Raw genomic sequence first — 72,089 nt, 5'->3', positions numbered from 1 at the left:
CCTGACATCCTGAGGATATGATGAGCAATTTGGAAAAAAAATTTGTCGCTTTCTTTTACGGTTGCGGAGGAGATCTCATAACAAGAAAACAGTGTTTGGTGAGATAACTCTTACAAAGAAAAGTGTTCAGTTAAACAGGGTCAGCTTCAAAAACGTATAGACTCTATGATTTCATATACAAAAAAACTAAGCGACACCTTTCGAAAAAAATTACACCGCAAGAAAAAAAAAATCCAGTAAGAAAGGAAAAACCTTAATTATACGAGTGAATCACGTATTGCAAAATAATGTCTAAGAACGGTCGGCACTGATTTTAATTAGTGTCACTTCAATGACAGTCCTGAACAAAAAAAAACATTGTCAAACATCCAAACATACTACCAACACTTATATGTGTCCACACTTTTTACAACAAATATAAACATATCGAAAATTTGATAAAAAAGTTTTATCAGTGAGACTTAATGGATCGAAGAATCCGAAACGGGAGTTTCGATATAAAAATGCTGTGTTCACCTCAACAATACAAATAAAGTTTCTATAATATAAGTCTAATTCCAACATAAATGCAATGTGATATGTACATATAGAAATGTAAATGCAAACCAGATATCACGAAAGCACGAATCGTGTCGTTTCTGAAAAAGGCGGGACAATTGTTACTCCCAAGAAAAAAGAGAAAGCATGATCTCACTTTTAAATAGGAAAGGCTAAGGAAGGCAGTTGTCAGGTAATCTATTCACATATAGGCAATGTTAAAAAAAAATGGCAGTGGTACACTTTCTCATGTGATAAGAAATTAAAATATAATGATGTACATGTAAATGGACATAAGGTCGAATTTACCGACGCAGCTCATTTATCTCTCTCTCTCTCTCTCTCTCTCTCTCTCTCTCTCTCTCTCTCTCTCTCTCTCTCTAATGCACGTGCTCATGTCATTTTTGATAACCTCTCTACCTAAATGAAGACAATCAAACTAATACTCTTATTTTCCATGTACCAGATATAAAGGCAAGGTGACTTTGATACATTTGATGATTATATATAGTGCAGAATTTTATAACGAACTCAATCCAATATCAATTTCAATGTAGCAGCTTGCACGGAGATACACAAATGACACTGGTTATGTTTGATACATTTTATTTCTTCATCTCAAAAACTTGTAAAATTAAAATTGTTACGGTAAAGGAAGCACTGTTTGTACAAATAAGAAAAGGAACTACCCTCAACATTTTTTCCTCAAATTCTACATACTATTTTAATCCTACTGCATTTTAGAACCTGTTCCAAGTCATAAGCCCCTGGCCTTTGTTAGTCTTGTATGTTTTAATAGTTTAAGTTCATTTATATGTTTATGTGTTTAGTATGACGCGTATAATTTCACTCAACGCGAACACATTTTTCTAGTCATCCTCCGGATTTGGGGTTTTCTCGCTGTGTTCTAGATCCATTTGTGGCCTTTGGCTGTTGTTTTTTTTTTTGCTCTTTGGTCGGGTTGTTGACACATTCCCCATTTTTTTATTCTCTATCTTATTTTTGTGGATGAGCGACATATATTGTTGAAAGCATGTAGAGTTTCTTCATCCAACTCCAAAGATAAATGATGTATATATGCACCAGCTAGGTCAACATTTTTTGTAATGACTTTCAATATATACTACTCGCAAAACACCTTTTTGTTGTAGCAATTAACAATGCGATATTTTAATATTGAACCACGATGAGTTTTAATGATAAGTTATTAAAGAGATAAGACTGATTTGAGACGGAAGCTCAAATGCAAGTACGGTTGAACAAGTAGAATAATAAAGGCCTTCCGTAATTAGTTGACAGGATCCTAAAATACTTTAATTAGAATATGAATGATATATTATTCGAGGCTGAGAAACTGAGGAAGGGCAAGGCCATAACTGTCAACCAACTTGTGATGGCGTCCGTAAAATTTACGAAGGGATGATTTCAACTTTACCATTTGGAACTCTTGTTTAATAGCTTCCTTGTGAGCAGCAATCCCCCTGATTAAATAATCAGATCGATACAAAGCAGAAAAGAATTAAACAAAAGCACAGACTGGACATTGTAGTGTTTTTATTCAACCCTCACAGTAAAATAGCCACAAACTACAGATCTGTGAGTACTCACTGTTTTAGGCGGCAAGTTCAAAGCCAATAACAACTATTAAAAGATCACGTAAATGCAGAGATAAAAAGACCTTGTGCAATGCCAAAATATAGATAATGACAGATTGTAGTACCTTAAATGTGCATATAATTTAATAAAAATAATATTTTGTTTAGTTTTAATTAACTGATAACAAATTCAATATTTTATAGTGTTGAATTAGTAATTTTAGCATGAGTATATTTAAGGCGTTATACGTCTACCATTATCGTATCTTAATTGCCATGCTTTGTTAACAATTTCTCCGTAAAAAATACGATGTGGTAATCCGTTTGACAAAGTTTTTTGCGGGTACAGGCAAACTTGCAAACCAAATCTGTGTATCAAAAGATGTGTTTAAACATCAATTTAAATTAAGAAGGATTTTTTCAAACTTTGGCCTATACAAATTCTCTGTTGACGATGAAATCGACAAGGAAATAGATTTGATTGGCTATATGTGAATTGATTTTATCTTAAATTATATTAAGATAGGTTCACAATAAACAGCTGGCCTTTTCTCCAACAAACTATCAAAGAAGGAAATAACGAAGGTCAGCACGATATTGATACCGAAACAGTATAAATATACGAAAGAGACTCTCAATAGATTATACCAACAAACTGTAATTATAAAATGAATCTTAAAGTATTTGCTTTGCTAATTGTCTCTGGTGTTTTATCAACTGCTATGTATCTTGATTCAGGTAAGTGTTTTATACAAACTTTTTTTGCATTATTTGGGAAATTGATATCTACCTTTCAAAATCTAGATGTGACCAAGATATAAATGATATACGATGATATTAAAAAAAACATTGCTCCGTGCTATTGTTATAATATAAAAAAGAAGATGTGGTATGATTGCTTATGAGACAACTCTCCACCAGAGACCAAATGACACAAATTGACAACTATAGATCACTGTACGGTCTTCAACAATGACCAAAGCCCTTACCGCATACAGCTATAAAAGGCCCCCAAATGGCAATGTAAAACTATTCAAACGAGCAAACTAACAGCCTAACTTATGTACAAAAAGTGAACAACAAACAAATATGTTACACATAAACAAACGAAAACCACTGAATTACAGGCTCCTGACTTGGAAGAGGCCCAAACATACAGAATGTGACAGGTTAAACATGGAAGCGGGATCCCAACCCTCCCCTAACCTTTGACAGTGATATAACAGTACAACATAAGAACGAACTATAAAAATGCTTAACTCATCAGATGGAGAAAAACAATACAAACAATACGAATACTAGTGGTCTTGGCCGGATACTTGTATATCTCAACAACAAAAAGACACTAGGTACATATATGAGAGTACTCGCAGTTAACTGACATCAAAGCCAATTCAAACTAATAGGAAAATCTTGCATCTAAGGATACATTATCAATCCTTACATATCCAAGAAAAAACCTGACCTTGTGCAAGATACAGGTATCGACAGATTGTAGATCCATGAATGTGTATATGATATGAAATCATGGGATTTGTATGCTAACAATTCGATTCAGCATGGTTAATAACTAAATCACATTACTAGGTCTGTTCTTATTCCGATATCCATTAAAGTTGATACTTGATTTTTAAGACTAATACATATTCACCAGTATGTACCCTCGGTAATAGACGTTTCTAATCAAACTTACGTACTTCTTCTACTCTTCTGTCGATCTGTAGTTGTTGGAAATGTCCATTCATTGATTTTGTTTAATTTAGATAAACCTTTCATACAATAATGACAGATTAAAATATATGTTAAAGACAGCAGTCTCTTGGTAAAGATTGTTCGCTGCTCTCTGGTTGTCTTTTAGTTTTCTTTGCTGTTGGCCTGTTGGCTTATTGATATGTATATTACATTATTTTAATCTATTCTTAAAAATCTTTATTTTTTTTCATTATTTTGATATTATTTATTTGGTTTTTTTTCTCAATTATCATAATTTATTTTTTAGAACCTGAGGGTCATGTTTTGTCTGAGAAACGATCGACGACATGCAGTTGGGCATTGTTTTGGACAAGTCTTTGTAACACTCACTGCCACAATGATCACGGCGACAACTCATGTGGAAGCTGTAAAAATGGTGTTTGTTCATGTTTTGCCTGTTAAGAAAATAAGATACCAATCAGTGTCGTCTTGTGTGATAAAAACAGTCGAAAGTCAGCAATAAACATTTCATATTATATATTTGTCTATTCATGCTTGATTTCTTTTCCTATACATTTTAATAAATTTTGAAATTTTTGGTTTCCCATAACGCAGGTTTTTAATAATGTAGTAATTATATAACCTTTTACATCATGGGGTAGAACAGCCATTCAGTCCGCTAGTGTAATATCTCTTTGAGTATGTTTATCAGTTTAAGAGAAGTTTTTACATTTGTCATTTCAGGGTCTTTTATAGCTGACTATGCGGTATTGGCTTTTCTCATTGTTGAAGGCCGTACGGTGACCTTCAGTTGTTAATTTTTGTGTCATTTGGTCTCTTGTGGAGAGTTGTATCAATTGCATCATCTTCTTTTTAATAGTCATTAATAAGAGGGGAGAAATGGGATGTTTAATCCAAAATTTAGCTTTTTCATGTTTTTGTAAACTGACACACCTTTTAATTTTTTCCACATTCATTTATAACCCCCTACCTTCCCCCGTGTTTTACACATATATCCCTTATATTATATAAACTTCATTCTAACTTATCTTACCCCCTATATCTCACATACAACAAGCGTGTCATCCAAACCTAATAAGATAATCCATACAATTTTTTTGGTCATTGCCAATACGTTCCGCAGTAGATAAATGGTACCCAATTTACAATAATGTGGTCAAATGGCCAATATTTCATTAGCACACTACAGCACAATCATTCAATATATGAATTTACATAATGGGCAATGAATGAATGGTGACAATGTACACAATTTTATTGTCGCCGCCCGACGCTTTGTGTTTATAATTTGTTACAATGACAAGAATAGCTATGACCAAAAATCATTGACGAGATTTTATCCCAACTCGCACAAAATAGTATTCATAAATATTAGCAACATTTTTTGTTCAAGAAAAGCATTTTGAAAAAAATATATTTTGAAAATGTAACATATTTAAAAATTTCGTTTTTGAAATATTTTGTACACCAAAAAAATACAATGAAAAAATTGTCATGATTATTCAGAAGACGGGGTACAAATAATTGCAGTATATCTTTTAATACTTTCAAGTGTATAATATCATCAAAATATTGATAAATAAAAACTAGAGGCTTTTAAGAGCCTGTGTCGCTCACCTTGGTCTATATGCATATCAAACAAAGAAAACAGATCGTCAGATGGATTCATGACAAAATTGTCTTTTGGTGATGGTGATGTGTTTGGAGATCTTGCTTTACTGAACATTCTTGCTACTTACAATTTTGTCTATCTATAATGAACTTGGCCCTTTAGTTCCAGAGGAAAATATTTTGTAAAAACTAATGAAAATTGTTAAAATTGACTATAAAGGGCAATAACTCCTTAAGAGGTCAACTGATCATTTTGGTTATGTTGACTTATTTGGATATCTTACTTTTCTTAACATTATTGCATGCAGTTTACAGTTTACAGTTTATCTCTATCCATCATAGTATTCAAAATAATAACCAAAAACGGCAAAATTTCCTTTAAAATTACCAATTGGGGGGCAGCAACCCAACAACCAGTTGTCCGATTCATTTGAAAATTTCAGGGCAGATAGATTTTCACTTGATAAACAATATTACCAATCTCAGATTTGCTCTAAATCTACATTTTACCCCGATGTTCTATTTATAGAACCATTGTAGCCATCTTGGTTGGTTGGCCGGGTCACCGGACACATTTTTAAAAATAGATACTCAAATAATGATTGTGGCTAAGTGTAGTTAAGTTTGGCCCAGTAGTTTCAGTGGAAAAGATATTTGTAATAGATTTCAAAAATTTACGAAAACTTGGTAAAAAATTACTATAAAGGGCAATAACTCCTTCAGGAGTCAACTGACCATTTTGGTCATGTTGACTTATTTGTAGATCTTAATTTGCTGAACATTATTGTAGTTTACAGTTTATCTCTATCCATAATAATATTTAAGGTAATAAACAAAAACAGTACAATTTCCTTAAAATTACCAATTCAGGGGCAGCAACCCAACAACCGGTTGTCCGATTCATTTGAAAATTTCAGGGCTGATAGATTTTTACTTGATAAACTATTTTACTTTGTCAGTTTTGCTATAAATGCTTTGGTTTCAGAGTTGTAAGCCAAAATCTACATTTTACCCCTATGTTCTATTTTTAGCCATGGCAGCCATCTTGGTTGGTTGGCCGGGTCACGCCACACATTTTTAAACTAGATACCCCAATGATGATTGTGGCCAAGTTTGGTTTAATTTGGCCCAGTAGTTTCAGAGAAGAAGATTTTTGTAAAAGTTAACGACGACGGACGACGACGGACGACGACGCCGGACGCCGGACGCAAATTTATGAGAAAAGCTCAATTGGCCCTTGGGCCAGGTGAGCTTAAAATCAGATGCACCCATATTGTATCACATAAAAATGAGTATACAATCGAATACCTGAATATTTTTTATAAAAATGCTGAGTATTTAAACATAACATAGCGTGAATTGCTCTTATTCTCTTGCTATTCATGGTCTGTTATTATTTTTGCATGTTTTATACACAAAAAGTCCCATAAAACATTGTAGAACAAAACTTTCTTTAATTATTCATTTCGAACATCTCAGAGCACCACAGAGTCTAAGAAGATTGAAAATTCACACTTACTTAATACCTTTATACATGATGCATTCCAATTATTAATTCAATTTTAAGCAACAGGCGATGTCTTATGAATGACTGTTTATTTATGATTTCTTCTTTTCCATGCTTTCTTACAAATGTTCGATAGGCAAACAGTTGAATGGAAGCGGAAAAAATATTTGCAAAGGCAGTGAAATGTGATTAAGAATATTCCAAGCTACAGAGCAATAGAAGTGAAACTTTATTGGGTCAGTCTCTGTATGCTGTTCTTTAAAAGTATTGATTGCCCACAATACAATATTGCAGAGCAGAAACAGCCACATATGTCATCACGTGTATAACTACTTTAGACAAGTGTTCTATTTTTATAGCAGTTTCAACAAACGTTATTGGTCTAACTTAAACGAAGAGTGTAATCATTTTATGACTGACGCAACAAGAACGAATAACCCCATGAATAATCCATGACTTGATCTAGAACAATCCACAGTAATCCTCCGGGTCTTACTTTTCTGGTCCCCAGATTAGTACCAAGTAAGCTAGAATTGGATTAATGTTTTCCTATGTTTCTTTGTCATTACGTATAAAATGCATGAAAAGTAAAAGTTTTTGTTTTAATTCCTTTTCAATTAGTGTTATCCACTATAATTGTTGAAAATTACATTGCTTGATCGATTGCTTGGTGCTTGTCTAACTCCTAGTGGAAAATATTTTATACTTTTTAGGTGGAAAATAACAGAAACAGAACGTATGGGGTATGCTTTTAATTTTGTTTCATATTTCATATTATTTCCAATGCATAAGATGACTTGGGTGTTTATTTATGAGCAGTTGGGCATGCAATGTTTAATTTTAGAAGCAAGCAAAATAAGACTCAAATAAAGTATGAATCTTGTTTTTACACTTTTTAACAAAACATTTAACTTTCAGTTTATAAGTATCTGGATGCGGTTTACAGATTAACAAAAAGGGACAAAACGCGCAGAATAAATGGCCAACAAATAGAATATTCAAAAGTAGACAAACAAATTGACAATGGGGAAAATGAGATGTTATAATATGAACAGTGAAGGAATAGCAAAAAAGATAATGAATATCAGCTGCACAACTTCGGCATTTATACAATCCTCCTGAGAAGTTTTGGAGAACTGAATTGAAAACTGTAGGGAGTGTTGATTACGCAAAATTTATACCTGCTCACCAGCCAAAGAGTTAAGAAATAAACAAACGATAAAACATAATTCTAGATGCAGATTTTCCCCATACCTTATAGCGTAAAATTTTGAAAAAATAACTTGATTGACATCGCCAAAAAATTAAAATAAATGTACACGATTTGGGCGAAAAAATATGGCCCCTGGGTTTTTTGGGGTTAAATGGTTACTCCCTTTAATACATTGTTTTGATTGCTGTATTTTAAGAAAGCAAGTATATTTTATCAATATAAACTATACTCGCCACTTAAATTAAGTTTTATTCAATACTGCAGGGGTACAAATAAGGTCCAGAGGAATGGATCACTTCTTTCATCAATCATAGTCCGTGGCAAAGACTCAGCTGCAGAGTACTAGTGACTGTAAGAAAGACAGAATACAAATATAAATCAATTGCTTTTCAACAGCAATTGTAAACGGTCTTTTCCCCTTTGAAACATGATTGATTGATATGTGCGTGTTTGTTTGTTTGTTTGTTTGTTTGTTTGTTTGTGTAAGGGGTATATATTATTATTTTACCAGAGAAGTTTCATTTTTAGTTTGAAAAGTTTTTTTTTTATTTCAGGTCCTTCTCGCGACTCTCACGCCTGATTTGGGAGACATCACGTTACGCGGGTTTATAATAACGAAAAAGTTTTTTTTCATTTCTTTTTAGGTGGGGATATTGAACAGACAACATGTATAGAGACGGAATGTACACAATGTATTTCTTTTGTCATTGTAGAAAATTGACATTTTGATCACAGTTCCCGGGCAGTGCATGCTTTGTATTTAATTGATTCTGTGTAACTTTAAAACACGTTTAATGATTTTGTTCTTATAATGTACAGTTTTAAGCACCAGTTTGTAACACAGATTAGTATTTCAATCTACGAGCAGACAATTTATTGTAGGATTTCACTGAGATTTATGGACCTAGCAAGCTATTTTTACGGCATTGCCATTTCTTTTCTCTAGGAAAATTCTTGAGAGATATCTGCACCACGTTGTTTAATGATCTTTTAATGCATGTATGTCCTACTGACTACAAATTTTGGGGTCGATTGGACTTGTAGTTTTAGAGTATATCTGATAACAAGCATTATAGGGAAATCAAAGACATATGAAAATATAAAATATGACCTTGACGTTTGATCTTGACCTTTATTTTCAAGTTATGACCCAATGATCTCAAATCAAAAGACCCGAGGTCTTTACAACTTACGGTTCATGAGATTTATATGCATACCGAAAAGTAATATATTCAAGGGGAAATAACTCATATAATAAGTCACTGGATCGCTTTGGTAAAAATTATTTGAAGTTGCGACATCTGGCAAAGAATATTTTATAAAAACATTTGCCGCTAAGTCTGATAGTTTATGAGGAGTAGTGATAACAGGTTTTTTTGTAATTGGGGAGATAACTCCTATGAGGTAAATAGTAAATAATGGTTGTTCTAATACAAGATAGATTTTATACCCCTGATATATAGTACCAAAGATCATTTGGATATGCTGCGTACTTTTTTTGACTTTTGACTTTGAAAACGGCGGAAGAAAAAGAATAATGATTAAAATGTCAATATAATACATGTTCCAATAGTCGTAGAATGCATTGAAAAGCTCTCAAACTCACATAAAACCGTTAAAATATGACAAAAACAACAAATTTGCTTTTTAGGACATGACCTTGACTTTTGACCTTGTGAACTTTGTGAAGGTCATTTATTTACGATGTCAAAATAAAAGACCCCTCGGGTCTAGGACCTTTGGTTCAAGAGTTGAAGCTAATGTTGTCCTTTCAGAAACCGTTAACAGGGGTTATGCCCTTTAAGGGTATGCCAAAGCTCTTCGGTCAAAATGTAAAAAAGTTGCACCTTAGTCATCTAAACATTTTTCATTATTTACTATTTCTGTAAGTATAACCGTTTTTGAGATATCCAATAAAAAGTTGAAAGGTCAAAGGTCAAGGTCAACCTTAAAGAGCTTGAAAACACTTAAAATCCTTTATATATTAAAGGTTAAAAACCCTAAATTCGCTATCTGGGACATGACCTTGACCTTTGACCTTTATCAAGGTCATTAGTCCTTAATGTCATGGCTGAAGACACATGAGTCTAGGACCTTTGGCTAGCTGATTTTGTCTTTTTTGAAACCTAAAACAGGGGTGATGCCCCTCACAAAAAGGTCAAATCTCTTCCGTCAAATAAAACAAAGTTGCGCTGTAATGACCCAAACATTTTCCACTATTTAAAACTTCTGTAAGTATAATTGTTTCTGAGATTATCCCATAACAAGGTGTAAGGTCAAAGGTCATGGTCAACATACAAATTTGACCTTGAAGCATTTTTCAAAGAAACATGAATTGATGATTATTGGTGAAGATCCTAGGTGTCTACGACTTACGGTTTATGAGTTCTGTTGGCCAACCGACACCGGTTAATTTTCAAAGGGGCATAATCCTACCAATGAGTCGTTGAATCTTTTCGATTCAAATGTGACGAAGAACTGGGGTCCGGTCCTGAATAAGTTTCACCCTTCGGTTTTTTTCTACCTATTACAGTTACGGTTTTTGAATGATAACAAGTTTTTTTTTGGTTTCGAAGGGATTACTCCGAACCGACAAAATTTTTAAATACAGGTGAGTTCCCCATAGGTATTTATGACACCGACACAAAGTGTGAACCTTGAAGCGACACGTCTTATGGTTAAGGCTGCTAACTTGTCAAAGTTTGGCGGAAAAAGAATAAAATAATAATAATAATCAGAAGAAGAAATACAGTAATATCTTTCCTTATAGAAAAAGGAAAGACCTTAATTAAAAACCAATTGTTTAGAGAACCATTGATGGTCTTTCCACCAGTAAGGATCTTTTTTATGTGAAAATATTAGAATTTGGTTTTAAATGTCAATTGTAACGCCAAATGACAGCTTATTGAACGCTGATTCCAAAAATGTATGGTTTCTATGGTAATAGATATAGATAAGGGAGATGGTTGTTTATTTCCGGTTCAAACGATGTTATTTCCGGTATAGTTTGATAGTTTAATTGACACTGATTCCAAAGATATATGGTTCTATGTACTTTCACATTAAATAAGAACAAAAAATAGCTACTTCCGGTAAACTAAAGGTCACTTCTGGTTAGCTGTTACAAGGTCACATTGCTTGCAACCTATTGCAAAAAGTCCCATTTCTTTATCATGTATACATATGAGGTAAAAGCAAAGGTCAAAATCTAGAACGTTAATTTTGCCTATGACCTTCAGCTTAATTTCAAGGTCAACAACCAGGGACCTAAAATCAAAAGACCCTAGGCCTCTACTTTATATTGTTATATTACCATACAACTAATATAAGATATAAAGAGGGGAAAAACTCGCATCAAATGTTTACATACCCTTTTAACTAAAATTTACATGATACGACATGTCGCAACTTACAATTGTGTGAAAATATTTTGTCGATATCTTGTGTGATTTCTGAAAAAAAGAGATAACAAGCCAAAATCAAAATTTTGAACATGACCTTATCCTTTGACCTTGACCTCATTTTCTTTTTTTTGGGACCAAGGACCTAAAATCTAACGACCCTTAGCCTCTATCACTTATGGTTTTCCAGTTACAAATACATTTCATTTATTTCAATACAAAAAGGGAAATAACTCTCATATGGAGTCTTCGCAAAGCTTCGGTCAAAATAAAACTTGACATCCTGAGGATATAATGAGCAATTTGGAAAAATAAATTTGTCGCTTTCTTTTACGGTTGCGGTGGAGATCTCATAACAAGAAAACAGTGTTTGGTGAGATAACTCTTACAAAGAAAAGTGTTCAGTTAAACAGGGTCAGCTTCAAAAACGTATAGACTCTATGATTTCATATACAAAAAAACTAAGCGACACCTTTCGAAAAAAATTACACCGCAAGAAAAAAAAATCCAGTAAGAAAGGAAAAACCTTAATTATACGAGTGAATCACGTATTGCAAAATAATGTCTAAGAACGGTCGGCACTGATTTTAATTAGTGTCACTTCAATGACAGTCCTGAACAAAAAAAAACATTGTCAAACATCCAAACATACTACCAACACTTATATGTGTCCACACTTTTTACAACAAATATAAACATATCGAAAATTTGATTAAAAAGTTTTATCAGTGAGACTTAATGGATCGAAGAATCCGAAACGGGAGTTTCGATATAAAAATGCTGTGTTCACTTCAACAATACAAATAAAGTTTCTATAATATAAGTCTAATTCCAACATAAATGCAATGTGATATGTACATATAAAAATGTAAATGCAAAGAAGATATCGCGAAAGCACGAATCGTGTCGTTTCTGAAACAGGCGGGACAATTGTTACTCCCAAGAAAAAAGAGAAAGCATGATCTGACTTTTAAATAGGAAAGGCTAAGGAAGGCAGTTGTCAGGTAATCTATTCACATATAGGCAATGTTAAAAAAAATGGCAGTGGTACACTTTCTCATGTGATAAGAAATTAAAATATAATGATGTACATGTAAATGGACATAAGGTCGAATTTACCGACGCAGCTCATTTATCTCTCTCTCTCTCTCTCTCTCTCTCTCTCTCTCTCTCATGCACGTGCACATGTCATTCTTGATAACCTCTCTACCTAAATGAAGACAATCAAACTAATACTCTTATTTTCCATGTACCAGATATAAAGGCAAGGTGACTTTGATACATTTGATGATTATATATAGTGCAGAATTTTATAACGAACTCAATCCAATATCAATTTCAATGTAGCAGCTTGCACGGAGATACACAAATGACACTGGTTATGTTTGATACATTTTATTTCTTCATCTCAAAAACTTGTAAAATTAAAATTGTTACGGTAAAGGAAGCACTGTTTGTACAAATAAGAAAAGGAACTACCCTCAACATTTTTTCCTCAAATTCTACATACTATTTTAATCCTACTGCATTTTAGAACCTGTTCCAAGTCATAAGCCCCTGGCCTTTGTTAGTCTTGTATGTTTTAATAGTTTAAGTTCATTTATATGTTTATGTGTTTAGTAAGACGCGTATAATTTCACTGAACGCGAACACATTTTTCTAGTCATCCTCCGGATTTGGGGTTTTCTCGCTGTGTTCTAGATCCATTTGTGGCCTTTGGCTGTTGTTTTTTTTTTTGCTCTTTGGTCGGGTTGTTGACACATTCCCCATTTTTTTATTCTCTATTTTATTTTTGTGGATGAGCGACATATATTGTTGAAAGCATGTAGAGTTTCTTCATCCAACGCCAAAGATCAATGATGTATATATGCCCCAGCTAGGTCAACATTTTTTGTAATGACTTTCAATATATACTACTCGCAAAACACCTTTTTGTTGTAGCAATTAACAATGCGATATTTTAATATTGAACCACGATGAGTTTTAATGATAAGTTATTAAAGAAATAAGACTGATTTGAGACGGAAGCTCAAATGCAAGTACGGTTGAACAAGTAGAATAATAAAGGCCTTCCGTAATTAGTTGACAGGATCCTAAAATACTGTAATTAAAATATGAATGATATATTGTTCGAGGCTGAGAAACTGGGGAAGGGCGAGGCCATAACTGTCAACCAACTTGTGATGGCGTCCGTAAAATTTACGAAGGGATGATTTCAACTTTACCATTTGGAACTCTTGTTTAATAGCTTCCTTGTGAGCAGCAATCCCCCCTGATTAAATAATCAGATCGATACAAAGCAGAAAAGAATTAAACAAAAGCACAGACTGGACATTGTAGTGTTTTTATTCAACCCTCACAGTAAAATAGCCACAAACTACAGATCTGTGAGTACTCACTGTTTTAGGCGGCAAGTTCAAAGCCAATAACAACTATTAAAAGATCACGTATTTAAGACTAGAATGTCAAAGGTTACACATCCAACATCCAATGTATGTAGTGTTAAAACGTCGTTTAAATTCAGAGATAAAAAGACCTTGTGCAATGCCAAAATATAGATAATGACAGATTGTAGTACCTTAAATGTGCATATAATTGAATAAAAATAATATTTTGTTTAGTTTTAATTAACTGATAACAAATTCAATATTTTATAGTGTTGAATTAGTAATTTTAGCATGAGTATATTTAAGGCGTTATACGTCTACCATTATCGTATCTTAATTGCCATGCTTTGTTAACAATTTCTCCGTAAAAAATACGATGTGGTAATCCGTTTGACAAAGTTTTTTGCGGGTACAGGCAAACTTGCAAACCAAATCTGTGTATCAAAAGATGTGTTTAAACATCAATTTAAATTAAGAAGGATTTTTTCAAACTTTGGCCTATACAAATTATCTGTTGACGATGAAATCGACAAGGAAATAGATTTGATTGGCTATATGTGAATTGATTTTATCTCAAATTATATTAAGATAGGTTCACAATAAACAGCTGGCCTTTTCTCCAACAAACTATCAAAGAAGGAAATGACGAAGGTCAGCACGATATTGATACCGAAACAGTATAAATATACGAAAGAGACTCTCAATAGATTATACCAACAAACTGTAATTATAAAATGAATCTTAAAGTATTTGCTTTGCTAATTGTCTCTGGTGTTTTATCAACTGCTATGTATCTTGATTCAGGTAAGTGTTTTATACAAACTTTTTTTGCATTATTTGGGAAATTGATATCTACCTTTCAAAATCTAGATGTGACCAAGATATAAATGATATACGATGATATTAAAAAAAACATTGCTCCGTGCTATTGTTATAATATAAAAAAGAAGATGTGGTATGATTGCTTATGAGACAACTCTCCACCAGAGACCAAATGACACAAATTGACAACTATAGATCACCGTACGGCCTTCAACAATGACCAAAGCCCTTACCGCATACAGCTATAAAAGGCCCCCAAATGACAATGTTAAACTATTCAAACGAGCAAACTAACAGCCTAACTTATGTACAAAAAATGAACAACAAACAAATATGTTACACATAAACAAACGAAAATCACTGAATTACAGGCTCCTGACTTGGAAGAGGCCCAAACATACAGAATGTGACAGGTTAAACATGGAAGCGGGATCCCAACCCTCCCCTAACCTTTGACAGTGATATAACAGTACAACATAAGAACGAACTATAAAAATGCTTAACTCATCAGATGGAGAAAAACAATACAAACAATACGAATACTAGTGGTCTTGGCCGGATACTTGTATATCCCAACAACAAAAAGACACTAGGTACATATATGAGAGTACTCGCAGTTAACTGACATCAAAGCCAATTCAAACTAATAGGAAAATCTTGCATCTAAGGATAAATTATCAATCCTAACATATCCAAGAAAAAACCTGACCTTGTGCAAGATACAGGTATCGACAGATTGTAGATCCATGAATGTGTATAATTTCTCCGAGAAGGTGATATGAAATCATGGGATTTGTATGCTAACAATTCGATTCAGCATGGTTAATAACTAAATCACATTACTAGGTCTGTTCTTATTCCGATATTCATTAAAGTTGATACTTGATTTTTAAGACTAATACATAATCACCAGTATGTACCCTCGGTAATAGACGTTTCTAATCAAACTTACGTATTTCTTCTACTCTTCTGTCGATCTGTAGTTGTTGGAAATGTCCATTCATTGATTTTGTTTAATTTAGATAAACCTTTCATACAATAATGACAGATTAAAATATATGTTAAAGTCAGCAGTCTCTTGGTAAAGATTGTTCGCTGCTCTCTGGTTGTCTTTTAGTTTCTTTGCTGTTGGCCTGTTGGCTTATTGATATGTATATTACATTATTTTAATCTATTCTTAAAAATCTTTATTTTTTTTCATTATTTTGATATTATTTAATTGGTTTTTTTTTCTCAATTATCATAATTTATTTTTTAGAACCTGAGGGTCATGTTTTGTCTGAGAAACGATCGACGACATGCAGTTGGGCATTGTTTTGGACAAGTCTTTGTAACACTCACTGCCACAATGATCACGGCGACAACTCATGTGGAAGCTGTAAAAATGGTGTTTGTTCATGTTTTGCCTGTTAAGACAATAAGATACCAATCAGTGTCGTCTTGTGTGATAAAAACAGTCGAAATTCAGCAATAAACATTTCATATTATATATTTGTCTACTCATGCTTGATTTCTTTTCCTATAAATTTAATAAATTTTGAAATTTTTGGTTTCCCATAACACAGGTTTTGAATAATGTAGTAATTATATAACCATTTACATCATGGGGTAGAACAGCCATTCAGTCCGCTAGTGTAATATCTTAACAGTTTAAGAGGAGAAGTTTAAAAGCCTAAGCAACAAAATATTGTGAAAAAGACACTCAAACGCCTCTTAGGCACCCAATATCTACTTTTTTTTTATCGATTGTCATTTTTAGTCTTCAATGATCCTGAGTAGAGATGCTACACATTCAGATTTGGTTTGAAACGCATATTAAATGGGTGAAAGGTCGTTATTGACATTTTTACCTTATATGTTGTCAAAATAATGAAATTTAATGCGACTCAAATGCGATACAAGTGAGAGGATTAGCTAGCTATAAAACCAGGTTCAATTTACTTATGATTTACCAAATCATGAATATAACAGTTGGAATTCATTTGTTAGATGTGTTGCCATTTGATTAGGACTTTCCGTTTTGAATTTTCCTCGCATTTCAGTATTTTTGTGATTTTTAGTTTTTTCGTATTTCAGTACTAGTATTCAACTAGCTTGTTCTAGATTGTCGTCACAAATGTTTAAACTAACATGATACATACTTACGGGTCTATAGTTGCCTTCGTCAAGTACTAAATAATTGTTCTTTTTGTTTAAAGAGACACAGTGCATGTTTTAGATGGCCAGGAAAAGTATTATATTATGGCTTGGTTAATCAATTCAGTTAATGGTTTTGCGATCACGTTTTGTGCTACTTTTTGGATATTTACTGAAATGCAATATATTCTTGTTGCCTATTTGATGTTTATTTTTTTAACTTTCTTGTTTTTTGTTTGTATTTTGTTAAATTTTTGTACTTTAATCAGGCTGTTAGTCTTCTCGTTTGAACTGTTTTACATTTGTCATTTAGGGGTCTTTTATAGCTGACTATATACGATATGCGCTTTGTTCAATGTTGAATGCCTTACGGTGACCTTTAGTAGTTATTTTTTGTGTCATATGTTCTCTCTTGGAGAGTTGTCTAATTTGCATCATCGTCTTTTTTATTCGTATTAATAAGAGGGGTGAAATGGGATGGTCGATCCCAAAATTTAGCTTTTTCATGTTTTTGAAATTTAACCCCACTTTTCACTTTTTCCACATTCATTGTTTACCCCCTACCTCCCAATGTGTGTGACCGCTTTATTCCTTATTTCCATATAACCTTCAACCCAAGTTATCTTACACCCTATATCCCACATACAACAAGCGTGTCATCCACCTCTAATAACATAATCCATTCAATTTACATGGTTATTACCAAAAGGTGGCGAACTAGATAAACGGTACCAAATTTACAATTATATAGTCAAATGGCCAACATATCAATAAAACACTATAGCACAATAATTTAATATATGAATTTACATAATGGGCAATGAATGAATGGTGATAATGTAACATGATTTTAAAGTCGCCGCCCGACGTCTGTGTAAATAATTTGTTACAATGACCAGAAAGCTCTGACCAAAACTTATTGACGAGATTTTATCCCAACTAGAATAAAATAGTATTCATGTATATTAGCACCATTTTGGGTTTAAGAAAAACATTTAAAAAATATATATTTCGTAAATGGCAACATCTTCAAAAATTTCGTTTCACAATATTTTGTAAAACACAAAATACAATGACAAAATTGTCAGGACTATTCAGACGATGGGACTAAAATAGTTTCAGCATATCATAACACTTACAAGTGTATAAATCCTTAAAAATGTTGATTAATAAAAACAAAATGTATCACACATACACATTACATTCAACCTTTTTGACAAAAAAAATGTTCAAAAGAGAACCCGAATATTTTTTTTAAACATTACGTAGCGTCAATTTTACTTATACCCTGACACTGTTATTTATGTTCTGTCAAATTGTTTTTTGCAGATTTTGTACATAAAAGTCCCATAGAACACAGTAAAACAATGGAAAAAAAGAGTTTCTTAATATATTATTCATTTCGAAGATCTCAGTGCACGTACCACAGAGTCCAGGAAGGTTTGAAATTCACAAATACTTTTACTTTCATACCAGATTCATTGCCAATTATCAATATGGTATGAAGCAGATGTCCACATGTCATATATGAAGGTTTATTTATGATTTCTCCTTTTCCATGCTTTCTTCCAAATGTTCGATAAGCAAACAGTTGAATGAAAGCGGAAAAATATTTGCAAAGGCAGTGAAATGTGATTGAAAATATTCCAAGCTACAGAGCCATAGTAGTGAAACTGAATGGGGTTTGCCTCTGTGCGCTGTACTTCAAAAGTATTTATTGCCCACAATGCAATATTGCACATGAGCAGAAACGTTACGAACTCCCGCCCAGGTTTAACACGTTCCTGTTCCCTCCTTAGTGCTGACTTCCGCAACGCATGGAGAAGAAATACCGTTTGTATTGTGGCTTGAAACATGCCAAGAACACATGATAAAATCACTAACAATCCATTCGATTGATGATCGTCAAAGGCTGATGCAACAATACTGAAAAACCCAAACATATAAACTCCAACCAAAGACACTAAAATTAGTGTTTCTTCGAGATCCAATTTCTGATCATAGTTAAATTTCAGACTTTGCATTCGGTGAAAGGCCAAGATAACGGCCACAGACGTCATCACGTGGATGGCCACTTTAGACAAGTGTTCTATTTTTATTGCAGTATCAACAAACGTTGTTGATCTAACTAAAACGAAGAATGTAATCATTGATATGACGGAAGCAACAAGCACGAAGATCCCCATGAATAATCCACGACTAGAACTAGAACAATCCACATTAATCCTCTGTGTCTTACTTTTCTGGTCTCCGGATGAACCAGGTAAGTTGGGATTGGTTTCATGTTTTCCTATGTTTCTCCACATTACGTATAAAATACCTGAAAAGTATGAATGTTTTCTTTTACTTCAGAGGTTTCAAGTTCATCTCCGATAATGTTATCCGCTAAAATGGTTGGCAATTACATTGCTTGATTGGTTGCTTGTGTGTTTACTTGCTTGCTTGACATTTGATTAGGGACTTTCCTTTTTGAATTTTCCTCGAAGTTCAGTATTATTGTGATTTTACTTTTTGATTGGTTGATTGGTGCTTGCCTTACTTTAAGTGGCAAATCTTTTATACATTTTATCGTGGAAAATAACAGAAACAGAACGTATGGGGTACAATTTTATTTTATATTTCATATTCCGTGCATACGATGGCTTCTGTGTGTTATTTATGAGCATTCGGGCATGCAATGTTTTATTTCAGAAGCAAGCAAAAAACTCAAATATAGTATGAATCTTATGTTTACTCTTTTTCAACAAAATTTTTACTTTCAGTGTATAAGAATCGGAATGGGGTTTACATATTAACTAAAAATGGACAAAAAACGCAGAATAAATGCAGATGACAAAAACTAAATCCAGAATTTTCCAAGACCTTTTAGTGCAAAATTAAAAATAAAATTGATTGATAGCGTCGAAAAACTATGAAAAAAATCTACCACCCCCCGGAAATTTAATGGTTGCTCCATTAGATACGTTGTTTTGATAGCTGTATTTTAACAAATCAAATATGTTTTATGAATATATACTAATAGTATACTCACCAGCGCAAATTAAGCTATATTCAATACTACAGGGGTACAAATAGGGTCCTGAAGAATGGACCACTTCTTTCATCAATGATGGTCCCTGGCATAAACTCGGCTGTAGAGTACTAGTGACTATAACAAAGCAGAATACAATTATATGAGTGAATACTTAATTCCATATTGCAAAATAATATCTATGAACGGTCGGCACTGATTTTAATTAGTCTTTCCTTATTGACAATTTTGAACATTAAAACGAAATATTGGATTAATAACGACACTACTATCTGTTAGTGTTTGGTACAGTTTCGCTGTCCCAGTGGCACACAAACGTTTAACATAGAACACTATGAAGCAAACAAAACACAGAACTCTTGTTGTCAGAAAACACTGTCAAACATCAAAAAACACTATCAACACTGTTGTTTTTCCACACTTGAACAAAATATTAAAAACTCGAAAATATAAATATAAAGATGTGTTAATATCAGTGATACTAAACGCACAATCGATGCTTCAAAATGAAGTTCCGAAATGAAAATGCTGTGTTATCTTTAATAATAAAAATAAAGCTTCTATAATGTACGTCTTATTCCAACATTAATGCAATTTGATACAATTTGATGAACATATGAAAATAAGAAGATGTGGTATGATTTCGAATGGGACAAATCTCCACAAGATACCAATAATCAATAAACATGTATTTCATTCTATAAACAGCTTACTATTTTCTACTGAGCTAGAAGTTGTTCCTTCCACTAGAGGCATGACTGTGACGGATGTCTCTATTTGTGAAGTTTTCTCCACTTCTCGTATGGTCTCCACCACAATAGTCTCTAACCAAACACACATGTTAGTAGCAACCATATGCATCAGACCAAATCTTGCAAGTGTCTTGTGGCGTTGGATACACATCTGAAATTTAAGACTGATTTTAAGATTGGACAGTGAATTGTTACTTAACCCGTTATTGTTACCTATTCTGATATCCGACTCGGACTTCTTTTAAACTGAGTTTTACTGTGCGTATTGCTGTGTGTTTGTTTATTCTACATTGGCCAGTGGTATACGAGGGAGTTGAGATATCACAAAATATGTTGAATCCTCTCATATTTGCGCCTCTCCGAGGTCAAGAGCGTATTGCTGTATGTTTGTTTATTCTCCATTGGTCAGGGGTATACGAGGTGGTTGATATATCACAAAACATGTTGAACCCTCTCATATTTGCACCTCTCCGAGGTCAGGTCAAGAGCCTCTAGACTTTATTAGTATTGTATGTTATTTATGTAATTAAGGAGCCAGCTGGAGTCAGATGAAGGCAACCTTCGGGTGTGGGATTTTCACGCTGTGTTTAAGACACATAGGTGACCTGCGCTTTTATCTGTCCTTTGGGATGTTGTCTCTTTGACACATTCCTCATTTCCATTCTCAATTGTGTAACTTTTTCAGATGTTGAGGCTGATTCAGACCCCTATTCCCCCTCATCTATGGAACTACATACATGTTTAGTTACAATTGTATGTATAAACAAGTACTGTATCAAAATTGACACAGAGTAGTAATGGTAAGCAAACGTGACTTTGATTAATTTGATTAGTTAATACTTTGATGAATATATTAGGTTTATTAATAGCAGTAAAACATTTATCTAAAACCGGAATTCATATAGGTTAACTAATCTTACAATGCACTGAAGTTGATATATTTCTCAGAAGTTTTTTTTTCTAACTGATTTATCAAAAAGACGTATAACATTATCAAGATTATTTTCCTCTATCAGGATTTTCCTGTGTGATTAATATCGGATATTGAGATAAATAGTTGGAAGATTTATATTTTAAACATTATATGTAAATCATTAAACTTCAAAGTAAACATGTGCACACCTGTGTCTAAGGTATAAATAAAATTTCATCAAATACAGCACGTTAAACTTTGAACGATATATAGTGTTCTTAGTGTATACATGTAAATCATTAAAACTTCCGAATACCGCAGAACCTTCTACATATTACCTTTTATAACTTATATTACTTAAATACGAAAATTATTCTATTCGAATTTGCTATTTTTTTTGCTATTTTTACTAACAATGTCTGTTTGTTTTATTCACACATTGTTGACAATTTAAAGGAATTTATGCGAGTGCCATAAAAGTGAGAGGTTTATACTGGCGTCACAAATTAGCGTATAGCTCCGACGTACGCCCAGCGGGGTAAAAATCATGTAAGCTGCCAATACGCTAATAATATTCAATGCATTCAACATGTCAATCATTTCTGTATCGTGCGCACAACAAGCTTTAAGCTTTTAAGTACGAGAAGCGTACATAAGCGTTTATCGGGCGTTCAAGTAACGTATGTTGGCGTATGTCTGGCGTTTGGCTATCGTAGATGGGATGCACGCTACGAAGGAAAACAAACGTCTCTTGAATGGTTAAAGACGCGTCCCGGTCGTATCTGGGAAGAAACTCAGTGTTTTCGGTGTGTCTGGGACGTTTACTTATGAGGTGTTTAATACAAACATTCCACATACGTATATTAGTTAAAGTCGAACGATCTTGAAGCGTATACAACGTGTCTCAAACTTATCTGTAGCGTTTTCAACGCGCTTGTAGCGTATGTATTACGTGCGTTTAATGTACACGTATATACGCTTGGCAAACGATTGAGCTGAATGAAAATGTTAATGCTGCATAACAATTTCTTGGGAGTTATAGCGTTCACCAAGCGTATATCTTTACATTTCGACGTACTTCAAATGTATGCAACGCGCGTTTAACGATTGTTTAGCGTTCCTTTGGCGTGCAACTAACGTATACGGACTTTGTCAATTTTCACTGAACAATTACAAGTCGGAATTTCTGAGAAGAAAACGAAATGCAAGAAAAAGACAAAACAAGAATTCATATAAGTATAACTCACCTTGGAATTTAGGAAAACGAAGTAGAGTTGAACAAACGTGAAACTAACATGCAGTATGGGCCGTAATGCGTGGAGCACACCATTGCATGCCAGAATATCGTGATCGAAAAGCTCACCAAAGTGAAGACCACTTTTTATCATGCTGCCAATTCCAAAACCTACAATATAGCACATTTTTAAATAACCTTTCTTTAAATTAGTACTTCGGTCTATACATGTACCTGGTACGAAATTAAATTTCATTTTCCTTCGCTCTAACAGCTTCTTGTTCATTAAGTTATTTACATATACCACCTTTGATAAATGTCTAATATGGTGATACATTTTCACTTCTGTGCTCGTACTATGAATAACAACATTATTTATTTTGTAAAAGGAATTCCGTGCTCGATGTATCTCTTATCATATTTTGTTTTACCTGTATACGTTATTTTTTTGCCGGCATTTATCCACGGTTATGGTTGTCTTTTTGATATTGTTTTACTAAAGCTTCAGGTTGGGTGAATGATAGCGCCTATCAAAACGTTTAAACCCGCTGGTTAATAAGTGTTTCTCGTATCTCAAGTTTATTTTACATGTATATAGAAAAGACCGTTGTTTTTCCGGTTTAAATGGTTTTACAATAGTCATTTGGGGTCCTTTAAAGCTTGTTGTTTGACGTGAGCCTAGGCTCCGTGTTGGAGACCGTACTTGACCTATGATGAGCTACTTTTACAAGTTGTGACTTGGACGGAGAGTTGTCTCATTGGCACTCATACCACATCTTCTTATATATATTTACAGTCTCATTTTAGTTAGATTGATTCACTGTGAATTTTATATAAAAGTTCAACAATGTTCAATAGAAAACCAAATTATAAAACAAGTAAAACGGTTTAATAAAAAGAACACCATACGTATGCCCCCTCCCTCCCGCAGCATATATTTTATCTGTCTGTAGGCATCTTCTCCAATATTTTATATATATCTCGAGTTCAAAGACTATTTGAAGTTTTCAAGAAAATGATTATACAAGCCTTTGCTATACAAGTAGTTGTCATAAAAATAGTAACAAGAAATGTGACGCGAGTGCTTTAATAAAAGACCGAACGGACGGACGAACAGACGGCAAGACGCCGAAGCGGGTATTTCAATGTCCACCAATTCACATTGCGGCAAGGAACAAAATGTAATATTCCTTTTTCATCAAAATGAAATATTGCTTGGTATATTACATCGACAACAAAAAATTATATACTTTTCCTATTCTCAACATTGAATATGAGTAAGCAGACAATTATGATACATTAAAATAAAACATAATGTATGTATGTGCGAACTAAGAATATTCTCAATTATGCAACATACATTTATATTTACGTAACATACATGCTTTCTTTATAAACACTAATCAGTTTCCTTCTAGGTTTCTAATAAAGAAGGCATGTTGTGACGCACGGAAGTGAAATTTACATTTTTTATATTATGACTATTACGTTCTCGCAGGGAGAATTCAGTTTTTAATATTTGCACAAACACAATACAGGATGTAAAAAAAACTGTAAGCGTTGAATTGTGAGTTGGTACATCCTTGGATGTTTATCTCTTTGGAATCATATAACATCTCCTGAATGTCGAAAAAGAGTCCCCTTAAAACTACGACGAAAAGCTTAAATTGAGCAACATCATTTGCATGCGTGGTAGTAATTGGTAAATATATGGTCTAGGCATTAAATAACAAGAATGTGTCCTAAGTACACGGATGCCCCATCCGCATTATCATTTTCTGTGTTCAGTGGACCGTGAAAATGGGGTAAAATCTCTAATTTGACATTAAAATTAGAAAGATCATATCATAACATGCATAAGGAACAAGTGTACTAAGTTTCAAGTTGATTTGGCTTCAAATTCATCAAAAACTACCTCGAAACCTGAAGCGGGAAAGATGGACGAACGGACGAACGGACGAACGGACGGACCAACAGACCAGAAAACATAATGCCCATAAATGGGCCATAAAAACTGCAGAAAATTCATCTTACCAACAGCACCTAGGCGTAGGTAGAAACTTCCTGTGTGATATGTTCGCGAGATATCATAAGAATATTTCTTCTGTTTGAATGAAGATGAGGCTGCAACTTCCGGTGGCACAAATCGGCGTTGTTTCTTCCGCACTATTAAAGTTGTATTTTGAAGGAGGTAGGTATAGGCATATATCAAAAAACAAATACTGACAGCATATAAATAAATATAAAAACCCTGAAATATAACAAAATCACTTTAGTTTTTCCGACAGACAATACATCACGATCTGGGTTTGTTTCGTGACTGATATAAATTTGGAACTTTAAAATAGGGTTTAATAATAAAAAGTATTATCGTGAATCCTTGAAACAAATAATGGATTACTGTAAACCAACTTATTTTCGCGGATACTTAATTTCGCGTTTTACCCTTTTTAGACCACTTCGCGGCTATTTAATTTCGCGATTTACTGAAGTTCAACAAAGAACGATCCATGTATAACATATTCGCGAAGATTAATATTCGTGTTATTTTTCTATTCGCGAAAATGGCGAAAATAAATCGCTCGCGAAAATAAGTTGGTTTACAGTATACAAGTAAAGCGAAGAGAAAAAATTACAATTCTTTATAAAAAAATTAGACATATATATACATGCGATCAAATTGCTTTTCAGAACATTCGGGTGTCTGGTTCAAAGCATTTTAAATGCTACATGTATATATACATGATATATGTCTGATACACTTAAAACTTACAGAGATCTTCAGGCAATCCAAACGAAGAGAAACATCAAAGAAAATAGTTGATTGTGCTATATTGAAATGACTTACCTCAAATAGAAAGGTCATAGGTGAAGGGGCAAATATTTCAGCTATTGGAACAACAAGCCCAAATACCACTACACCCATGGCGTACAATCCACTTAGGGCAATGAACAATGTATCGCTGTGGAAAGTAAGAAAATAAAAGGTAGGTTTGCATTATTTTCATCTGAATAACAAGTTGCTTTCAATAAAACAGTCTCAATGGAGATAGATGGTACTTTTGTTACATTAAAAAAAACAAAAAAACATCGTAAATAAATGCTTCAACCCATCTGAAGTTGATGACACAATTAAATACTAGCAAAAAGACACGGGGAAATGAATACTTTTCAAAATAGAATGTTCTTGGATAACATGACCAGTTATAAACGGAAATTGTGCACTTACATTAATGTGGTATCGCAATTCTGGTCATCAGACCCATAGCCTCGTCTTCGAAGCATTGACATTGAGGCTGATGGCGGGAAATCCCTATCGAAGCTATCACCCGAATGCACAATGTCATCGTGTCCAATACCTGTAAAATTGAAGAATATCTATAATGGAATATCTATATTTTCAGTGAATTAATCAGTAAATACTGGATTTAATGCATGAAGATAGCTTTCATTTTAAGGATAGCATGCAGCACACTCAGAATTTACTTAGTCTAAAATCTTTATAGTCGACACTTGGTCAGAAGTGTCTCTTTGGTTGTGGATTCGTATGGTGGTTGATGCATACACAACAAGACATGCTTAACCCTGTCGGCGTACTTGGTCTTGCTCCTTTTGGAACTCATGCGATTCTCTCGGTTTTCGTTTTGTTACCTTGACCATGTTGACTGTGTGTCTACTTTGGAGATTTGAACATCGATGATTTATTTGCGAGGCCCCTCATGGGGGGGGGGGGGTCCTAGTAATCACATAATCACCATTTTTTTGCCAATATAATCACATAATCATTAAATATTTGCTTATCTTTAGTAATCAAATAATCATAAACTAAAAATACAGTCCTAGGTAATCAAATAATCATGAAATATTTGGCTTAATAATCAAATAATCATTAAAAAAACGGCCAAGTAATCACATAATCAAAAACCCCATGAGGGCCCTCTTCAGTATGTGTTTTGTTTATTATCAATTAGTTTTATAAAATAGTTTTGTGTATTCTCCCTTTCTACGTTCATGCTTAATGAATAACAGTAAAACAATCTTTTCCGGTTAAGCTTTATGGAGTGTGGATAACGTAGTAATCTGGTGTCCTGAATTGATGTTGTATAAAAGTAACAAAAAATGACACCTTATTAACTATTTTTAACGTGTGTGTTCTTAAGTACACGAAGTGTCTGTTTTTAAGACTTATTTCTGCACTTAATTGGAGATCATTATACCAATTTACGTTTCACAAATTTCCTCTATTACTCCTGGTCTGCAGTGAAAGGTGAAACTGACATGTTATGATCAATTTCACCAGAGAAAGACATAACCCATCCACAACACATCAATAAGTGTAAGATAAGGCGAGTGATAAGCTGAACGAGACGATAACAAACTGTCAAACTGAAGAAAATTGAGATCGTTACTTAGTAATTACTTTGTTTGACCACAACAGAAAGTATGTTTTATTATGTGCACGGTATGTTAAAGGCTGTATGGTGACCTATAGTTACTAACCATCTTTATAAGTCATTTGGCAGAGAGTTGTCTGTCCTTGTCTCCTTGGTTTCATATCACATCTTATTTTTGTATGGTTAAACACCAGAAAATATAATTATGCTAATGTACAATTTGAAACAGTAAAACGTGTGTAATTGGGGGTATGTGTTTAATGGGAATTATTTGCAATTGATGTGTTCAAAAGATTGCAAACTTCATCTGAAAGTTAATGCGGTTACCTTTTGATTTTGACGTGTGCAATATCTGATATCGCTTTTTGTGTTGGTCTTTTAATTTTTTGTTAATGCACCAACTATACTAATGAAGTGATAGGTTTAATTGTGTAGTATTTTCTCTCTCTAATATTCAGTTACTTGTAACTGATAAACCTCCCTCATCCTTGACAAACCCTTTGAAAACAATTGTTCATGCTAATGAGGAGAGTCAAAACCATGCGAGCATCAGTCATCGGATAACATATACGGAGTGGCATAACAAGTCTCTGCTAAAAACCGTTATTCAATAATTTAAAACGTACCCGAGTCACCGTTAGGCCCATGCCCATGGGTTTCGTCAATTAGAAAAGCCTCTGTCGTTCCTGTTCTTGTATTGTGCTGTATGAGACTTGCACTCTTGGCCTGGTGTCGTCTGCTATTGTTCAACACATGCGGAGTGTGCCAAGAGTGTCGTCTGCCTCGTTCCAGTGTTGCCTCGTTTTCTGTTACTTCCGGTGATGCTACATTTGAAGGATTAGCAGACGACATATCGCCTCTGTCACGATGTGAGCACCTTGGTAGAGTATTCCTATGGGCGTTGAGTATTTGTTGTAAAGCTTCACTTGCACCAGAACTGGTTAAACTTGGCGGAAATGGAAGAGGAATTGGTGGCGAGGATGCATTCTGTCTGTAGCTTGGACGATTGCAAATTGGGACCCAACTGAAATAATTAAATAACTTTTATCATTCTATAACAAGTGTTTGTGTTGGTAAATGTAAGAAATAGGTTTACTTTTATAAATTGCGACTTGGATGGAGAGTTGTCTCATTGGCACTCATACCACATCGTCTCATTGGCACTCATACCACATCTTCTTATATCTATATGTTGTAATAACCTTACTTAAAATGAAATTTCATCATAAACCTAAAATAAGTTTTTTTCCTCTTAACACTCGTGTAACCAATATTAATTTATACTGCACCATTAGAAAGTCAAGACATAGTATCCATGGTATCTTAATATTTATGTTGAAACTGCTAATTTGTAATTTGGAAAAAACAGATTACATAATTTTCTATCATCGGTCTAGTTTCCATTTCCAAGCATTGTATATGCAGAAATGTATTCAATATGTTATTGTAATTTTAAAATATTGACTAATTAATATGATTGTATGTTAAAAGTATAAATGGGGAAAACATACGGTTTTCAACGAGACAGCTACCAAACGACATTAACAACTAAAGAACTATGTGAAACCCTTTTTACAAGCTCCAATCCTTCCTTTGAGTAAAAGTTTTTGATATATTTAGCTTGTCTTTTTGTTATATGTATGAGACCGGGGTGGTTATTTTCAGTATGCACCTGCTAGTTAAATCGTTAAAAAATCCCTATAATCCCCATATTCCTTGTCGTGTTATAGATCAAGTATTCAATTAATGTACAGAATCGTTGGAAGTGTCGCCTTATCGTTGATTTCGTACATACTATGTAAATATAGTTAACACGTACACATATATACATATCTGTATTAAATAAACATGATAAAATAGCTTTATGCCATTGTACTATCAGCTTTTTGTTGGCTGTAGTACACAATATATAAATATGAAAAAGAAAGGACTTGCCAAAAATATTTAAAACTGCACTAAGCACATACATTAACCACATTTTTGAAGAGCACTGAAAACCAAAATATTCTAAAACTTAAGTGCCAAATACGCTATCTAGGCCCATAATAAGAAGAAATTTTTTTTTCAAATATTTAAATTTTATAAATAGTAAATTTACAGAAAAGCGAACAATATTTACCACTAATACAGTGTGAAGTCCTCAGTCTGTTTATAGCTCGTAATGTCAGAATATGTATATTTAATAAAAAAAAATATTATCTTTTCGTAAATCTTTATCAACTATATAACTTTACAAATATAATGGATCTTCATACTAAAAATTATCTTTAAAACCTCCAAAACATCATAAGAGATGTTGATGTTTTGATAAAACATGATCCAAAAATATATTTCATATAATATCTAAATTATTTTTTATTAACAGGTGCCGCATGTGAGCTTTTTATATGTCAACATACGAATTAATACTACTGATTTTAGGATAAGATCATCATAAATTCGTTTTATCTATTTAACTGCTAACATTCGGACGTATATCAAATGAAACACGTGTTTAAATTTTCATGTATATCTAGAAGTCATGATCTTTGAATATTGAGCAAGGTTGATTCCGGATCAACCTTTGGCATGTTTGGGATTAAAAATCGTTTAAATGATATTTTTCTTTCTCTGTTTTCCTATAGGCATTTAGTTTCTCTGTTAAGTGTGTTTAAATAGAAGTGTCTTCTTTTCTCTATTTGACGTGCGTGTAGTTAAAAGTGAGCTCTTTGTGTCTCTTTTAAGGTTACCTTTGCATTTGGTTTAAAGTGTCCTGGTTTTTGTTCTTCTCTTTTTACGCGCATTTAGTCACTAAAAGTGTCAACAGCAATCTTGTAACAACGCGAGACAACTTTTGAAAAAGATGTATTGTATCATATAAAAATACATGGTCGATATATTCATGGAAGTAATATGATTACTTCCATGCATATTACTTCCATGATATATTCAAATCCATATTGGTAGAACAATCAGATTTGGGAAGCAATTAGATAGACAGCAACCAACAATAAACACTGAACCGCAAGCTCCTGTCTTATAGGTCCCAAGTCAGGAACCTCTGGCCTTTGTTAGTCTTGTATGACTTTTTAATTTGAGTTCATTTCTAAAATGTTTTGGCGTTGGTTGGACGTCCATTTTCACTGTACTAGTACACAGTTTTGTTTAGCGGCCGGCTGAAGCCCGCCTCTGGTGCGGGATTTTCTTACTGTGTTGGAGAGCCAATGGTGGCCTTCATCTGTTTTTTTGCTCTTTAGTTTGGTTGTTGTCTCTGTGACGCATTCCCCATTACCATTCTCAGTTTTATCATGTGTATTGTGTGACATCAACGTTCCGACTAACTTAGGTCAGTAGTATAACAGCACAGCATAAAAACACTAAACATAAGTTGGCTGTTTGTTTGATAGATTGTTGTTTAACGCAATTTTCAACATTAATGTGCTATTTCTGAGCATTCAGTTTTTATTGGTGGATGAAGCAGTATTGTGCCCGGAAAGAACAACTGACCATCGGTAGGAAATTTGAGTCGACAAACCATGTAAATTCAGATTATAGTCGTGTGCAATTTTTAACTAATATATACTGTTTTATATGTAGGTATTAAATATATATATATATACATATGTGTGTGTAAAAAAAATGTGGTTATGAGCGCCAATGACACAACTCTCCATCCTAGTCACAATTTGTAAACAGTAAAATTTAGTAATTATTTCAGAGAAAAGTTCTTGTTATATCATCCCCAATGGGGTCATATCATGTGCATGTTCATTATACAATCCCATGCAATGCAAAACATAAAGAAATATTCTAAAGTTAAGTTCATTGTGACGACGGGATACATATGAAAAATAATTGTGTATCTAAAAGAACATATGTTATAGATAGCGCACTAACACATTGTAACTTGCTCTTCCATAAGGCCTGTTCTTAATTATCTTGTCCTAAGAAATGCAAACTAATTAAATATCTACACAAGTCCTTTGATGTGCAAAGTTTGTGTGATCTTAAATTCCCATTATTTTTATTAATGAAATAATTATCCCAGTCTTATTGTGAAGGAGTCAGCGTGTATGTCACGTGATATATTCCTCGGACCTCCTGTTGTCTAATGCAGCATATACATGTACATCTAAATTGAACAATGTTATGTAAAGATATTTTTCAATTATCTGGAAAAATGTTAAATTGTGGAAGTGAATTTGTTTGTCTAATCATATGGTCTGAAAGTCGTCTTCTTTTTAAAACAAAGTAGATAACGGATTTATGTAACTGAATGAATTAGAGTAATTGTTGTAAAGTATTTTATTCGAATTCCTTAATTCAAAACGTTCTAAGGCAATATTCAATCAATTCATCGATCAATAAATAGATTAATCAATAAAAGCCATATTCGATGTATATGTTGTGTACAAGTTATCATTTTGTACAAATTATAATTTGTACAAAAATATTGTACAAATTATGATTTGTATTTTGACTTGGTACAAATTGTAATTTGTACAAAAAGTGCGTGTACAAATTACAATTTGTACAAAAACGGACAAAAAATCACTTACAACTTGTACAATAATTTATCATATGGATTTTTGTGAAAAAAGCATTGATACACATTATTGAATTGCTATTAAATGACCTCAAAGTACATCTAAGTTACAAAATTCAAAAGTAGTTCTTTATCATTCGTTTAAGCAGGTGATGTAGTGATTTATGGAATCGGGTATTGCACATCATTTTTTGACTCTCAAATCGATGACGACCTGTTTTACAGGCAAATTTTAACTGCTTCACATAGCAAGCGTTGAAGCTCATGAACCGTTGCTGTGAATAAAAATGTGTATTTCACTGCCTCAGTTAGGCGTTTAGACAAATAAATATCCTAGAAAGAAAGCGAGATTAAACCCACGATTTGGTTAGGAATATGACTTTGCTAAAGTCAGGAATATGTCAGTTGTTTTTCTGTCGTTTTTTATCAATGTTTTTTATTTCAACAAGGATCTTTGTTTTATAAATATCTATGACTGTGCATAAAACTTCACGGAAATCAGTTGAGGCAATACAAACTTTAAAAACAAAATACAACTTATGCAGAACAGACAGACGGACTTTTATTTTTATAAGAAAACTAGTTGGTGTAGTATTATAAAATCATCAGACCCAATGGCATTGAACCATTTATCTTTTCACAAACAAAATTGAAGTGGAATAAGTCATGTAAATCCAATCTTTTGATGTACCAATTACAAATATAAAACATCACTTGTTTAAAGAAATCTTTGATTGTTTCCATGGACTTTTTGAAATAACGAATAAGTGGCAACAAATCTTTCGAGATCCTTTTCACGATCTTTCACGATCCCTATTATCAAATTTTACAAATATACTCGTTTTTGCAAAGTTTCTGAATTTTAAAAATAAAATCCAAATAGCGACAAGAACTAATTATGCAGTACTATTGAATGATACTTTTCTACTAAAGGAAAAGTGGTTTATGTATTAAAAATTTGAAATAATCGTATTTGTTTACTTTTTTTCTCTAAAAAATTTCGAAAATCTATCTGCCTTTTGTAGTTATGTGAAAAAAGGGTGTATTTTGTTTATAAGGTTTAATGTGTGGTCAGTAAATTACAATTCTATCCTGTCAATCAATGCATTTTTCACCAAAATTCATATTTAAAACTGTTGTACAAGTTATAAGTGAATTTTGGTCAAATTTTGTACAAATTGTAATTTGTACAGGTACTTTTTGTACAAATTATAATTTGTACAAAGGCAAAATACAAATTATAATTTGTACAATATTTTTGTACAAATTATAATTTGTACAAAATGATAACTTGTACACAACATATACATATGACTAGATTATCCTAATATAAAGTCAGACTTGTATCTTATATCATGAATATTGACCTACCAAAAGGCACTTGTCTCAGAAAAAAATCCCTATAGACCATAAAATTGAGAATGGAAATGGGGAATGTGTCAAAGAGACAACAACCCGACCATGCATAGAGCAGACAGCAGCCGAATGCCACCAATGGGTCTTTAATGAGGGCCCTCATGGGGTTTTTGATTATGTGATTACTTGGCCGTTTTTTTAATGATTATTTGATTATTAAGCCAAATATTTCATGATTATTTGATTACCTAGGACTGTATTTTTAGTTTATGATTATTTGATTACTAAAGATAAGCAAATATTTAATGATTATGTGATTATATTGGCAAAAAAATGGCGATTATGTGATTACTAGGAACCCCCCCCCCCCCCCATGAGGGGCCTCTTTAATGCAGCGAGAAACTCCCGCCCGTAATATTAACAATAGGTATACATAGGAAAAAATTTCCAAGACAAGTGACTGTTGACCTACCACTTATTTTATTATATTTTTCGTGATCAAGAGAAAACAAAATGAAACATTGACAAATATTTCTTAATTACTTAAGGGGGTACAGAACACGTAAGGGAGATAACTCTCTATCAATAAACTGAAGCTTTTTAGTGATCATAACTAGTTTTTGTCAAACTGCTATTTATCCAATGCAATTATTTCTATAAATTGTGTGGTTCAAATTTCTTCACAAAATTGCATATTTTTGTCAACATGTTAGAGTAAGAAGTTTGTTAAAATGTTGTGAAAATTAAACGAGCCAAATTTATTTCTGTCAAAGTACATGAAGTACACGAAAAAAATGAAGTGTTGGGTACTTAATTAGGAAATAATAGCAAACGATTGAATTCTTCGCTTGCATAAATTTGCCATTATCGAGTTTCGGGTTGACATTCAATAGAAATATATCATCGAGCGGTCAATCAAAGGTCACATTCATAGTTATATTCTATTGAATTTAAAGTACAGTCATCATGGTTATAGTTATAGAAATAGTCGTAAAATGTTAAGTATTTTGCATCTATCTTTGAATCCCACAAAGAAATAATTTGAAGAAAAAAAAAAATTATAAGTGTGTACCAGTACTCACTGGTAATGTCAGAAAAAAATTGTATGTCGTATACGTAATAATCAAAATGGAACTTTTAATAACCGTAGAAATATATATCAGAATAATTTATTGGGTTTCAATTATATGTCATATTTAATCAATTCGGATACAATATAGTATGTTACGACATATTAAAATAAATAACTAACCCAGTCTTTTTTAAGTGTTTCAGTGTAACCAAAAAACACAAATGATTTTCTCTTAGCCTTACGTGTATAAATACACAGTTGATATACATTTTAAGTCTTATAAAAATTAGGAGTATATCTATATGTAAAAAGATGAAGATTTAATTGTTAAATTAATCTTAAAATAAATAAATTAAACCCCTTACGTTCCCTCCTTCTGCTTCAATGTTTTGACTCGCGTCCTACCGGCTATCAATGAAATATTTATTACGCTTAATGGACTTCACGCTGGTCAAGTAATTCTTCACTGCAGCAGTGAGACATTCTTATATAATGATTGATAATTTACATGCCATTGGCAATTGCATCAGTCTGGCCAAAGTGACGCGACGGCTAATGATCTTTTAACATGTTTGTGAAATATTAAGACTGATTTTAATAGGAGGTGTCTTTTTCATATTATGAGAAATAAATTGCGGTCAAAAGGTTATCAGTAAAACCTTTTCTTCAGGGACGCTATTTGTAACGGGATATTTCTTTATTGGTTTTGTGTGAATTTAATATAACCTACGCTATTTTAACTACTTTGTAAACAAGAAAATTATTATGAATTAGCATGGACTAAGTTTAAGGTTAAACAGTTTCACTTTGTATCGTTATATTTTCAATCCCTTTTTTATTCTTTGATTTATTTCTTTTTCATTACCATTAATGTCGACTATTTCAACATCAATGTCAGCAAAATCTAGTCAAGCTACAGACAACCAATTTCTTCGTTCTGTAGCTTTGACAGAATCATGTTATTACCAGGAAAAACTAAACCTGTCCATGAAAAACAAACAAAACAATACCGCCTATCATGCCTATAATGAAATAAATAAAAAAAAATAATGAATAAATAAAAAAACAAGTGAGTAAAACATTACAAATAAATAAATAAAAGTTAACTTACATTTGAGTTTCTTCCGACTCAGAAGTACTGGTAGTTTCATCAGTTGTTTGGTCACCTGCAAGTTCACCGTCCGTACAACTATCCGAATCACTGTATCTATTGGTCAAAGCATTTAAATTGTTAGCCGGGAGGTGATTAGGTACAAAACGACTACCTCTTGCCATCGGAGGTGAAGGGGCGTCACTCTCGTCCTGGGTATTGTTATTGTTGCTAACATCCGTGTCCACATTATCACTAAAAGCCCGGTACATTTCAGTTTCCTCCCCGCTGTCCGAATCGGGCATGGTTACCCCTATTTTGTGATCGTTATCAGCGTACAGATCGTTCCTGTCATTCATAATTTTCGAATGATTTATTTCTCACATTTTTAAATGAATTCATTATTAAGCACACACACACACATATACAATTTGAACTATTTTAAAATTCATTCAAAATTTTAAATCATGATTTTTTTTGTTTTCCGCGCCATTGGTTAACTGTTATCCGAAAAGAATAATACACAAAGGCGGGTACTGTATCACTACAAAAACTTTTGTATTCAATTTCCAGCACAGTGGAGACCAGATTTTGAACGACTCCAGCTCATCAACTAAATTGAGGCACGTCAAGGGTTAATCCAATGGTAAATTAAGACGGACACTTCTTCAGACACGTTGACTTGTTGATTTTCACAACTTAACATCTGACACGCTTCGCCTTGAGGTCGTTTATAGTTGAAAATAAATAGTCTTTATGCCGTTCTAAAATAACAGATGTTGAAGAGAGACATCAAACGCGTGTTTTCTCCTCTATCGGTAATTGCTAATATCAGTAACAAAATGAAAACAGTCTTTTATAAATAAGTAATGTACATGATGTATTAGCAGAGAAAGTGAGTAATGCGTGGAACCACGTGTGAAAGTTATTTTGAAATAGATTCCTGAAATCAACAATATAAACATAAACATTGATATCGATCTTTTATTCTATGACAAATTATTGGAAAACTATTGGAAATATACAATAATTGATGATTCATCGTTCATTGGAATCGAGGGAAAACCACGGAATTTAAGATCCCGTCATAGATATATGTGGTCATTGCAGTGGGCGAATTTTACTGATGAGTAAATTTACACTTTATAATGAACTCGTCACAGTTGATATGGTCAGCAATTTCTAGGTAGTCTGAATCAGCTGTTTTAAAACTGATCGATTATTTCTGTCTTTACTCTTGGAACAGTATATATATCTGTTTCTGCTTTACTTTACCCAAGAATTTTTGTATAGTGTCACTCTAACAAATCCTTGCTTTTACTTATGATATAAAAATACGGAGATATCGTACATTTCCGTCAATTTTATTTTTGTTGATTTATCTGTTTAGACATGATAGAGTTCATTCAAAATATTATACGAAATACAAATTAATTTTAACAGGCAAGTATTTTCCAGTCGCCGGTAACTATTTGTGTAAAAAAAATAGCAATGTAATTAAAACTCCTTAACGTGTTCAGCAAAAATTGTTTACAAGCTCCGATTTTTTAAAAACAGAACTTAGACGCATAAATGAGCATATCTAACCCTTATAAAGCGTATACATAATAAATGAATGCCGAAAAAGTGCGTTAAGACGAGGAAATGCGGGGTCAACTTTTCTCTCAGATAATACGAGATCACAGTTGATAACAACTTGACAGTTATCTAGAAAAAATTTAGAAGTTGAAGCTTAAAGCAAATACACACACATGTAAATAAATATCTTAATTAACCTATACTGTTTGGATTGGTATCTCCATTTTTGTTAATCCTACAACTTTTTACACGGACATTTTTCATAGGCGGATCCAGGGGGGGGGGGGGGGGGGGGGGGGGGGGGGGCGCCCCCTCCCTTTTGTGGAAAAAATTTGGTTCATTATATAGGGAATCATTGAAGCATGACTGGAGCGGGCCCCTCTTAGGTCAGTCAACGCCCCCCCCCCTTTTTAGGAAAAGTTCTGGATCCGCCACTGTTTTTTTATGTATACACTTTAATCATATAATAACTTACAAAATCATTATTAAATATGAAAATTATTAAAAAAGATATATTAATTTTCCAATATATCTAGTAACGGATTTTACCTAAGTTCATAATGCATCTCGAGCAATGCATACACACACATCAGATAATTGTAAGAAATTTGTATCTTTTGGCCTGGAGATATTTTCTATTTATTAAGTTTTTAATGAAATAAACTGTAATCCCCGAACCATTAAGATAAAAGGTTCCTTTACATAATAAACCACACGCCATTATAAATGATGTTATAAAACTAGATAAAAACTGCTGATAACAGATAAACAAAATATTTACAAATCATTATTTATTTCCGCTGCTAATACGCAAGTACAAAGAGAAACAAAACAAGAGGTCACCTTTGTCGATTCATATTCATAAGTTATCAATGATCAAATATATTCTTTCTTGAATTTGCTACTTAACGACAACCAAATTTCATTAAACCATTGCGGAAATGTGGTATTTTCTGTGTATATTCTATAATTTGATTTAGCAATTTTTCACTTTTCCATATTTGTTTCGTCCATTGTTCTCCATTCTTTTAATATTTTGTCTTTTATTCTCTCTTCTTTTATTTTTTTTGTCCATAATCTATATATAATAATATGTAGTCAATTATTAATGTTTTGTCAGATCTAATCACTCCCCTGTACATTATTACCTACAGATAAACCAAATTGAAATTACTGATACACAGCATAATGCAGTTAAATGGTTATTTCCTTGTAAAAATGCTGAAGATTTTTCGGTTAAAATTCTGATAATAAATTGGTAAAATAAACCGTTTTGCATTAAACAAGTTCAATATAGCAAACTAGTTTAAATAGTACATATTAAACTAGAATATGTATGAATATGTATATGGATCTATATGGAACATGGGTAAATGATAATGGTTGGTTTAATCTATGTATAAAAAATGCATGCATAGAAAGGAATCCGTGTAACAACTCTTTGATGGGTCAAACGGTGTTTTTTGACGAAGCCAAATTGATACCCGTTTTGCAGAAGCCATTGAGTTGCCACCAGACCCAATTTGCAGAACCTTTTTATTATATTTATTGTTCTTGTCATGCATATGGATGAAATATTTGTCATTGAACATTTAATATAAATCCATCAATCTTCTTGTGATTGTATCAAATTGTTCTCATAATGTTATGGATGGCAAACCTTATAACTAGTGCCTCTTGAACACTGCTTTGCTCACCTGGATACATGTGGATATAGTCTCCAATATAGTTCTTGACCAAAACATCTTTCTTTCATGTTTGAAGGTCAAAATGAGTCCTTCGTTTCTTTTTTCCATCTATTAGACCATGTTTTTCTCTATTCTTTTTTTATTTTGTCCAACATTCTCTATTTTTTATTTTAAAGCAACCTATATTGTTTTCATTTCATTAGCTGTTTTTCTTAGTCTTTATTCAACACTTTTTGCCCATTATTTACTTTTTTTCTGTAAACCTACGCCCTTCCTTTTAAATGGCATGATCCTTTAAATGGCAAGATTTTGTAAAGAGTGAGGGAAGCGAAGGCTCAATAAATAGCAAAGTTTGGAGTTTTTAGTGGTCATGTAAAAAGTAAATGCAAATACCATAAATGCAGATCCTTTAAAAGATGGAAAAGGGGGGGCAGCAAATCCACCTCTGATTGCTGATTATATTGGCAGATAACAATTTCTACTTATGTATTACAAAATTTAATGTGATGGACATTACATGATAATTTGTGGAAAAGATTATTCAAAGGCAATGCCTTTGTTTAAACTTTTTGTGAAAATAGGAAGTAGATAGATCTTGCCATTCTGAGCTTTTTTGCATTTTTCAGATTGAGGTGTCCAAAATATAAGACAATTAATGCATTTTAAAAAGAGTATTAATTAAATCCAGATTTTATTAAGGATTCTAGAATATGGAAAGGTTCTGATCAAGCAATATTAATCCAGGTTTTTATCCAGTTTGTATTCACTTTGTATGATATCATCAGATACCCCAATGATGATTGTGGCCAAGTATGGTTAAATTTGGCACAGTAGTATCAGAGGAGAAGATTTTTGTAAAAGTTAACGACGACGGACGACGGACACCAAGTGATGAGAAAAGAAAAGCTCACGTGGCCTTTTAAGCCAGGTGAGCTAAAAATGATGTAACAGCAGGAAATAAATTGCTTCCCTGAGCGCAGCTGGAAATGACTCCAGATGTCCAACCTTGAAAAATTGGTGTCAAAATGGACACAATATTCACGCTTGATACAGGTCAAAATTTGGATTGTAATTAAATTTTTGACATATAATAGGTTTCTGACACAGAATACCTGTAGTCAAAGAACTTCAAATTAATTATATGATTTGAATTTATATTCAATTTTTTGGCTTTTTATGCAATACACTTTGCTGTTGCAAAATTGTCCCCTCCACCCAAATATTTTTCACCTTATTCCAAAAATAAATTATTTAACTCAAGGCATGGTCAGTAACTCAATTCAAATTTCTAATGGAGTTTGCAACCATAATTACCCATTTAAATACATCATGAAAGTTTTAAAATATAAAATGACATACACATGTACACAGTCATGGCTAAAATTAATATTAATATTGATATATAGCAACGGCTAAAAATACATTGACAGCTGATCACCTCTAAATACATCATTTACAAGCAGTGAAAGGGAGGTAATCAAACAATGTTCTTTTAATTGATTTAGATACCCTACCCCCTTTTTACACTGCTTTTAGAATGTTTCAATTGTCCTTTAACCAGAAAAACTCTTGTTTTTCCCCTTTTTTTGCCCCTAATTCCTAAATTGTTTGAGCCAAAGTAAATCCTAACCATCCCTTTGTGGTATAGAAACTTGTGGTAAAATTTCAGAGAGATTTATACACTTTAACACAAGGTATTGTCTGGAATTTACAAAAATACTTATGTGGGCCCCTTTTTGGCCCCCAATTCCTAAACAGTTGGGACCATAAACCCAAAAATCAATCTCGACCTTTCTTTAGTAGTTATAAACCTTTTGTTAAAACTTTTTTGATTTCTATTTACTTATACTAAAGTTATTATCCGAAAACCATCTGTCTTTAGACGAAGCTGACGACGACAAAGACAACGTGATACCAATATACAACAATTTTTTATTGAATTCTTGTGGTTGTATAAAAATCTCCTATAAAAAAAATGTCAAATATGTCTAAGGGACACAGCTAACACTTGCATATCAAATAAAGTTATAAAGGGCCATAATTTAAGAACGGTAAAACTGATGGTAAAAAAATTGTACTTGTGCTGAGTTTTGTGGAAATAAGTATTGTGTATAAGTTTCATAAAATTTTGTTGAGGAAAGTTTAAGTTAGAGAACGGAAACAAAAAAATCTGCAATTTTTTCGTTTATAAAGGGATATAACTCTAAAACAGTAAAAGTGACGCCACCAAAATTTAAATCTGATCTGTATTTTGTGATAATAAGCATTGTATATAAGTTGCATAACATTTGGCGGAGACAAAATTAAGTTAGAGAACGGAAACCAACTTTGGGATGTACATACATCCTGACAAGGGTAATTCCTAATGCCCCCTACAATACATCGACATAAAACTTTAAAAAGACCAAATGTAGGATCACTATGTCTCGCTTTTGCAACAAAAATTGTAGACTCAACAAAATTCAAAACAAATATCATATTTTATGACCATATAGTATACATGTTTCATACAAAACCGTAACAAAAACTCATCATAATTAAGTATAATCTGTTATGTGATATCTTAAGATTGTTCAACAATACAAGGTTTTTACTATCATTAAAAATAACAATGTTGACATGTGGTGAAATGTGTTTGGTCCTTTAAAGGAGTATGGCTCTCTATTAATATGCCATCAATGTCTGCAACAGTTTGTGTCTTGCTTCTTTGGACTGGTCTAATAATGGATGAGGTCTGGAATAAAAATGTTGTTTATATAAATACCTTGATATGGTATGAGTGTCAATGAGACAACTCTCTATCTAATTCACAATTTATAAAAGTAAACCATTATAGTTCAAAGCATGGCCTTTAACATGGAGCCTTAGCTCACACAGAACAGCAAGCTATAAATGGTCTAAAAATCACTAAAATCAAACAATCATTTGCTACCATTTAGTAATGCTAGATTATCTATTTGACTACAGTTTATAATTTTCAAAGTATACATCAAGTTGAGTACTTCATACATATAAAGTTAGATTTCCATTGACATAATTTTAATTGAGTTATTTCCCTTTGCAGGCCAGAATGATTTTCTTATTTGAAAACCAAGTTTTACCATGTATTGCATGTGAAGGTTGATAAGCGTTCCTTAGTAGATCAAAGTGATGAAATAAAAAAAGGGTCAAACAAATCAAAATAGATATGAAATCAACTTCAAGAACTTCTGTAATAAAATTAACGGTACCAATTTTCTTGCACCAGATGCGCATTTCGACAATACATGTCTCTTCAGTGATGCTCATGGCCAAAATATTTGAATTCCAAAGCTTATATAAAAGATGAAGAGCTATAATCCAAAAGGTCCAAAAAGTATAGCCAAAGCCGTGAAAGGTAATTCCCCCACAACCTGGTGTCAAAGGGTAACAATTCTAGCACAAATTGAGAACTATCTATTGCTTGTAGCTACTTTTTGTTTATAGGTTAAAAGTAAGAAAACTTGGAAATTATTCTACATGTTTTGTATATTACACATGTAAACAAATATTTAATAGAAGACATCATTTTCCTCTTTGTTCTTCTTTTAACTTGTAGAATGCATACATACAAAAAAAAAATCATACTAAGAACTTTTGAAATATGTATATACTGCAAATTCAGAAATTATTGCGAGTTTTTTTTTATTGCGAAAAAAATTGTAAATGCAATAATTTAAACCTGCATTTTGAAATATTTTATATGAATTAAACAAGATTTTTCTCTAAATCGTAAAAATATAAATCTCATTTAAATCTAAAATGACAAAATCACAATTATAAATGCACACAATAATTTCTCAATTGACAGTAGACTTAAGTTTGAAAACATAACTGTAAATTCCCAAAATTATTGCAATGTTTTTATTATTGCGAAAAATGTGACAGGTTTATAATCGCAATAATTTGATCTCGAAATTTTGAAATTTTTTGTATGAATAAAACATGATTTTTCTTAATTTTGCAAAAAATAAAATCGCAATAATAAATGCACGCCCTAATTTCTGAATTTACAGTTTTCTCAATCATGTTTCATTAAAAAAATTATTAATATACATTCTAATCTAACTGTATGAATTCAAAATAAAAGATAGCTTACTTGCTCATAAACATAGATAATATTTCTCTTGAAAACTTTGGGAAGAATGGCTGCTTGACAAGGTGCTCTAATACCAACAGTGGCCCCATTAATGTACTTGGAGGTTTGTACTTCTTATCTTCACCCTGAAACAAACCAGTCTATAGTTCTAACAACAAAGATTAAAGGTATATATCAATTAAACTTATTTGAATGAGTTAAGATAAGAAGAAAATAATTTTCAATTGTTTCAGTATAGTTATATTATATTTTCTGGAACTATGACACATTTAAAATATCCAGGACCTACCCCTGCTAACAAAAATCAAGGTTCAAGGTTATACATGGATAGTTTTATAATTTAATAAAATTCTAATAGTAAATTACTTCCAGTACTTTTAAATTGATAAAAATTTCTTAAATATGCAGTTCTTATGTTGTACTGTTACACCACTGTCCCAGGTAAGGGGAGGGTTTAACGCCACCACATTCTGTATGTATGTGCCTGTCCCAAGTCAGAAGCCTGTAATTTAGTGGATGTCGGTTTGTTAATTTGTTACCTATTTGTTTTTTGTTCATTTTTTGTAAATAAATTAGGCCGCCAGTTTTCTCGTTTGAATTGTTTTACATTGTCATTTCCGGGAGTTATATAGCTGACTATGCGATATGGGCTTTGCTCATTGTTGAAGGTCATACGGTGACCTAGTCATATAGTTTTTAATTTCTGTGTCATTTGGTCTCTTCTGGAGAGTTGTCTCATTGGAAATCATACCACATTTTTTTTTATAGTTAAAAAACATTGTGAATTTTTCCAGTCACTCAATTTTTGTTTTCCAATTTACAACCATTTGCAAAATTACTCAAATATCATGTTAGCTGATTTGAAAACATTTGAAGAGTCCCTTCATACCCTTCCACCTTCATGTGAATTGAATAGTCCAAAAGTAACATACAATATGGAGAGTGGTAAAGGGTTATTTTCGTGCAACATATTTTGCCATTTTTATTTCACATACAACTGTGAAAAAGGTTCGTTATTCACCATGTTTTGTGAAATTGGTAAATAGATCAATGTGCAAAACATTTTTAATTGTTTGTTCATTGTGAAATGGTAAAAAAATGGTAATTTTTTTTGTGACCTTCTGTGCGGTTGGACTTTGTAAATGGAATATTATAGGATCCAAGTTACGGTAACCAGTCCGGTACCCAAGAATGTAGTTCTTAAAAAAAAAACTATAACTTTTCTCTAAAATGGTGTAGTGTTATTATTACACTAGTTCTGTAACTGAATGTAGATTTATTTGAAAGGGTAGGCTTTCTAGTTTGAATTTCTGTAAAAAAATTGATTGATTTAAATCAAATCTGGCGTCAGTACATAGAGTAAATTGTCTAAATTCTAGCCTTTATTCTTCACACCGGAAGTAGACTGAGTGACCCTGTTGTCAATCAAAACAAAATTTTGCAATGGAATGCCGGTCATGAGGCACTGAGATTGCACTCAGAAACTTGAAACCTCATGCCTAACATGAAACAGAAGTCCCAAGGTGGCTATCAAAATTATTTAACGAACAGCACCCCATTTATTTACTATGACTTTCAATGAGTTTCAATGGGGCAAATAACTGGGTCCCCGTTCCAAATACAGCTGTTTCTCAAACCTAGCCTCTTTTAAGGAGATCTAGAATATTCATAGAAAATTAATTTTGTTTACATACTGGTTCCCAGTTATGCTCTCAGTGTTCCATCTCATAGAGACATAACTTGGGAATATTACCAGTAAATATACATGTGCATATTGTTTACATTAAAATCTGTGGTAACCCTTCATTCGAGGTAGGGGTAGCTAAGAAAATTTGTGTTAGTTTAAACTCTGAAATGTTCAGGGCATATAAATGTTGAAAATATGCCGCACAGCCCTATATTTGACCTTTGAAAAAAAATATAGTGCATATGAACTTTCAATTCTAGAATAAGATCTTTTTCAAAACTTCTTAGTAAAAGTGGTACAGTTTTAGCCAGAAAAGAAGTTCCTATGGGAAGTTGCATTGTCAATATTTACAGAAATGCAACCTGTTGATACCCCCCCTTTACGCCCCTAAATATGTTGTAATTATTGTCAGGGTCATACAGTGTAGTTTCATATTACTTCTATTTAGAGCTTATTAATACTTTAGTTACCTTTAATATTCCCATACTGACTAATATACTGTTAGCTAACATTGAACCTGTGTTGTGTTCACTTTTTAATGTCTCCTCTATAAGCTTTTCTGGAATAAATATATTTATGATGTCATAAAAGTGACAAATAATAAAAATATTTGTCAACATGGAGTACACTAGCAGTGACAAAAAATATTTTATTTGAGCCTAAAAAATATCTACAATGTTTTCAACATTTAATTCTACAGCATTGCCAGTGTCTGTGTCTCGGCTTATGATTAAGAGATACATATTTTCTATGGACCAAATAAGAGTAGTACACTGAATGGCAAATCTGAAACCACATACATATGAGGTAAATTTCACTCACATGAATTTTACATGGATCTCACATGGATTTCACATGATTTTTTTCTATCCGAGATTTATCGGTAATACACAAGCCTTTGGATGCAGAAATTTCATCCCCTTGTTAGAGCCTTATGTCAAGTTAACAAACACAGTTCTATTGATTCTTATCTTACAAGACATTTTAACTTTTGAAATAGAATTTTAGGTTGAGGGAGAATAACATCTTTTAATTTTTTTTATTCCCAAGAAAAACTTATTATTAACATGATAGTGTGTTTTTATTTTTACTGACCTGTACATTCACATACAGAATCTTTTGTGTCTACATCGTCCTTTGTAACGATCGAGGATATCTACAAAGCATCAAACATAAGTACAAATATTTAAGGAATGACTGTAATATTTTTTCTGTCTATGAAGAAATAACATAAAAAATGTGGTGCACACTGAATAACGCGTGTATGTTATTTTGAATAGACAGAAAAATATTACAGTCATTTCTTATAATTTAATTCTAAATTCCATTTTAAACCGTAGAAAACCATGAAAAAACATTGATGACTTCACGGTCACATGACTAAATTATGTCTATGGGCTCGTAACAAAATAACATCAGCCAATCAGAAGACGTGTTACATCCAAAATTAAATTATTTATAAATATTCATTGCATTTAATGACGTACAAACAAATCCTTATTGTTATATTAAATCACATAATAACAATTGTAAGTGTGCAAAAAAAAAAACGTAGTATTCTCACATGTCAGCAAGGGCCCTACATGGACATTTTTGTGTGCAGCACAGAACAAAATGAATTAATACTGATAAAAATAAATCAAAGTAATACTTGTTACTAGAGTATGAAACATGTAGTTTTGTGCCTAATTGATTTAGGACTTTCTGTTTTGAATTTTCCTCGTAGTTAGATTTTTTTGTTTTTTTTACCTGATACTCAATTTGCATTGATTTTAGAATCATTCTATTTTGAAATTGCGCTCAATATATATTTTGCAAATATAAAACACAAAATATTTGAGACCAAAGATAAATTCATAAAAACTACTTTCATTCTTAAATCTTACCCTGAGAAATGTCTGCATGACTTTGTCTAAATCTGTGATTTCATTCTGTAAATAAAAAAACAATGCAAATCTACAGATTAATTGGAGTAAATTCTTTTTTTTTTGGTTGATCATGAAATCTTTACTAGCTATTTAGAAAATATAAAAACATTGAAAGAACAGATTTTCCAATCACGTTATTTTATCTGCCAAAGGGCAATAACTCTAATGTATTGTTTTTATTCATACATAAAAATCTTACATGAAATGTATGCCTGTTATCATTCACGAAACCAAATTTTAATATCATTTATATTTTCAAAATACTTTGTTTGCACTGATTATCAATCTTTACTTAATTTTGATCCAAATATAAAAAAGAAGATGTGGTATGATTGCCAATGAGACAACTGTCTACAATCGACCAAAATGACACAGACATTAACAACTATAGGTCACTGTACAGCCTTCAACAATAAGCAAAGCCCATACCGCATAGTCAGCTATAAAAGGCCCCGATAAGACAATGTAAAACAATTCAAACGAGAAAACAAAGTTCTTTCAAAATTCTGCCCGTTACAAAGGAGAGGGTGTTTTGTCCATCTGTCATTTAGTAACATGTGTTTCTGCTGTTGGTCTTATTCTTCTAAGCAAATTCGTTATAGTTCATGCAATTCATCTGATACACATGTTGTCTTTGTCTATAAGCTCTATATTCCTAGAGTCTTACTGTCTACCTACCCCAAGTTCTTGTATTAAGTTATCAGCTTTTTGTTTTCCCATTTGTTTCAGTTTCTGCGGTGATGGAAACGCCAAGAAATCTTTAGCAGACACATCCTAAAAATAATATTACTATGATTGTACAGTTGTGGAAGATTTATCATTCTCACTAAATATCTGAAATGTTCGTCAAATACCTCTCTTAAAACCATTAAAGAATCTTTCTTAAAATCAAAACTACTGTCAACTCATTTTTTTATTCAATTACAACAAGAAAATTAAATCCTTTAATCAATTTGAAGAGAACAAGAAGGGCTTAATTCAAAATTAAGTAACTGCAAAAATAAGTTGTTATGTCAATGATCATAACAGTTTTTACCTCTAGTGTTAGTAAAATATTGATATAAAAAAAAGTCTATTGATTTTGGATTCCCTCAACAGATATTTGGATAGGGATACTGCGTTGGCACACAAATTACAGATGATACTGTGTGGGCACACAAATTACAGGTGAGTTGTTAAACATATCTTTGTAGGTCAATCCGAGTAAACTTATCGATTACTTACCTTAACTGCTATGAAAGGATATTTTTATTTTTCCAGAAGGAAAATATTGTATGATACTTACCTTGTCTTTCTGTTTAACTTTCCTTCCCATAATGCCATGTTTGTTTTTCAGTAGCCATTTTTGTTTTTATAGGGATTCAGATACTTCAGATACAAACATTTTCAGTATAAAAATTAATATCATGTGCTGGGATTCCGCAAGAATTTGTTTGTAAACTAATCTTAATATAAAATACACAGCTACGGAACATTATATTATGACTTCATGAAATTAGGTGTTCCACAGTTTGGTTCCTTAACTGATTTTAGATTGATGATTAACACCACCTTTAGCTATATATCTTGCATTGGAAGTCAGTTTTAATCAGTGAGGGAAAACAGAGTGCCCAGAGAGAATCACATGCTTTTTTCAGTAAAACGAGCAAACCAAAAAAAGAAAACAGAGGCCCCTTAAAAGGAGTAGGTCCGGTAAGGGCCGATTTTGGCCCAAAATTTCAGTTTCATCTAACGAGATATTTAGGACACTTTTTAAACACTTAAGTGTCTATTTCAATTGATTCGATTAGTTTATGTTAAAGATTTTAACTGATTCAGTCATTAAAAACGCTCCGATTGAAGCTTAAATATGAAAAATCTATCAAATATGCCAAAAAACGTCACTTTTCAGATGGTTTTCGTCAAAAATGAAAGTGGCCGCATCCGTGTTCATCCTCAACCTTTATATATGTTATGTATTATCATCAAATACAACTTACATTTCAATATTATGAATGAACACGAATGCGGCCACTTTCATTTAAGACAGAAACCGTCTAAAATTTAACTAAAATGCTATAATTGTGAAGATTTCAGTAATTTAGCATGACTTTATGATGCTAGTACACGATATATGTGCATTGTATTGCCAAAAACAGCACATATTTATGTAGCAGAAGCATTCTACTTTCCAAAAAATAGCTTAAAGATTACATTTTCACAATTTTGCAAAACTGCTTAATTTTGGGGCCAAAAAGGGGTCTTACTGAACCTACTCCTTTAACACAAGACAACTGATAATTTTCACTACTTGAAGCAGGCACATGTACATGAGGCAGTGTTAAACTAGTTCCCTGAGATCCCAACCTTCCACCTGTTATACTTGTCTTAGAACATAAAATGAATTGATGTAAAAGGAATATTGTATTGTGGGATTTTTCTAAATCAGTTATGATGCATCTGTCTCTATAATCTCAGAATTATTAAAATAACAAACAGATGTGTCAAAAGTTTATTCATGTTATTATGCATACACAGTTTGCCTTGATAAAAAAGTGCAAAAAAAGATCTAGCAAAAACATTCCCACAGTAACATTTAAGTATGTAACACATTTTAAAAATAATTGAACATTAAAATCATTTCAAAAATTTAATATCTTATAACATTTTAATGACAGCTGTATAGTTTAAGTATTTGTTTTTGACACAAAGGAATATTTTAAGGTGGTAGACCTTGGTTCAGGGAGATAACTCTTTAAATCAGTTATGTGTTTGTTAAAGTCAAGTTTCATCAATGTTTTTTAAGCATTACCTGAAACAGATTGGAAATAATCTATGTAACCTAGAAGCTTAGAATATATTTATGAAAATGGTTGACACAAACGTACTGATGATTTTAAGATTTTTAAGATTTTAAGAGTTATTCTCCTTATTATTGCCACAGAGAAATGTGTCACCTTTCAGTAATTTTGACATTAAGATGCAAATGTTGAAATTAAAATAAAGATACTCCATTTAACATGTAAAATATGCAAATATTTTAAGTCAACCAACCATAACTGAAGGTATTGAGCATTCAGAAACAGCATACCTACATTGTAAGTCTTGCTTTTTTACTACTTCAAGGAGAGACAAAAATACCATATTCTGAATAAAAGTTTCATACAATAACAAGCTATATTATGTCCAGTAATAATAAATAGATGTCTTTGCAAACTCTCAATAATGTGTTTTTTTAATATTTTTATTGTACAGTGCTTTTAACAGGTTTTAATACATGAATCAGCCCTTACATTTTAGAAGTCTTGGGAGAGATCAGTTAGGGATCATGAGTAAAGATCAATTAGGGATCGTGAGTAAATATAAACAAACATCAAAAAAAGCCCTGGTGGCTCTATTAGTCCTCAAATATTGTAAACTCAGAATTGTTTGCATTCTTTTCATTAATGCAAAGTTGTGACAGGTTGGGTTTCACAAATACAAAAACTAAAACTTTCTAGAATCATAATAGTATATCACACATTTGTGTCTGTTGTTCAATGATCAAAATTAATCTTAGGAGAAATTTCCTAATTTACTGTTTTTTTGTTTTTTTTTCATATTTAATAAGAACATGTTCCCTGGTCGGAAAAAAGCTAACATTATATAACAAGTTGGACATCAATAGAGGAAAATCAATTATCATATAGATACTTCTCGACTGCTTTTGATGTTTTTAAACAGGGTCCTTGGTTTTGTATATTTTGATTTATTCATTGTTTTTAACACAAATATGGCTTAATTAAAGGACAAAGCAATGCTGAGGGACAATTGGACATATCAACAGACTCATGAATAAAAGGCAGACAGAGTTATGACTAAATGGCACTGCTGAGGGGTTCACATAAAAAATAATGCCTTTAAAATTATTTGAGGGAGTTTTATAAAAACAACACAGAAGCACCCTGAGATCATCTTAAGAGAAATAGTCCTACACATTAAAATTAAAATATTCTATCACAGTTTGCTCATTTAAAATAACAGTCAGCAGGAACACAGTTCTAACAAATGCAATTGTGTGGCACACTTATGGTCATGTGATCTACACCTATACACAAAAACAATTTAACATTACACACTAAAAAAAATAATGTTCAAAATTAAGATCACATTGTTTAAATTTCTTAGACAGTTTTGTTATGCAAACACATTAATTAATAGAACTTTGTGGTATTTGTTATAAATTTAACAAAATTGAAAAAAATCTTTTACAATGATTGAAATTGAAAAATCTTACAATAATGGTAAATATACGGGGCAACATAACAAATTTATTTAAAAATAGTTATGTGAAATATTGCATTCAAAGTACATAAAAATACTACCCAATAACCTTATTAAAAAGTTACACTTAAGTAGATGTGACTAATGCACACTTGATCATGTCCCCTTTAGAAAGATATTTCAAGGTCAATAAACTTTCTAAAAATTTACTGTGAAGAATAACAAACTATCAACAGTTATGTGAAATTGCATTCTTGAAAATTTGTGGATTGTCAAACATTGAGAACTAATACTATCTTTTGTGTTCCTGTTTCTATAGCAACCATCGTCATGACAAACTCAATTTCTGAAGGTCATCTTCAAGTGTGGCCTCCGTCTGAAAATACAGACAAAAACTTTTATTTTATTTAAATTTAGTAAAAGAATTGTGGGAGAATCAATTTAGGAAAAAAGTAAAAATGATTTTAGCAGAAACACACACAAAATTACAGAAGAGAATATTCTAAAATATCTAACTTTCCATGTTAAAAATAGTGCGAAAATTTTGTTATTTGATAAATTTAAAAAAATCAATATTTCAGACAGAAGACCACACCTGGTTGAAACTAAGTGCTAGCTATAAATATTAATCTGTTGACAAAATAATCAAATTCAATTTTTACTGTAGATCACTATTTATTAATTCAATTTCAACTACTGTAATCCATTGAATAATATACTGTGATTTTTATATGCAAAATTAACCATGAGAAATTGCATATAAAGATTTTATGCCTTTTGGCATGACTAGATGTGACACACATTCAAAATTTGTGTAAGTTTCTAATAAAGTACAACTCAATTTTTCTAATTCTTTTGACCTTGACATATAGCTAGGGTCTTCTTATCAGTGTTTGCAGTGTAAGTCCTTTAACCATGGTTTATAGCTATATACCATCTCACCTAATTTTTAGGTGTTATGCCTTTAACCTTGAGCTGTAGCTCAGGGTCATCTTATCTGTTGTGACATGTAATGCCTTTGGCTGTACATGTATCCAAACTGTCTTACCTGTGTTTGACATGCATTGCCTTTGGCCTTGACCTGTATCCCGACTAACTTACCTGTTTTTTAGGTGTTATGCCTTTGCCCTTGACCTGTAGTTCAGGGTCATTAATAATATCTCCTTCCTGATCTTCCTGGACCTCATCCTCTTCTTCCTGAAAAAAAACCAGATTTATGAGCAATCACAAACTGAAACACCCTTTTTGTTGTTTGCCACCATCACTGGTTTATAACTATTTTTTAAGGTCCTGGGTGTGTTAGCATTTGAATTATCATGTCAGCTGTTGACCAATGTTCAATACAATAGCCTCAGACAGTGTGCTACATCAACATGATCAATATAAAGAAAATAAGGATTAAAGAGTCAAATTTAAACAAATTTAATTATTGCTTATCAAAACAATTTTGGAGGGATGAAAAGGGGATGATTATTTAACACAACTGCGTTCTATACACAGCTAAATATAGATTCCACAACTGCAACAAGTGTATTACAATATTTCTCCACTCGAGACAGTTAAATTTTAATATTTAAAGCGCCAGGCTTGCCGAGCTTTTTAAATAATTAAAATTTAACTGTTGAGAGTGGAGAAATATCGTAATACACAAGTTACAGTGGTGGAATCTGTTTCTCTTATGATTTTTATCCTTCCTTTTCAAAGATTTGAGGAAAGATGTGTACTTTTGATGTGACGTCATCAGGCATGGTCGCTTTTTTCATAAAGTCACAATAAGAAAATTCAGAAGAAAACAAGAAAATTTAACGTCACAATTAAATTTCAACCAATCATTAGCCGAGAACAGATTTTTCACTAGTGAGGAGAAATATTTTTCTCACATCGGTCAGGAAAAAGGTGAAAATAGCACAAAAATAAGAGAAATACGGTACCTATCTTATCACTGTCATTTTCTACATCATTATTATAAACACTGCATACTATACACAGCTAAGTACGGTACCTACCTCATCATTCTCATCTTCTACATCATCCTCGTCAGCTGATCCTTCATCATCACTGGAAATAGGAAATTTAAGAATCACTTGTACGTTTTGTCATGTTTGTGTCAACCATTTTAATTAAAAATATTCTAAGCTTCTAAGTAATACTGCATATTTATAAATTCTGTGTAAAAAGAATGGAAATACAAACAAACTTCCCTTTTTTTATGCAGTTAACCTTTTAAAAAGGCATATTATTTTGGGGTATATTGATGTAGTTAGACACATAATGAACTATCACCTAATGAAATTTGCTTTTTTTTTTTGCTTTCTATTTTTTTATTGCATGTTTTGAAACAGAATTCTTCTTTCCCCTCAAACCATTCTAGTGCCATATAAAAATTAAAACAAACCTAAGAGACGCCAGCAGATCCACCTTGTCCATCGCTTCCATTGTTCCTTTTAATTCCTCTACACCGTTCTCTCCTAACATATTACCTGTGTAGTATAAACATATTACCTGTGTATAAACAAAATATTACCTGTGCAGTCTTCACGACAAACTGTTAAATCTACAAACCCAGAGCTCAATTTCTGTAAAATTTAAGTTAGATTTTGTTGGCCTGTAGATATGATTTTTTACAGACCAAGAGCAATTTTACAAGCCTGGGCTGCCACTCAGTGTGAAGACTGCCTGTGTATATTAAACATATTATCTGTGTATTATCTGTGTATTAAATATACACATTTTTCGTGGGTTTCATTGATACAGGTGAACCATATTTATATGTTCAACAAATAACAAATGGTCTATTTGTTAAATGTATGCAGAGATTGGCCAACCACAAATCAAATATCCATAAAAAGAGCAAATTTTCAAAAATCCACAAAAAATTGATACCCATGAAAATAAATGAATCTACGGTAAAAAGTTTCCAGGAGTTAACTAATGACCCATTTCAAAATGGATGTATTGTGGCCAACCAATGTAAGGCTACAACTCACATACTATAAAGATGGGGTAGGTTTACCAACTCTCCTCCCGAAACCAAATGACATAGAAGTTAGCATTTATAGGTCACAGATTGGCATTTAACAGTGAGCAAAATTATATAGCAAACAAGTCTTATTTTGTATACACTGAATTGACACATGATGCCACATCTATCATTGACCCATGACCATAGTCCAAAAATAAAAACTACCCTTCCAACCCTTTTTTATCCATTTTAAAGGAATAGCTCTTTGCTAATTGTTGAAGGCCGTACAGTGACCTATAGTTGCTAATTTCTGTGTCATTTTGGTATCTTGTGGAGAGTTGTCTCATTGTCAATCATACCACATCTTCTTTTTTTTATAATCAAGTTTAAATTTTATGTAAATTGTTCTAATTTCACAATTAACTTACAATTCAGATCTAATTTTGTCAGTTTATCTTTGCCCTCCATACTCTCTGCTATCGCCATTGCTCCATCTGTCATTATTTCATTCCCTGACAGGTTTAATTCCTATAGTATAAATTTATTCCAGATTACTGTAACCTGTACAATATGATACAATTGATTGCTTTATAAGCATATAAACTTGATTTTGCCATTTGATTAAGGACTTTCAGTTCTGAATATTTCTCAGAGTTCAGTATATTTTTGTACTTTTACTTTTTTGTAGAATTTGTTTAATCATTTTTGCTTTTGGGTTGCTGTATCATTGATGTAAACTCCATGTTTCCTTTTATTCATTTATAAAACTGACAATCATAGTCAATTAAGATTTGAGTCAAGTGCACCCGCATCAGCAGGGTTTGAACTCACAACCTCAGTGTTGACTGGCTAGTGATTACAGTAGTAACTACTTAAACCACTCGGCCACCAAGGTCCCTACAGAAATTGACAAAACAGTGATATAAATATCAAAGAAAAAGTCTTCAAAAACATCAATTATCTAACATACACTGGCAAACCAACTATAAATTGGATATTTTGATCAATTGATCAATTAATGGGTTATTAACTTGACTTTCATTACTGTTGACTTTTTTGTGACGGCCATTTTTAATTGATAGAGTAAGCTGAAGTTCAGTATGAAAATAGACAATATTAGAGAAAGACTGGAGTAGAACACACGTGACACATTTGGTTCTCAACACACAACCTCAGTCAATAGTTAAATTACTTAGAAATCTCAGCCACTGACACCCAAGCTCATTTTTAGCAGAGAAAGTTATGTCAAACGAAGAGTACTTACTTTTAACTCCTTATGTCCACCCTTCAAACTCTTGGCTAATATCTTTGCTCCATCTGTTTTGATAAGACAATCACCAAAATTTATAACTTCTAAATTCTGTAAATTTGGCAATACCTAAAAAAAAATGTAATAGGAAATTAAACAAGTTAACTTGTATCAAAGTGTCCTTTAATGAAAATATTTGAAATCTAAAATCTAAAATTAAAAATTGACAGTATTTACAATGTACAGTCTCATAAAGTTAGCTGTTCAATATTCAACAATTCATTTTTGAGGCCTAAGCTATACTTTGTGAACCTTTTAAACAACGCAAAGAATGTAAATAACAAACCTTAGCTATACTTTGTGAACCTTTTAAACAATGCAAAGAATGTAAATAACAAACCTTAGCTATACTTTGTGAACCTTTTAAACAACGCAAAGAATGTAAATAACAAACCTTAGCTATACTTTGTGAACCTTTTAAACAACCCAAAGAATGTAAATAACAAACCTTAGCTATTCTTTGTGAACCTTTTAAACAATGCAAAGAATGTAAATAACAAACCTTAGCTATACTTTGTGAACCTTTTAAACAACGCAAAGAATGTAAATAACAAACCTTAGCTATTCTTTGTGAACCTTTTAAACAACGCAAAGAATGTAAATAACAAACCTTAGCTATACTTTGTGAACCTTTTAAACAACGCAAAGAATGTAAATAACAAACCTTAGCTATTCTTTGTGAACCTTTTAAACAACGCAAAGAATGTAACTAACAAACCTTAGCTATTCTTTGTGAACCTTTTAAACAACGCAAAGAATGTAAATAACAAACCTTAGCTATACTTTGTGAACCTTTTAAACAAGGCAAAGAATATAAATAACAAACCTTAGCTATACTTTGTGAACTTTTTAAACAACGCAAAGAATATAAATAACAAACCTTAGCTATACTTTGTGAACCTTTTAAACAACGCAAAGAATGTAAATAACAAACCTTAGCTATACTTTGTGAACCTTTTAAACAACACAAAGAATGTAAATAACAAACCTTGGCTATACTTTGTGAACCTTTTAAACAACGCAAAGAATGTAAATAACAAACCTTAGCTATACTTTGTGAACCTTTTAAACAAGGCAAAGAATGTAAATAACAAACCTTGGCTATACTTTGTGAACCTTTTAAACAACGCAAAGAATGTAAATAACAAACCTTAGCTATACTTTGTGAACCTTTTAAACAAGGCAAAGAATGTAAATAACAAACCTTGGCTATACTTTGTGAACCTTTTAAACAACGCTAAGAATGTAAATAACAAACCTTAGCTATACTTTGTGAACCTTTTAAACAAGGCAAAGAATGTAAATAACAAACCTTGGCTATACTTTGTGAACCTTTTAAACAACGCAAAGAATGTAAATAACAAACCTTGGCTATACTTTGTGAACCTTTTAAACAACGCAAAGAATGTAAATAGCAAACCTTGGCTATACTTTGTGAACCTTTTAAACAACACAAAGAATGTAAATAACAAACCTTAGCTATACTTTGTGAACCTTTTAAACAACACAAAGAATGTAAATAACAAACCTTAGCTTTACTTTGTGAACCTTTTAAACATCTCACAGAATGTAAATAACAAACCTTGGCTATACTTTGTGAACCTTTTAAACAACACAAAGAATGTAAATAACAAACCTTAGCTATACTTTGTGAACCTTTTAAACAACACAAAGAATGTAAATAACAAACCTTAGCTTTACTTTGTGAACCTTTTAAACATCTCACAGAATGTAAATAACAAACCTTGGCTATACTTTGTGAACCTTTTAAACAACACAAAGAATGTAAATAACAAACCTTAGCTTTACTTTGTGAACCTTTTAAACATCTCACAGAATGTAAATAACAAACCTTGGCTATACTTTGTGAACCTTTTAAACAACACAAAGAATGTAAATAACAAACCTTAGCTATACTTTGTGAACCTTTTAAACAACTCAAAGAATGTAAATAACAAACCTTGGCTATACTTTGTGAACCTTTTAAACAACGCTAAGAATGTAAATAACAAACCTTGGCTATACTTTGTGAACCTTTTAAACAACGCAAAGAATGTAAATAACAAACCTTAGCTATACTTTGTGAACCTTTTAAACAACTCAAAGAATGTAAATAACAAACCTTGGCTATTCTTTGTGAACCTTTTAAACAACGCTAAGAATGTAAATAACAAACCTTGGCTATACTTTGTGAACCTTTTAAACAAGGCAAAGAATGTAAATAACAAACCTTGGCTATACTTTGTGAACCTTTTAAACAACGCTAAGAATGTAAATAACAAACCTTGGCTATACTTTGTGAACCTTTTAAACAACGCAAAGAATGTAAATAACAAACCTTAGCTATACTTTGTGAACCTTTTAAACAACTCAAAGAATGTAAATAACAAACCTTGGCTATTCTTTGTGAACCTTTCAAACAACACAAAGAATGTACATAAAAAACCTTAGCTATACTTTGTGAAACTTTTAAACGCTAAGAATGTAAATAACAAACATTAGCTATTCTTTGTGAACCTTTTAAACAACACAAAGAATGTTAATAACAAACCTTAGCTATTCTTTGTGAACCTTTTAAACATCTCACAGAATGTAAATAACAAACCTTAGCTATACTTTGTGAACCTTTTAAACAACTCAAAGAATGTAAATAACAAACCTTAGCTATACTTTGTGAACCTTTTAAACAACGCTAAGAATGTAAATAACAAACCTTAGCTATACTTTGTGAACCTTTTAAACAACGCTAAGAATGTAAATAACAAACCTTAGCTATACTTTGTAAACCTTTTAAACAACGCTAAGAATGTAAATAACAAACCTTAGCTATACTTTGTGAACCTTTTAAACAACGCAAAGAATGTAAATAACAAACCTTAGCTATACTTTGTGAACCTTTTAAACAACTCAAAGAATGTAAATAACAAACCTTGGCTATTCTTTGTGAACCTTTTAAACAATGCAAAGAATGTAAATAACAAACCTTGGCTATACTTTGTAAACCTTTTAAACAAACCTTAGCTATACTTTGTGAACCTTTTAAACAATGCAAAGAATGTAAATAACAAACCTTGGCTATACTTTGTAAACCTTTTAAACAACGCAAAGAATGTAAATAACAAACCTTAGCTATACTTTGTGAACCTTTTAAACAACGCAAAGAATGTAAATAACAAACCTTGGCTATACTTTGTAAACCTTTTAAACAAACCTTAGCTATACTTTGTGAACCTTTTAAACAACACAAAGAATGTAAATAACAAACCTTGGCTATACTTTGTAAACCTTTTAAACAAACCTTAGCTATACTTTGTGAACCTTTTAAACAACACAAAGAATGTAAATAACAAACCTTGGCTATACTTTGTAAACCTTTTAAAAAAACCTTAGCTATTCTTTGTGAACCTTTTAAACAACGTAAAGAATGTAAATAACAAACCTTAGCTATACTTTGTGAACCTTTTAAACAACACAAAGAATGTAAATAACAAACCTTAGCTATACTTTGTGAACCTTTTAAACAACACAAAGAATATAAATAACAAACCTTAGCTATACTTTGTGAACCTTTTAAACAACACAAAGAATGTAAATAACAAACCTTGGCTATACTTTGTGAACCTTTTAAACAACGCAAAGAATGTAAATAACAAATCTTGGCTATACTTTGTGAACCTTTTAAACAACACAAAGAATATAAATAACAAACCTTAGCTATACTTTGTGAACCTTTTAAACAACACAAAGAATGTAAATAACAAACCTTAGCTATACTTTGTGAACCTTTTAAACAACGCAAAGAATGTAAATAACAAACCTTAGCTATACTTTGTGAACCTTTTAAACATCTCACAGAATGTAAATAACAAACCTTGGCTATACTTTGTGAACCTTTTAAACATCTCACAGAATGTAAATAACAAACCTTAGCTATACTTTGTGAACCTTTTAAACAACTCAAAGAATGTAAATAACAAACCTTAGCTATACTTTGTGAACCTTTTAAACAACACAAAGAATGTAAATAACAAACCTTAGCTATACTTTGTGAACCTTTTAAACAACTCAAAGAATGTAAATAACAAACCTTGGCTATACTTTGTGAACCTTTTAAAGAATGTAAATAACAAACCTTGGCTATTCTTTGTGAACCTTTTAAAGAATGTAAATAACAAACCTTAGCTATACTTTGTGAACCTTTTAAACAAACCTTAGCTATACTTTGTGAACCTTTTAAACAACACAAAGAATGTAAATAACAAACCTTAGCTATACTTTGTGAACCTTTTAAACAACTCAAAGAATGTAAATAACAAACCTTGGCTATTCTTTGTGAACCTTTCAAACAACACAAAGAATGTACATAAAAAACCTTAGCTATACTTTGTGAACCTTTTAAACAAACCTTAGCTATACTTTGTGAACCTTTTAAACAACACAAAGAATGTAAATAACAAACCTTAGCTATACTTTGTGAACCTTTCTTGGTAAATGTATTGTCATTAAGATTGAGTATTTTGATCTGTTTATTTACTGACAATGCTTCTGCTAAGGCTGTGATTCCAGGATGATGTATTCCATTCTGTGGCATAGATATCTCTTCTAATGTACCAATAGCCTGTCAAAAAATACAAAAAATTGGTTATTTTTCCCTGCAAATGTATTCATTAGATATAGTAAAGTTAAATTTTGATTTTTGTTTTCAACTTTAATAAGATATAATAGAATCTATTAATTTAACAATATCCTTTATTGAAAAAAAAAAGAAAACGCATAATTGAGCATCCATCAACTTTGTGTACACAGGTGGTTCAGTTAAGGAAAATTATGTGTACAACACCATCTTGTATACTGTATCAGTTTAGTTCTTTCCTTCAATCTACAAATTTAAAGACAGAATGGCAAATTATGTGTCACATTATTATTTAAATAAGGAAAATTAAAAGATTGAATACAAATATTGAAATTGTTTTACTAATACCAAATACTTATTGTTTGTTCTTGTTCATTTCAATTTATCAACTCAAGGGACAAGGGGAGATAACTTTCATAGTAATTGTTTTTATAAAGAAATGTCAATAATCACTTGCGTTGTTGGTTAAATGTAAACCCGGTGAATGTCAACTGCATTTGATATAAATATTCTCAATCAAGAAATATTTTCAAATGAATACCTTTTTATCATTGTAAACTCTTGTTATCCTAGTTATTCTACCATATACAATATGGCACACTTTGCTAATAACCCACAAAACAATTTCTTTCAATGTATTTACCTTAAATGCCTGAGCCAGTGCAATAGCTCCTTCATTTTCTTGTCTATTTCTCCCACAGACAAATACTTTTAGAGCCAGTGGTTTTCCTGCCTGACAACTGGTCTTGTGACAATCTAATAATGACTGGGACAACATCTGAAAGGTGGAAATATAAAGTATAATAGATACTGTGGATTCATTAATGTTCGTTGGATACCAATTTTCGTGGATTTCGTGGGTAGAGGAGAACAACGAATTTAGATGTTCAACGAATAACAAATTTTCTAAAGGAATGAATGCAGACTTTGCCAAAACCACAAATTTAAATATCCACGAATACGCAAGTTTTCTTCAATCCACGAAAATTGGTATCCACGAAAATAAATGAATCCACAGTATCTAATGGTACATTCCTTTGTCAACCTCCATATAAGCGCTAGCACATGAAGAGATTGATAGAGGTACATTCCCTTATTTTTTATAAAGTTAAATTTGCTGGTTGGATAAATAATTTTGATAAAAGTATAATATTTGGTGTCAGAATAATGTTTCCCTAACTGGGTTTGTGTTCTCTCAAATTGCTTAAAAAATGAAATGAACTTAACTTGTTTTTCGTTTTTATATAGATTAGACCATTGATTTTCCTGTTTGAATGGTGTTACATTAGTAATTTTTGTGGCCCTTTATAGCCTGCTGTTTGTTGTGAGCAAAAGGTCTGTGTTGAAGGCCGTACCTATAATGGTTTACTTTTATACATTGTTACTTGGATGGAGAGTTGTCTCATTGGCACTCACAGCACATCTTCCTATATCTATTAACCATGTTAACAACTGACCTTTCCCCCACTAATACCCAGACCATTGTTGTTGAGCCTGAGCTCCTGTAATGTGTAGCAGCTACTACTCTTTAGAAGTTCTACTAATCCTTCAACACCCAATGGTCCAAAGGCATTGTCACTCAAATCAAGTTCTACAAGGCCAGCTCCAGATGACATGATGGCTCCGCCTAAATGTTTCTGAAATAATCAAACCTTTTAATTATACAATGTATCAAATAAACTTCTAACAAAATTCAGTTCAAATTTAAATGAATATTTACTATGTACAATGTTCATCTCAATTGTATTAAATGTCATTTTTTTTTTTTTAGAAATGTCATTATTTTCACATAAAAATTCAGCAATATTCTTTTTTTGTGGAAATAAAACTTTTCCAGTTTTTTTGGTGAATTCATTGTTTTCCATTAGACATTGATTTTTGTCGATTTTGTAGGTATAGGTTTTACAATCAAATTAAGTGTTTAAGGATGTACTTTGGTGAGGTTTTGGAATTTGTGTCAAATATTCGGACTCCTTGGTGCTTTTCCATACAATACAATGTAAATTATTTTGCCCCATAACACCCATTTATTTTTTCATATAGGACTTAATCGCTCATGAAAGGCCATTAACCAAAATTTTAAAAGACTCTTGATTTTCTTTCTTTCTTTCTTTTGTTTTGAGACCCAAGTAATACAATGCAAATATAAGGTAAAAGTCCAAGTTAGCCTTTTACCGCCATATTTTGAATATGAAATATCTCGAAAAGGAGGTCCATGACCTATCAATATTATTAGCTTATTTTTATCCTGAATTAATGCTTTACCAGCTTAAAGTATCAATTTTAAATTCTAAATTTATTAATTTTCACCTAACCTCACCTAAGTCATGTAAGTACATCCTTAAAGTACAAATTTTACAAAGGCTTGAATGCATACTTTGGCAAAACAGGAAATAATTGAATCCCCAGTAGACAATGATATCAAGAACTTTTATTTCTATTAAACACAGTTTTGATCATGTTGATGCATCACATAGTCTCCTCAGAAAAATACTTAATCATGTAATATCATCATAAGTGAAATATAATCTAGAGGTATAGGAGGGGTTTGAGATCTCACAAAATAAGTCTAAACACCTCCACATGTTTTTGTCTGCTTCAAGTCATGAACCTTTAGTTGTTGTTAAGTCTTTTGTGATTTTTTAATTACTTTGGTTAATTTATATGGTTAGGAGATTAGTGTTGTGTCCATCTTGCCGAACAAGTAATGTATACATCATTGGTAAGAGGTTAGCTGAAGCCAAACTTCAGTGTGTGGATTTTCTCTCTAGTTGAAGATCCATTGATAGCCTTGTGCTGTATTTCACTCTTAACTTGTTGTCTCTCCATTCTATTTAACAATATTTTACTTCTGAAAAAGTGTAATAGTAAATGTTTAGATTCACTCACCAGTGCTTGCGGTATTTCTGTTTTTAACCTCCCAGTAAACATATCACTCCATAGTGCTCTCTAGAATAAGAAAATTTATTCATCAGTATGCAACTAAAAAAAATAACATTATTGTAAGTTGTAACCTGCTTTACAGGGCTTACACTACTTCAGAATTATAGGGAGAAGTGACTTCTCTTTTTGAAACTGATAGGGAGAAGTGGTGAGATTTGAAAGAGAAGTGCTCATTCGCGCAGGGCGCTACAATGTTTGGATTTTACTATAGTATAAAGGTTCATATGTTAATAATGCTCTTTTTATATTGTTCTGAAACGGTACTTGTGGAAAGTGAAGTGACAGTCGGTAAAACGACTTCTTCGCCCAAGTCGCCTGGTAGTGTGAGCCCTGACTTTTAAGAGGGTTATATTTATTAAGAGTGTGAATACATCTAGCTTATGCTATTGTTTGAAGAGAAAACAAGAATGTGTCCATAGTACACGGATGCCCCACTTGCACTATCATTTTCTATGTTCAGTGGACCGTGAAAATTGGGATTAAACCTTTAATTTGGAATTAAAATTAGAAAAATCATATCATAGGGAACATGTGTACTAAGTTTCAAGTTGATGTAACTTTAACTTCATCAAAAACTACCTTGACCAAAAACTTTAACCTGAACTTCGCACTATCATTTTCTATGTTCAGTGGACCACGAAATTGGGGTCAAAACTATAATTTGGCATTAAAATTAGAAAGATCATATCATTGGGAACATGTGTACTAAGTTTCAAGTTGATTGGACTTCAACTTCTTCAATAAACAGCTGCGCCATGAGCGCATGATACGCCCGACGTCTTGTGTGGAAGTTTTATGCAATAATCATAAATAGTTTCTGAGGAAGTTTTAAGCAATAACCATTTATTGTTTTTGAGACACGGCGGGACATGTGAAAACCCCCCACCCTGTTTTTTTATTACAAATATCACTAAAATAAAATTTTGAATCAAACCAAAAAGTATACAGATCTTTAAATTAGTATAACAAAGAAGTGTGTACAGTTTCAAGCAATAATCATAATTTGTTTTTGAGATACGGTGCGACATGTAAACAAAACCCTCCCCTTTTTTACAAAATACTCAATAACTCAAAAATAAAATTTTGAGTAATCACCAAAAAGTATACAGATCTTTAGATTAATATAACAAAGAAGTGTGTAAAGTTTTAAGCAATAATCATAAATCGTTTTTGAGATACGGCACGACATGTAAAAAACCCCTCCCCCTTTTTTACAAAATACTCAATAACTCAAGAATGAAATTTTGAATCATCACCAAAAAGTATACAGATCTTTAGATTAATATAACAAAGAAGTGTGTAAAGTTTTAAGCAATAATCATAAATCGTTTTTGAGATACGGCGCGACATGTAAAAAAACCCTCCCCCTTTTTTACAAAATACTCAAAAACTCAAAAATGAAATTTTGAATCATCACCAAAAAGTATACAGATATTAAGATTAATATAAATAAGAAGTGTTTAAAGTTTTAAGCCAAAATCAAGAATCGTTTTTGAGATACGGTGCGACATGTGAAAAAAAACACACCCCTGTTTTAGTTACAAAGTGCCGTAACTCAAAAAGTTAAAATCTTATTTTCACCAAAAAGTATACAGATCATTTGACCATCATAAGAAACAACTATATTAAGTTTCATGAAATTTGGATAAGTCTTTCTCAAGTTACGGTGCGACATGTTTACGCCGGACAGACGGACAGACGGACGGACGGACGGACGGACGGACAGACGGACGGACGGACACCGGACATTTGTATACCATAATACGTCCCGTCAAAATTTTGACGGGCGTATAAAAACTACCTTGACCAAAAACTTTAACCTGAAGCGAACGGACGCACAGACGGACGAACGAACGAACGGAGGCACAGACCAGAAAATATAATGCCCCTCTACTATCGTAGGTGGGGCATAAAAAAATGTTCCTGTTGTTTTTCTGCATTGAAATTCAGTGCATACATATTACAGCATTGCACACACTGGTGAATTGTACATTTGTAATCATTTTTTAGCTTTGAAACATACATTGTGACATTTGTAAAGCATATTCAAGAAACTAAAAACTTGCTGGTACCAACAAATGTAATGATTTATTTTTTATTTTAAAACCCATGATGAAATCTTCATTTATATTGAACATGTTGAAGTCAACTTTAATTGTGGGGTCCAACTTGATAGCAATAGACCCAACCTAAACCAGATACTTTTGATTTAAATGCTGAAATTCTTTATATTTTTCTGAGTTCCAATGCAATGAATTTTGGATAATTTACTTAAAATTTGGATATTTTGACAAATAAATATTTTATGAACTTTTACCTGGAATTCCCAATTTATAGCTATAGCTCATTGTACAGTACGGGTAGGGACTTATTTTTATGGATGTCTTAATCCGTCTAGTCGGATATGAATAATCGGACATTTTTATGGTAGGTAGTATGTTCATTAAACAACAGATCCAGGTGTGAATGGTCCTTTCATCTTAATCCGTGTTGCTAAAATTACGGTTCACTGATTTCAGAATCAGATTACCTGTAATTTTAACCTCTCAGTCACTTTATTGATTATATTAGTTCTACATCGTATTTGACATAAAATATTTTTACAGGTGAAGTACTGGAGAAAACTTTGTTTAATAAAAATAGCCTATTTTTGTTAATTATGGTTTTGATATTTCAACTGTTAATATTTATTTTCTTTGTTCCTAAAAATTATTTTTATTTTATGTTCCTTTTTGTTTTTTTTTTGTTTTTTTTGTATCTTTTTGTTATTTGTTTGCATAAATTGTTTAAACATATATATTTTTACATGTATTCTATTTCTTGAAGCTTACGGTTATTTTTATTTTACTGATTTATTTTCCACGTAAATCCATTGATTAGCAGAATGCTATCTCAAGTGCTGCTGCATACATTTTAGTTTGACGCGGTCACATGCAAAATATTTCTAAAATTTGTATTTAATATTCAGTCTGTTGTGTCAGTTCCGAGATAAAAATAATTACAGTGAGCAACACTTGTATATTATTAGTAGCTTGATGATTCTTTGTAGTTTTTACTTTTTACTGTAAACAAATATTGTCAGAAAGTTGGAGATGTATGACTAAAATAGAACGCAAATAATAACACTAGAAGAAAATATTGATTCTTCCGGGCATAAGTTTATTTTAAGATTTCCGTGTTTGTTCATTATGCTAAATTAATATAATTGATCTGCATTTGGGGGTTGGGGGTAAAAGGGGTCCGGATCTCGAAATCCCGGGCTTAAAAACACGAAGTCACAAGGTCCCGAATTTAAATAAATTTAAATCCCGACATCGCGAAAAAAGAATTCCCAGATCCCGAAAGGGTTAATCCCGAAATCCCGAACTTATTTGCATAATATTAATTTACGCACAATCCATGTAACAAAGGAAACTTGTATGTTATATCTTTTATAGCAATCTAAAAGAAAAAATTGCCGTGAAAAGACAATTCCATGATACACATATCAGTGATCAACAGCGTGTGCACGTGGTTGAACTTTAACTTGACTCCACTCTGAACAGATATATCATGTTAAGGAGGGGTATTTGCGAAAAATACCAGTCGAGAGAATGTTAAATTTCACGAGCCGTAAGGCAAGGGAAATTCATTCTCAAGACTGGTATTTTTCGCAAATACCCCTCAATAACATGATATATCTGTTTAATTACACCGAATGTTAATGTACTAAAACGCATTGATGATCGTGACGTTACAAGCGTCCAGTCGGATAGAGTATTTTTTGGCAAATACCACGGCAGAGAGGGTAAAAAAGGCATATCCTTTTAGCAAATACCCCGGCGGCGTTAAAAATGAACGATATTCATTTGATAACAGTAAATTGGTGAAAAATACACCGGCTATTAACCAATCAAAACCCCGGATTCTTACATAAGGTGTAATTAACAATAATATTGAATGCTAATAAAAGATATTAAAGATCGATTTTGTCCACTGCACGAGATTTTTATATGGCGGGAAATGTCGTAACAGTAAACACAGGTGACCTTACTGACCGACCGTGGGAAAATTCATTCATGATTAAATTTGATGTGGAATGATTGACAGTATTGTGTTTTAGTTTTGAGGCTCTTGATCGATTTACCAGAATAGAAATTTAATCGATTTACATACATGTATAATAAAAACACGATTTAGTCTTCTTTAACTATTTTTTTGTTTTATTTTTATCAGTTATTTCCCGGATTCCCATTTAAATAATCTATTTGGAGACCTCCTTTAAACTTCGGAAATAATACAACATCGATTTAAAAAATCAAACTGACTGCGCGAGCTTTAAAATGACTAGAAGTACGACGAAAAAGTAAAGACAGCTGATCATGACTAGTAGGACTAGCGTTCAACCCCATTGGGGTATAAATGTGCATTTAGTCAATAAACTATATAAGGTTAAACTTTGATTTTCGTGTATCGATTTGATACAATTTGTAAAATATATTTATAACACCCGCGATTTTCATAAAATATTTTAGACATGAAAATAGAAAGGCATATTATCTCGAGTGTCAACAATTTGAAATAAAATAAAAACCAGATGCTCCGCAGGGCGTAGCTTTATACGACCGCAGAGGTTGAACCCTGAACGGTTAGGGCAAGTATGGACACAACATTCAAGCTGGATTCAGCTCTAAATTTGGATTGTGATTAAATAGTTGACACAGCATAGGTTTCTGACACAGAATGAATGTGTTCTAATGAACTTAAAATTTTTGTTTCTCTTAGAGCAATTCACTATGCTGTTGAATATTAATCCTCTCAAAAATATGTTTGAAGAAATTTTCTTTTTTATTTATGAAATTTCAAATGAGAAAAATTGAACCCAATTTTTTTAATCACATCCCCCTTTCCCTTATTCCAAAACTAATCTCAATTAAAATTTCTAATGGAGTTTGCAACAATAACTACTCATTTAAATACATCATAAAATATTAAGATGTAAAAAAACTGCTTGTTATCACTGAATGGTAAAGATTATTTTAATTTATCAGTTGGTAGTAAAAAGTGAATATACATTGTATATTGTATATAACAAAGATTTAAGTTGATTCTGGACAAAGAAAGATAACTCTAATTAAAAAAAAAATTTGATATTTCACAATATTGTGCAATTAGATATTTCTTGCCATTGCGCAATACTGTGCAATTGAAAAGACTTGCTATTGCACAATACTTAATATAATAATTTTAGATCCTGATTTGGACCAACTTGAAAACTGGGCCCATAATAAAAAATCTAAGTACATTTTTGGATTCAGCATATCAAAGAACTTCAAGATTTCAATTTTTGTTAAATCAGACTAAGTTTAATTTTGGACCCTTTGGACTTTAGTGTAGACCAATTTGAAAACAGGACCAAAAATGAAGAATCTACATACACAGTTAGATTTGGTATATCAAAGAACCCCATTTATTCAATTTTTGATGAAATCAAACAAAGTTTAATTTTGGACCCCGATTTGGACCAACTTGAAAACTGGGCCAATAATCAAGAATCTAAGTACATTTTTAGATTCAGCATATCAAAGAACCTAACTGATTCATTTTTTGTCAAAATCAAACTAAGTTTAATTTTGGACCCTTTGGACCTTAATGTAGACCAATTTGAAAACGGGACCAAAAGTTAAGAATCTACATACACAGTCATGACAGTTAGATTCAGCATATCAAAGAACCCCAATTGTTCAATTTTGATGAAATCAAACAAAAGTTTAATTTTGGACCCTTTGGGCCCCTTATTATGTTGGGACCAAAACTCCCAAAATCAAACCCAACCTTTCTTTTATGGTCATAAACCTTGTGTTTAAATTTCATAGATTTCTATTTACTTATACTAACGTTATGGTGCGAAAACCAAGAAAAATGCTTATTTGGGTCCCTTTTTGGACCCTAATTCCTAAACTGTTGGGACCTAAACTCCCAAAATCAATACCAACCTTCCTTTTGTAGTCATTAACATTGTGTTTAAATTTCATTGATTTCTATTTACTTAAACTAAAGTTATAGTGCGAAAACCAAGAAAATGCTTATTTGGGCCCTTTTTGGCCCCTAATTCCTAAAATGTTGGGACCAAAACTCCCAAAATCAATACCAACCTTCCTTTTGTGGTCATAAACCTTGTGTTAAAATTTCATAGATTTCCATTCACTTTTACTAAAGTTAGAGTGCGAAAACTAAAAGTATTCGGACGCCGGACGACGACGACGACGACGCCGCCGACGCCAACGTGATAGCAATATACGACGAAAATTTTTTCAAAATTTGCGGTCGTATAAAAATAGGAATCGAAATATGATCTCGGCGTTATAAATATTGTATTTAAGGAAACCAATTGTTTGACTTTCAAAGAGATTAACGGGAAATATGTCAAAATAGAAAGCACGAGTGATCTGTCTGACCAAAATGTTTCACTTGCGAGAAATGATTGACAGGTGTGAATAGATGTAGAGGCTCCGACGGGGAAAGTTGTATCAAAAGGAAAATAACTTAATTCACAATGCCTATATATATTTCATAAATACGATATGTTGGCCTTATACTTAAAATTGAGTTTCTTATAATAACATGTAAAGGAACAGGACGTTAAAAGCGGGAAATAATATAACCATCAACGAAAACTCGTATAATTTACGGGATTGAAGTCTCAACAATTTGATTTAACTTTTAACAGTCTTGGTTGTTATTAGGCTTATTATTTTGAATTAGATGAAATATTTACGGTTTACAAATACAAATACAAAATAGTTTATTGGCACAAAACTATTGAAATAATTGGCAACACAATATATTGTTAAAAATCATCTTTATTTCATTTTCAAATTATAAAAAAAATAAAATTATATTTAATTTTAATTTTTATTCTTATATTTAATTTTAATTTTATTTCTTATATTTAATTTTAATTTTAATTCTTTCTCTTTGAATACAAAACAATATTTTACATTTATCTATCCTCCATAAATACTAATATATCTGTACAGGTAAAATTTAATTCTAATCAAGCTGGTACAGATTGATTTACGACCTTCCACTTGGATATTGCACAGCAGGTGTTTATTACACTGGGACAACTGTCCGACCAGTCTGACATCTAGACGGATTAAGGCATCCATAAAAATAAGTCCCTACCTGTACTGTATTATCACAATAACAGAAATTCTATCGGAAATCCTGGATGTTTTGCTAAATAGATATTCTGTGACTAACTGGACAAATGCTGGAATCCTGGATGTTTAGCTAATTAGATATTCTGTGACGTACCTGAAATTCTGGGTGTTTAGCTAATTAGATATTCTGTGACTTACCTGGAATTCTGGATGTTTAGCTAATGCTTTAGACAATTCTTCTGCTGCCTCAACACCAAGGGTATTCCCTTCCATTCTCAAGGCTGTCATAGTTTTGCATTTTTCAATTTCACTAACTATGTCTTTCACTGGAAAATAAGAGTTAATTGATTATCATACTTTTGACAATTAAATCTTATCCATCACCTTGTTTAATTCTAATTAAGGAGATATATTTTGCCATTTAAAATTACAAATATAAAGTGTGATTTATTTGATGTGGAGTACTTTTATGGTTTATAAAATTTGTTTGATTAAGAGTTGTCTCATTGGCACTCATACCAGATCTTCTTATATCTATCAACGGTTTATGACTGCATAAGTGTTAAATAGATAAATTGGATTGATTGATTGTTGGTTACTCTACTCTGCATTAGCACAAAAAGGCGACATATAAATAGGAGGAAATATGTATCTTTTACAAATTGTGTAGTTCAAGTGGGCCAGTTTCTCAGACTCAGGTCAAGTGGTGAAGATTTCCAATTAGTAATATTGGGAATGTGCTGGCGTTGCCATTTTAGCATTTTGTGAAAAAATAAAAGTTATGGTGATTAAAATTCAGTATTTGCGATAGAATTAGGCGAAAAAAATGTAAAAATTTGATTTTGTCCATCTTGTTTACTTTTTACGGTTTTCTCTGCATTTACATGATCGGACTGTATTTGGAATTCACCTTGACCTCGTTTTGACTTTGACAGAAAATCAATTATCAGGTGAGTGCATTTTATACCTGTAGGCAATAATGGACTTATTAATAAACTTTATTGAAAGCACTTTACGCCCATATGGGCCAATGGCTTAAAACATTATACATAATACAGTTTTGATTGTACTATTTAATGAAATGATGTAATTTATAGGTGTCACATGTCATCTGAATCATGTGAATGATTAAATAACAACTTTGAAATGTAAGCGTTTAAAGCATAATTTTATGTCTCTATGTTTTCTTTTATAACGATCATGACGATGCTAAACAGAAAACTGTTGTAACATATTACGAAAAGCTGTTCAAATGCAAGAAAAATCTCATACTTTATAAACTTTTTCCTTAAATAACTTTGATAATGATTGATTTCAAGTGAGTACCAGTACTTTCAATTTTTTTGGGTGACACACTTATTTTAACTTGACCTGCATCATTTGCATAGTTAAATGTCTTGACATTTTCTTTTTAAGATGGTCAAATATATACCTGGCAATCTGATTTTTGTATAAGAAAAATCTTTTTATGTTAGTTTTAAGTAAGCAATAAAAAAATGAAAGTTTGGAAAATGTGTATATTGAATTTTTGGCACGAGGTGGCGAAAAAGAAAATTGCCACTGGGGAAACCCTGGATATTAAGGTGTATAATAAGGCCCAAAGTTTGTAGCATTGCAGTGAATGAGTAAGCATGAAACTTTCCTTTAGCTTAGTATATCCATTCGGGTGCTACGTCAACACAATGCGCTTAATAACTTATATTTGTTTTTGTTTTGTTTGTTTGTTCTGTTGTTATTTATGATTACCATCAGCAGCGCTATTTAGCTTCAGTCCCTTATTTTTGAAACTTAGTTCATATGTTTCATTAACTTTGGTCTTTGCCAACTGTTCAGTTACTGATGTCAAGTCTTTTGATGACATTTTAAGGGTAATATTTGTAAAATCAAGGCAGTTGGGCCTTCTCGCTTTCAAGTTTATGGCGCTGTTTGTTACTTCCGTTTCAATGGTCTGACCAAATACCATGAATATTTATATATCGCCCAATGCTTTATTCGTCCCAAAATCAAATATCGCCACATTTAAAAAAAAAATGTTTTTAAGATTTCATACATCTAGTGTACTGTGCCATGAGTTCTTACGACCACTATTGTTTTTTTTTTTGCATAAGATTTCGAATACATAATTTTTTTTTTGCTAATGTGTTCACCGGTTGCGTGTCAAGGCAGTATAAAGGGATTTGTAACATGACTAGATCTATACAAATCCTTGGTTTCAGTATATTTTGTATACATTTCTTTGGCCTTGTTTATTTCTTAAATACATTAAGTATGTGCAGGTACATATATGTTTCTGGTTTTTGGTTTGTTAGTTGTCAGTTAATTTGTTTATTTTATTTTTTTTACTTTTTATAATTATTTTATATGATTTTTTTCAGTAATTTTGTTAGATTGCATTATCAGAGACAGAAAATACAATAATTCTAGGTTTTTTTTTTGTTTTTTGTTTTTTTTTTTTGCCAGTTTGTAGGTCTTTTATTGTTTATTGTTTATTGTGTCTGTGACTCTTCCCTTTCAAATTTTTAATAGTTTAGAAGTTAGAAACATAAGATGTTGAGATGTGAGAACATT

At 32.1% G+C, this 72,089-nt stretch overlaps 2 protein-coding genes across 2 annotated transcripts; both read right to left on the bottom strand.

Moving 5' to 3' along the window:
• Positions 1-17,701: 17,701 nt before the first annotated feature.
• LOC143042641 (proton channel OtopLc-like) lies at positions 17,702-36,097 on the bottom strand. The gene is made up of 9 exons (XM_076215048.1): positions 35,311-36,097; positions 27,873-28,270; positions 26,082-26,211; positions 25,701-25,815; positions 24,887-25,103; positions 22,866-23,023; positions 20,667-20,856; positions 19,954-20,070; positions 17,702-19,242 (listed from the first exon to the last, which is right to left on the bottom strand). Exons 1-9 carry the CDS (start codon positions 35,646-35,648, stop codon positions 18,458-18,460), a joined length of 2,448 nt encoding a protein of 815 aa, XP_076071163.1. The 5' UTR covers positions 35,649-36,097; the 3' UTR covers positions 17,702-18,457.
• A 4,919-nt stretch (positions 36,098-41,016) lies between these two features.
• On the bottom strand, positions 41,017-71,461 carry LOC143042639 (ran GTPase-activating protein 1-like). Its single transcript, XM_076215047.1, has 17 exons — positions 71,268-71,461; positions 69,720-69,847; positions 62,323-62,382; positions 60,891-61,070; positions 60,077-60,211; positions 59,260-59,418; positions 54,756-54,869; positions 53,920-54,019; positions 52,925-53,009; positions 52,536-52,587; positions 51,631-51,726; positions 46,966-47,061; positions 46,246-46,290; positions 45,455-45,515; positions 44,830-44,918; positions 42,673-42,797; positions 41,017-41,289 (listed from the first exon to the last, which is right to left on the bottom strand). The coding sequence occupies exons 1-17, from the start codon at positions 71,380-71,382 to the stop codon at positions 41,220-41,222; spliced, it is 1,710 nt and encodes a 569-aa protein (XP_076071162.1). The 5' UTR covers positions 71,383-71,461; the 3' UTR covers positions 41,017-41,219.
• Between the last annotated feature and the right edge of the window lie 628 nt (positions 71,462-72,089).

The sequence above is a fragment of the Mytilus galloprovincialis genome, chromosome 8 (assembly GCF_965363235.1).
Source record: "Mytilus galloprovincialis chromosome 8, xbMytGall1.hap1.1, whole genome shotgun sequence".
NCBI classification, from domain to species: domain Eukaryota; kingdom Metazoa; phylum Mollusca; class Bivalvia; order Mytilida; family Mytilidae; genus Mytilus; species Mytilus galloprovincialis.
The sequence above is the reverse complement of the archived record's forward strand: the minus strand, read 5'-3'. Positions and strand labels throughout refer to the sequence as shown.

Coding starts and splice junctions, on each gene's coding strand:
- LOC143042639 (XM_076215047.1), bottom strand. CDS start 71,382: ATGTCATCAAAAGACTTGACATCAGTAACTGAACAGTTGGCAAAGACC. Junction 52,588..52,924: donor GATCTGCTGGCGTCTCTTAG/GTTTGTTTTAAT, acceptor TCCTATTTCCAG/TGATGATGAAGGATCAGCTG. Junction 41,290..42,672: donor TTATCTATGTTTATGAGCAA/GTAAGCTATCTT, acceptor TTTTTATTCCAG/ACCTCATCCATTATTAGACC.
- LOC143042641 (XM_076215048.1), bottom strand. CDS start 35,648: ATGAATGACAGGAACGATCTGTACGCTGATAACGATCACAAAATAGGG. Junction 26,212..27,872: donor TGGGCCTAACGGTGACTCGG/GTACGTTTTAAA, acceptor TCAATTTTACAG/GTATTGGACACGATGACATT. Junction 20,071..20,666: donor TTCTAGCTCAGTAGAAAATA/GTAAGCTGTTTA, acceptor GCTTTGTTATAG/TCACTAGTACTCTACAGCCG.